Source organism: Procambarus clarkii, chromosome 93 (assembly GCF_040958095.1).
Source record: "Procambarus clarkii isolate CNS0578487 chromosome 93, FALCON_Pclarkii_2.0, whole genome shotgun sequence".
In the NCBI taxonomy this organism is placed as follows: Eukaryota; Metazoa; Arthropoda; class Malacostraca; order Decapoda; family Cambaridae; genus Procambarus; species Procambarus clarkii.
Genome location: NC_091242.1, coordinates 1,979,486 through 2,051,574, shown reverse-complemented (window position 1 = coordinate 2,051,574; position 72,089 = coordinate 1,979,486). Strand labels below are relative to the sequence as shown.

Genomic DNA, 72,089 nt, shown 5'->3' with positions numbered 1-72,089 from the left:
AAACACAAGTTTTCAGCTCTACGAAGGATGGAATTTGGCGCTTACTTTCCTGGGCGTGAATGAGGGTCTAGTCTTGAGGTTGGAGACAGTGGAGGTCCTGAGGGCGCCGGACACCTGCATAGCCTCGTTGTCCTCAAGTCGTTCTACTAACACTGCAGTTACCAGCAACTCTGGTTGGCTCAGCATGGCACACACTTCCTGCAAAGGTGTTTAGTTAGTTGGTTCCTTATGAACCTCGTACTTATCAAGCGAGGATAGGCTACCCAGGCACAATGTGCTCTGGAAGTGAATCCTCAATATTCGTTTTAGCTAATTATAGTTCGTTCAAATTACTACACTAATCTACTTACATAATTCAGGAACTGCACCCCAAATTTCTTTGAAGATTTCTTCTTCCTTCCATTTACATCCACATAAGTGGGATGCAGGCACTCGACGACCTTTGCTCGTTTAGTTAAATAAATTTGTAACGAAAATTATAGAAGTCTTCTTAGCGTACTCTGGTTAATGTTATCGTGATGAATTGAGCAAATATGATTTATTTATTTTTCAGCAGTGTGAGCTTACATACACTAGGCAACAGGCACTACTACAGTAGGCTGTGTGCACTACCTACAGTAGGCTATATGCATTACGTCCAATAGGCTACCTACAATAGGCTATATCATTACCTATATCTAGATAGATAAAGATTAAGCCACCCAAGAGGTGGCACGGGCATGAATAGCCCGTAAGTGGTACAATTTTTTTTTTCTCAGTATTCTGAGGTTGCATTTAACCATCAGGCTGTTATCGTGGGGGAGGATACCACCTATACCTGGGTTAACAAGGTATATATAGGTAATAGGTTCTTGTTTGAGGATAGGTCACTGACCCCGTCACCAAGATATTGGTCTTGGTGAGGGCATGTTATTTTTGTTTTAGATTTAGCTAGTCAGAACGAAATGTCCATGTAGCACGGGCTATGGTGAGTCCGTAATGGTGAGGGCAGACCATTGAGCCTGTTACCTGGGAGTTGCTTCTGGTGAGGGCGGGTCTAGCGAGGTCAGGAGAGGTGAAGCAGGTCAGGAGAGCGGGCGGGGAAGCATCCTCCAGACGTCCTTCGTGTTGGATGACCACAGAACACAGCGGTTCCTCGCTCCTCGCCCATTCTCTCAGGGTTATGAAGTCCTTACTTCCCATCACCTGCCGGACAACGCCAAACTCATCATTACTCGCTCGACGAGAGTTGTATGATGTGGGGAAAAGTTGCCACTACCACCATCACTCCTACCACAATCTCTTGTACACCATCACCCCAAATCCCACTACTATAACTACCACTCTATACCACTCCTGTCACCTCCTACCACCACCACTCCTAATACTACCACTAGCATTCTAATACTATCGCTACTACCATTCGAGTACTCCCACTAAGCGTATTAGCATAGGTGTAAGTGATTGATTGATTGATGAAGATTAAGCCATCCAAAAGGTGGCACGGGCATGAATAGCCCGTAAGTGGTGGCCCTTTTGAGCCTTTACCAGTATCGAGAGCTGATACTGGAGATCTGTGGAGGTGCGAATGCACCTTGCGTGACGAGAGATGTCTCCCGTGTGTAAGTGATGCAGCGAAGGAAATTTACCTTCCTGGAGAAGGTGAGGTGTCCAGGGTGTGCGTGCTGGCTGATCATCTTGAAGTAGTGAAACAGCGCCCGCACCTTCACCTGCTGACTCTCCCTGTGGTGGAGAATCAAATTTCAGACACCTCCGTGTGAAGCGAGGATAGGCTACCCATCATGCCCGTTCTCTTTCACATAGTCTAGGAAGCACATGATGTATTTATCGTAACAACAACACCCGCACATTTACACACTGCGAGATGAAGAAACAGGACATTGATTGGTCTAATAAATTAATTAACATTGCACTGTCGTATTAACAACATTCACCTAACATTTGATTTACTGACAGTAATCTTTGCCTAATCTCCCAGCATGGAAGTCAAATTGGTGGAGATTGAATCTTGTGTTCTAGCAGAACTATTGGATTCATCTTTGGGGCATATGTCCGGCCTATCCTTAGGTCAAAATGAAAAGTTCCGCTTGTTAATAAAAATGAATTTTTTAATATTATATTTAATTTTATATTAATTTTTGTAATTTTGAGTTTATTTTTTAATTTTTCAATTTTTTTATTAATATAATTTTTCCGATTTTATTAATTTAATTTTAAATGAAGGAAAAAATTCGGCTTATCACTTAGGTCAGAAAAGTGACTTTATAGGCTACACTCTGGTTGCTGAGACACACTTGGCTGCCCTTTGAGTCACTTTGGGACACATCATAATGGTTGTATTCCAAGAGGGAAGCAGTAAAAGTGTGTGTGGATAAAATACAGAATGCAGAACGGAGAAAAACCTCAATACCTAACTCCAGAAGGGCTTGAAATGACTACAATAAATTCAGAAAGTGGGACGCAAAACTACTGAAATTGTCATATCAGAAGACAACTGAATGATGAGGTACTCAGGTAACCTGTTACCTGAGTACCTCATCAGTATATCCTGTACTCAGGTAACCTGTTACCTGAGTACCTCATCAGTATATCCTGTACTCAGGTAACCTGTTACCTGAGTACAGGATATACCTAATACCTAAATTGGTATTAGGTAACCTGTGTAGGGGTTAGAGGATGTGTGGGAGGACGTACCTGTGCAGGGAGGAGAGGGTGGGAGCGAGGCAGGGGTCGGAGAGCGTGGGGTGGAAGATGGGGCTCCGGCGAGGTAGGGTGCAGAAGAATATGTGGGCCAGCAGGGACGAGGCCAACTCTCGCTCCAGCACCAGGTCCTCCCCTGGAACAATGGTGTCCAAATGTTGCCAGGATGCTCCTCACACCTTCCTTACATTTAAAGGGTTTTCAGGATTTTGCAAGGGAAGGGAAGTATTGGGAGAAAGCGCTAAGCCACCACGACTATATAGCACTTGGAAAGGGGGGGTCAGGATAAGGATTTGGTATGGGACGGGGGGAAGGAATGGTGCCCAACCACTTGGGCGGTCGGGGGATTGAACGTCGACCTGCATGAAGCGAGACCGTCGCTCTACCGTCCAGCCCAAGTGGTTGGGCCCAGGATTTTGCAAGATGATGCAGACGTCTTTTTTCACATTCTTATTACACAAAGTCCTCCCATTTAAAAAAAATAATTTCGTTTATAGGATAATAAAGTTTAGGAGGTTGGATTTTTCAGAACAGATGCTTCATTTTACCTCTGTATATCATAAGGTATAACTAATTGGGGAGCGAGGATGGTGCAAATGGGTATAAAATCTTCAGCTTGTTCCTAAATTATCCGCTATAGCATAAAGAAATAATCTAGATTTCCTTATCTTATAGATTACAAGTCTCCGAAAAGCCTCACTATTAAATATACTAACAAAAACTTTCTCAAAGATGATTTCTCTTACTCACGTCACAACCACACTTTCTCATTCATGTGCTGTGAATGCACACACACTAACAACCCCACACAACTCTTAAGCCCTCTCCAACTCACCTTGCTGCTGGAGGGAGTATGTGAGCCCCTGAGGGGGTTTGAGCTCCTTGAGGCTGAGCGCCGCGTCAAGCATGGTCGGGAGAGTGGTGGAGAAGAACCCAGGGTCAGCCTCCAGCCTAAGGAACTGCTCCACGCCCGCGAACATCTCCTCGGGCAGCGCTTCGCTCATGTCGGGGTCAATACTCACACTGAAAGATCATCCCGCCATGAAAGGCGTTCGGCAGCCAAAAGGATTAAATCCCGCGAGGAAGTGATTTAGAATTGTTATGAATTGGAATGGATATTTAGAAAACCCTGATTTGGGCATTTGATATCTTGCTATCTGTGGTCACTCATAGTTACTGGTCAAATTAGTTACAAATCAAATTAACTTGACTGGCCACTTTTAACCTTTTTTAGGTTTTGAATTTAATGGGTCGTAAATTTGGTATTTTATTTACTACGTGGACTGTTAATGAAGTTTATTAGTAACGTCTTTATTACAGTTTTACTTAATTTAATTCAGAAAGATCTTATTGCAGTGAGAATGTTGCGCATATTCACCTACACACAGTGAGGATACTGCTTATATTCACTGCTACACAGGGCAGAGAGGCTACTGTTCATATTCACCGCCAAACAGGATAATATCATCCATAAGACAATAGTTAATGAAGAAGGAGGAAGCCCTCCTCCCTCTGGGGTGGGGCGGAGTGCAAAACATACTTGCAGAGAGAGTGTAGAGTGTAGAGGACTTGCGAGAGATGCTCCGGGCTGGAGGTGCCTCGCAGAGAGTGGAGGTGACGCTGGATAGTGGGCCATGTTGGTAAGTCACACGGCAGCAATACGAACGCCATGGTTCCTTGCGATCACCTACGGATATTCCGGTATGAGTATAACAATGTAAACAGCAACACTAATGCCATTCCCCCCTAATAAAAACTATATTGTAAATATAATCAATAGAAAGTAATTAGCAAAAGAAGAAACCAAGCCGAGAAGACCGTAGCGCCGTCTGTAGCGGAATACAATAGTATTGGCGCTAAGAATCGTATCTAATCGCTAAGTATATGCCAATACAAAAGGACACAAGGCGAGCGATATCAAAGGTATCGGATTAGCCAAGAATTGTGTCGAGGGACAAGCGACCCAGAGGAATATTAGGAAAGCAAGATGTACTATGATCCTGAAAATCGGGATATTCTACAAAGATGAACACGACTTAACAGAAAACGCCCAGTGGAGAGTTGAACTATGACTATATGACAGCCGTAGCCACTAGCTCGTCAACTGAATTACATGCTATATTTGCTGGCGTAAAATCTATATTTTAAAATGATATTTTGTTAGAAAAAAAGCTTTAGTATGTTTCGTCAAGTGGTTTTGAAGGGAAAAACTGACTGTGCATGTAAATAAAATATATACTCTGTAGGTGGTGAACCAGAAATTTGTGCTATTCGCCGACAAATACGGCGTGTGTGTTTGCAGTTTACAGGGATTTAGTACATTCCAAAACCTTTAACATCTTGAGGGGCCTGTTTACTGCTGTTTACGTACTATTCTGTGGGACTGCGGGCTCACCATAGCCCGTGCTACTTGGAACTTTTGTTTCGAGTAGCTAAATCTTTAACAACAACAATGGGAGGTGGTGAGTGATTGGAAGAGGTGTTGTTCTGGGTCCAAACGATGGAAACGTTATTGTGATCCTTATCATTGATCTATTGTCGAGAAAAAAAACATATATTTCTGTGGCTATAACGTAGCCGGTCTCTGGAATAGACTTTGGTCTTCTCCTCCTGAGAATTACCTTATTTTATTATCACCATCGTCATATATCAGTCAATTGTTATATAGTTATTACCGGCTTAGCAGTTTCTCGTGGTGATTATCATGCCTTACCTGTCCTAGGGGTTGAGCGATTAGCTTCGTTCGCCATACTGGATTACAAACGTTTGTGACAGATTTACATCTAATTATGTCGTTCCTTTGAAAGCTAACAATATACTAAATCATAATATTGGTAGCACTGATACACTATACATAGCATCATTCCAAATGGACATCAGATTACGATATCGTCATTAAAGAAGACACCAGATGACGATAGCATCGTCCCAGAGCACGGTAGATGACGATTGTTATATTCAAGAACATACTGTACAGCAATATAGTTTGCTTTTTATAGATTGTATAGTTCTGATCCATATTTTCTGCTTTATATATGTATAACAAGCTTCCTAAACACATGTGCTGGGGAGCGAGCTTTCTTGAATCAATAGTACCACTTTTGTTGCACCTGAACTGAATAATAATAATAATAATAATGCACTAGAATAATAATAATAATTACGATCCATATTTCTAAATTTGAACAAACATATTTTTGTATTTGCTTATTAAATTTGGGTAACAGTTGACAATGTTCTGATTATTTTTTAACAGCTAATTAACCAAAAAAAAATGACTTCTGTCGGTGTTAGGCTTCAGATGTCTTCCATCTAGTGGACAATTTAAGAGATGTGTTGCTCGACAGGTCTTTTGAGAAGTCTAATGTATGAAAAACACGTGGGTAATCATATTTCAAAGTGGCGAAGAAAGGTAACCTCCATATACATGCTGAACTAGACAGTCGGGAATGTACATTCGTCAGAATGTATTTTTAAGCCAGAGCCCCTCTTAGTCCTCCACAGTACCATCCCCACCTGTGATACAAATCATCCCAGCTGGCTCGCTCGCTCGCTCATTCACTCACTCACTCACTCACTCATTCACTCACTCACTTCAGTGTCTGCGTAGTTAGTAAATGGAATGCACTAGGAAGTGATGTGGTGGAGGCTGACTCCATACACAGTTTCAAATATGATAGAGCTCGAGAAGCTAGGGAATCTGTACACAAGTAGATTGACGGTTGAGAGGCGGGACCAAAGAGCCGAAGCTCAACCCCCGCAAGCACAACTAGGTGAGTACACACACACACGTTCATAAACACATTCGTAAGATGTGTGTGATGATTTACAAGATATATTAGCAATACATTTGGCTCGAGCGACTCACCCTCTCGTGGTCCACAAGTGATTCAACCATCTTGTAGAATTAGTCACATTCTCGTAAAATATCCTACATTTAGAACACATTATGTTTACACTTGACAAACGAAGTGACATTGTATTAAAATGATTGTTATCGCGCATACATGAAATTAGGCTACTTTATAAAGCATTACAATATAAATTGTGTAGCCTATTGATGCTGCCATTTTCAGTGTCGTTATTTCCAGTAAATAACATTTATCAGGAAGGTGGTTTCATCTGTATCTTGTATTTAAACTAAATAATTCTTATTGTCTTTTTTGTAATATGTCAGAATATGAGACTATAGGTATTTTTACAGATCACTCTCATACGATTGAATCACATACAGCTGATACTGTATCAAGCTGTATGTGTATCAATTTATTCAGCAGTTACTTATTTTGTACCCAATTACTTTTGATATTTTTCTTCTGATTCATATGTGAACTGAAACTCACAAAATCCTGAATGTAAGTTTGAAATAGAAGAAGAATACAGACAATTTTACTCAAAAGCCGTGCATAATTATACAAAATTGGGCCCCCTAGGAGAGGCTATAAACATCAGTCATGATGGAAGTTGAAGAAGAGCAAATCGCAAAGATATCCAAGGCTCAGAAAAATTTGTAAGTTTGGTAACTTCTTCCCTCACAATTACCTCTTGCTTCCTTTAGTGGCTCATCACTGCCGAAACTTATCTATTAATATTTTTGTTTTGCTGAAACTTTTGTAACGTTAAACGACCAAGAAACAGAATGGTGCTGACACAGGGAGGCGCTTAACCTGTTCACGGTCACCAAGCGTCCCCACGCCCAACCGCCAGTCTATTTAAAGTAGTGTGTCAAGAAAAGATGTTTCTAAAAGAAAAATCAAACGAGGCTATTCGTGAACGTGCGTCATCATTGAAGGTGAGTTACGGACATGTCTCATGAATCCAGGAGGCAAAGTATTTACCATGCCATCGCAGGAGTTGTCATGCTTGCCGAAAATACGTTTTTATATGACGCATGTGTTGTCAGACGAAGTATTTTGTTGAAGCTTTGCAATCGTCATGTGATGTATCTTCAGTAAAACACAATCTTTACGTAATATTATAGTATACTATGGTTTTAAAAATTGTCTCGGGCATTGCGTCTCTTCCTGAAGTAGATGTCGAATGAATAGTGGGGGAACAACTTCAGCAGAAGATTACTTGGTTTCTGGCTACAGAATGAATTGTCAAGACATAAGGAACAATGTATCAGCCTATCCAGTAGCTGAAGTAAATAGCTATGCATTGTGATGCAAGTTTGAGAAGTGATTTCTGTGAGACATCAACATCGAATCCGGTTGGTGTCGAGGACAACAACTCTTGCTGTAATATACTTGAAGAAGGAGGACATGTAGAAACAAGGATACGAAACTCTGGAGAACATCTTCACACCAAGACGGGACAAGTGGAGCCCACAGCTCATTGAAGGCCGTAGAGTGATTACTACGTCATTCTGAAGCAATGTGTGGTATCCTTGGTCTGCTGCCTTAATAGTATTGCTGTAACCCTGTATTATGTACGTGTGAATATGCAAGTAGGTTGACCACACCACACACTAGAAGGTGAAGGGACGACGACGTTTCGGTCCGTCCTGGACCATTCTCAAGTCGATTGTCGATCTCACAATCGACTTGAGAATGGTCCAGGATGGACCGTAACGTCGTCGTCCCTTCACCTTCTAGTGTGTGGTCTGGTCAACATACTTCAGCCACGTTATTGTGACTCATCGCCTACTAGTAGGCATTTATCACTATACATGTATAGTGATAAATGAAGTCTGACTATTTTTATCTGGAAATTTCTCACAGTTCGACAATATCAGGATTTACTTTCTTGCGCTCAAAGTGTATCCGGGGAGCCAGATAAAGAATAAATGGATATTTAGCTATTTAAACTCCTCCTGGTAGTGCAGCGAGGTTCTGGCGTCAGGCTAATTTGGTTATGTTCTTTGTTGCTTCAGGACAAGCGATGCTCGTGTCACTGCAAATGATAATTTATTTGCTAACTCAGGAATTTAAGAGGTAGGTTACGTTCGGTTCTCTATGGACTGAGTCGCGGTAACTTCACTAAAGGGAGATCTGAAAGTTGTGTTTATATGGCTCAATTAAACCTACGATGTATTGTTTGATAACAAAAAGTAATTATATTTCAGTTAATAAATATTTAGATGTGAAAAATAAACTGGCTACTTCGTGATTAAACTTTAAAATTGGAGCTAGGTTCCTGCTGTCCTGTCCATTAAAGATCTGCTGATTGCAGAAAATAAATTCAGTTAAAGTACTCGAAATATTGTCCCAGTGTAGCACTCAAAACATTGTTCCAGTGTGGTATGGGAAATTGTCCCTTTGGTGGAAAACGTTCGAGATATGGGGCCAAATTCACGAAAGCACTTACGCAAGTACTTACGAACGTGTACATCTTTCCTTAATCTTTGACGGCTTTGGTTACATTTATTAAACAGTTTACAAGCATGAAAACTTCCCATTCAACTGTTGTTATTGTTATAAACAGCCTCCTGGTGTTTCGGAGCTCATTAACTGTTTAATAATTGGAAACAAAGCCGCCAAAGATTGAGAAAAGATGTACAGGTTCGTAAGTGTTTTCGTGAAACTGGCCCATGGCTGGTACTGTCTTTTTAGCATGTCAGATTAAAGACCGATGGCGATAGTTGTATCTATTGTAATATCTTCGTCGTGAGTTGTCGAATGTATTTATACTCTCAAAATCAGAGTAAGGAATTTTCCAGGCATTCGCAAAAGCTGAAAAAGTTAATTACGACAATTTTAAAATGTTCTATATATTTATTTAAACAGTGTGTGTTAAATATTCTGAAGTGCATGAACCGAAATAAGTCGACTCATGACTGCACTGAATAAAGTACCAGAAAAACTATTGACATTTTGGTATACTGCAGCGGACAGATTTCACAGTATCTTGCGCAGTTACTCGAGAGTAGAATAGGTTAAGTTTGGTTAGTAGTTTGACATACTATTTAAAGGGGGACACAGTCATATTTTTAATTAATATTTTTAAAACTCTTAGGTAAATACCAATCCCCACCTAAGAGCCTTTTTAGAGGGTTGTAATAGAATTAATAAATATCACACGAGAAACAAGTATACGGGCTGCTCTTCAATAGTGCGGTTCGGCCATAGCTTGTCATGCGAATATACTATATTATGGAATGGCTCCATTAATACATTAATTAAAATACTGTACTGCTTTTTAACCAATTTAGAAGAGAATGAAAGAGACACATACCTGATATTAAGTAGTTAAGGTAAATTACTTATCTACCCCTCCACAGAGCATAGTTCTTCCATAGGTTTTTTCAGTCTAAATATGCTAGTCATGTTTGCTCTTAAAATGAGTAGGATCTAAGACGAGCTAATTTCAGCCACCCTACGTCATCTCTAAGCTTTAGGTAAATCTAATCCAACACAACACAACCTAAATCAACCTAACCTAATTTACCCTATCCCAGCCTAATCAAAATAAGATATACAATATTATGTTTTACATATGTATATGGTCTGCACAAAGTGTGTGACATCACTATGAAGCATCAACAATTTATTACGGCTCAGGTGGTAGGTGCTTAAAATACTTTAAGTATACATTACTGTATCAATTCGCTCTTATTAAACCACTATTTATTACTAAAGCTATAATCAAAACAATGTACACTTTGTAGCATTATGAATTGCGAGTGGTATGTAGCCTTGTAAAAATGTTGGAATCCGAATTAAATGACGTATAAGACTGAATATATTTTGTTACAACTATTAACAACTATTATTATACAAATTGAAACTTACTTGAGTCGATATCCGGTAGTAGGCTTCACGGCAAATTCATTCACGTACGCATTCTGCAAAGCAAACCTTCTAAAAAAAAATCTGGGGCTGTCATATTGATACTGTTGATAACTGTGCTTCTTGGTTCACATAATGTCTACAGGCCTTCATTAATATTAATACCACCATCATGTTTGCTAAGTACAGAGCTTTTTCGATCGGCAAGCACCAATAGACATGCTGCAGTATGTGGCTTACACTGCATACACCCAATTGACAGGATGAATCTTATATACAGTATAATAACAAACGTTTGTTCTGAAATGTAAATTAACATTATTATATATTGTGGATTTATGCATAGTTAGGCGTTTTGGTTACATTGATTTAAGGAGTTGTTTACGCTACGGGCTGAAAGTGAACTAAGCACAATTCGAGTCATAGTTTCGAGCATTGCTCGGTGAACTGTTAGTCAAATATTCACTTACGTAGATTTGAGTACATCAGTATTTGACGTATACGTTGTAAACCTAACAAGTTTGTTTTGATGATGGACTGAATTGTTCAGAATTCTCCAATACGCTATTAATATTTTCTTGTAATGCTGAGAAAAGTGCTTCGTAATGCTACTAGATGTTTGAGAAATAGCTTGGCAGATGTTTGAGAAATAACTAGGCAGATGTTTGAGAAATAGCTTGGCAGATGTGTAAGAAATAGCTTGAAGCCTCCAGGCGTATGAGGTGACCGTGCGGGTCCCCCCCCCCCCTACCCCAGCTGAGAGAATGCTACACATGAGACCATCAGGTGTGCGAGAGGTGAGGGCCACCAGGTATGTGAGATGAGCATGAGGGCCACCAGGTGTGTGAGAGGTGAGCGTGAGAGCCACCAGGTATGTGAGGGCCACCAGGTATGTGTGAGGTGAGTGAGGGCCACCAGGTATGTGAGAGGTGAGCGTGAGGGCCATCAGGTGTGTGTGAGGGTCACCAGGTGTCACTGCGCCAGGTATATAACATGCACCTAATACTACAAAATATCATATGCTTGCTTCCAGCGACCCTACACATAGCAGGCACGACTCTCAGTCACAAAACCGTATGCTCTTTCACTGGCGACGATCGGGGTCTCCGGTGAGGACAGCTGTCGACCCTATACCTCACTGCACCAAGGAACAACACACACTGAGGCACATGGCATGCTCCTCCTGCTGACTGAAGTTGGCAGCTGGGCCACTGAAATGTTACCTTGTGCGAGCATTTCTCAGCACTCATTGTCGACCCTTCAAACTCTTCTTCATTGTGGACTCCCATTTGGGGGCTGTGAGGGACACGTTCTAATGCCGAATATTAACATGATCGTAAATACAATCCACCGAATTCTTTGCTCTTTGAAGAACGTTTTAGTGGAAATGTAGAGTTTTATCATAAATTAACGCAAGGCCAGGAGACGGGAGCTGTGTACTAAATATACATTGCCATCTTGGGGACGTGTGGAGAGAAAACGTGACACAGGTTTCAATATAGTTTTCTATGTGGGGATGAGTTACGGGAAACTATAACAAAGTACAACAACTTTTTGAAAACGTTTTCTTCTATTGCTTTTTGACAATGACAGTTGTTTACAAGAAAGTCTATATTGTTTTGTTTAACATTTTGTTAAGTATTTCTAGAATTTTTAACTTTTTAGAAGCAATCCGCATCAAAGAAAAAGGATCCAATATAAATATACTAAACAGCATTGTATCATTACCATTTTTTTCATTAACGATCTTGAAATTGAAATTGAAATAAGTTTATTTGAGGTAAAATACACACAAAGGGATGAGGTAGCTCAAGCTATTCTCACCCCGTTCAGTACATCGTGTTAATACATACATAGACACACATCACAAGCAATAAACGTATTACCAAACATTCTGAGAGATAAACATATACATTTCCTCCTTTACACAAGTAATTAACGATCTTAGGTATACACATTAGTAGTAGAAACAGTTGATTGACAGTTGAGAGGCGGGCCGAAAGAGCAGAGTTCAACCCCCGCAAGCACAACTAGGTGAATGCAGTGATGTGTTGCTACCCCATTCTATATTAAAGATTACACAGTGTAGATAAAAAACTAGCTATAAAATCATCTAATATCCCCATCTCACAGGATGGTTAGTCATAGATGGAATCCCCGTGCAGTCTCCGTGGCGCAGTGGTAAAACACTCTCCCGACACTTTGCCAGCGTTTTGGCCTGGGTAGACGAGGGTAGAAATAGCCTATCTTGAGTCAAGATAGAAAATCATCTCAAATCATCTTGAGACGATTTCGGGGCTTAGCGTCTCCGCGGCCCGGTCCTCGACCAGGCCTCCTTTTTGTTACCCCCCGGGAAGCAGCCCGTAGCAGCTCTCTGTCATTTTGAGATGTACTCCCTTTTCTCAATAAACTTTTTCAAAATTCAAATGTTTATTAAGGTAAAGTACATACATACAAGGTGTGATACAAACATTGATGCATTTATAGATAGAGCTAGTACATAAAATGCCTAAAGCCACTATGACGCAAAGCGTTTCGGGCAGGAAAAACACTAAAGACTAAAACTTAATACTTGGCTTCTACACCTCTAATACTTTACTTGGCCTGGGTTCGTATCGAGGCCGAGGAGGATTTAGTGGGCGCCAATCCTTAACTGTAGCCTCTGTTCACCCAGCAGTGAATGGATACCTGGTTGTAAAACGATTTGGCGGGTCAAATTCCAGGGAAAATTAGGATTAAAGATTTGCCCGAAACGCTATGCGCGCTAGAGGCTTAATTTTCACCAATCAGTCAACATGTATTCTTTCAAAACCAAAGATCACATTACCTCCAAAACTCTCTCATTCTCGATCATGACTGAGTGAACAGCGCTAGGGAATCGTTTTCATAAAGGCCCGGGTTCGATTCCCGGCCGTGGCAGAAACAAATAAGCAGTTTCTTTCACCTTGATGCGTCCTGTTCACCTAAGCAGTAAATAGGTACCTGGGAGTTAGACAGCTGCTACGGGCTGCTTCCTGGAGATGTGTGTGTGTGTTAGAAATATATGTATTAGACATAATAGAGGAAAAATAGATTGGTTAGAAAGGGGGGTCTAAATTCTGCAGGTACAAATAATAATACACATTAAATATATATATATATATATATATATATATATATATATATATATATATATATATATATATATATATATATATATATATAATATGTTTGCTACCTATCCACGACAAAATTAATGAAATTATAAATCAGAAGATTGTAGGCCTATTGTATAAATTAAATTCAAATTTGATTTTGGCGCCCTACAAGCTTCTTTGTCAAAGGTCCCCCTTATACCAAAATACCAGTAATATTTATTCTATATTTATATGACCCCTAGAGTTGAAAATAACCCAAATTAATATAGATTTAAAGTTAGAAAGAAATTAGACAGGGAGGTTGTTGAAGGCTGAAAAGAAGGTAGGTAGGTAGGCTGCAGGTTCAGTATAAACAACCCAGCCAGGCCTGCAGGGACACCCTTGTTGGTGTCAGTATTACAGCCTCCTACAAGCTCCTTATTTACTCTACAGTGTTCATTTATACTGTATATGTGTGTGTCAGTAGCGTGATGGTCTGTAGCTGACTTGTATTGTCATAGAGTATTGGTGTGTAGCGTGGGTTAGATAGAGTCTTGTGGGTGACCCAGGGTCGCTGCCGCCACTTGGGCCGACCCTTCTCATATGTTTGGTAATATAATGACTATAATGACTCCTATATAATGACTTTTATTAATTTGTACGAGGCTCTGTATTATAATTAGGCTAATTAAGCCTCCTAATAAATTTTATATATATAATAATTTTTTGTATTGTGAATATATTGTTTGTGACTTAATGGGCAAGAGTATATAGTATAATTAACAGTTTAGGGGAAATAATTATAGTAATTTGGTTTTCAAAATATTTCATGTGGTTAATTATAGCTAACAAATATAATTCTCGAGTGCTTCATCCACCTCTGTTACTTAGATTTACCTGATGGCCACTTTCTCTCCAGGAACCTCAATTAGGACAGGAAGCCAGTGGCTTTTCAAAGGTCCCCTTATTTGTCCTAAGGTTTTTACCGAAGTGGAATTTGAAATTCGGCAGTGTTTTGGCATGAATGGCTTTGGTGGGTAGGCAGTTCCATGGATTTACAACCTTATGGGTGAAAAAGCCTCTTTTGTTTTCTGGTCTATAATGTGGCTTGTTGAGCTTGAAGTTGGTGTCAACCATATGAGAGTTGACTTAGTTCTGGAATGATATTTGTCACCTTATGAACTTTCTGTAAGGCAAATGTCTTCTCGAATATGAAGTCTCCATGCTTGCTTTCAATAATCCAGGTGGGGATGCACCAGAGATTTATGCAGTTGAATACTGTATTATACAGATTTGTATACTGTACCCTCTTTTTCCTTGAAGTCTGGTTTTCTGTTGCAAGGTAGGGACAATGGCAGTGACAAATCATCAACTGCCTGTTCTCTGCCAAACCTTGCACACCTGTCTTATGTTACTATACTTTACCCTTACCCTAGAATTAGGGTAATTAGGTTTGGGTTAGGTTAAGGTTATGTTAGCATATTTCATATTGCCTTATTGTTTGTGTAATGACACAATATTGTATTTTTATCACGATACGTATAAATTTATTTTAGATTTTTTATTGGTGTTATTGATATTACACATCTTGTGTATTTATTTTGTAATTAAATTAATTTTACAACAGAATAAACTAGTGGAGACATGTCAGGAGGGAGAAGAAAATCTCGTAAACCCCAAAAATGGGAGGATTACGTTGCAGATGAAGAACAGCTGGCATCTATTGAGAAGGAACTTGTGAAGGAAGAAAAGGCTCGCATGAAAAGTGCAAGTAATGATGGGGATTCTTCCGAGAAATCACCTGACAATGATCAGAACGAGGATGAAATTGATATTGAAGGTAATGAAGATAACTCCACTGATGAAGAGGAGGATTTGGAAATTAGTATTTTTAAAGAGGAAGAAAAAGAATTGGAAGCTGATGAGTTAAATAAGAAAGAAATTTCAGAGGATGAAAAAGGTGAGTCTGGTGTTAAGTCTGTTAAACTAAGTCTTAGCATTTTTCATAGGCAGTTTCATAGTTCTTATATTCAAATGCTCCCTGAAGTAGACCAAGATTCCTCTGCGACCTTGGACATTAATATTGTAGGTAGTCTGGCCGAGAACATGTGGTGCATGGTGATTCACTGAGTTTTCAATCATCCATGCAAGGTCAAGTATGTGCTGAGGGAGTCGCAGGAGAAATGAATCAATCCTGTCACCCTACAGGTGGTGTGGCTGAGTGGCTATAGGTTTTGTGTTACACTTGAGTGATTCCTGGAATCGGTGCAGTATTCTAGGGGGTCTTGCACGAATATGGTGGTCTCATCATCTGAGAAAATGTCGGCCTCAGACAGCCATCTTTTTTCTCCACTGTGATCATATTCAGATGTTGGAAAAAGAGGTGGGCTGAGTGATGTGCGCTCTTCTATTGTAGTGCAGTCCTGACGCTTCAAGATAGTGAAAAATGGCTCCAGTAAGACGATGAGCATTTTTATCTTTTTTTTTCATGGGGATGGGAGGCAGATAATTTTTAGAAATGATTGGAAAAGGCAGTTTGTGTAAGTCAGAGTAGAAAAAACTGCAGTAGTGGCCAGTTACTATAGGTTTGTATATAGAATAATCACTAGTAGTGGTATAGAATGCAGAAATTCTGGAATTGGTGCTGCAGAAGCAGTTGTGGCTTTCTCCAGGTGGGTCAGTGCTGTGGGCTGGCCATTTCCCATTTTCCTTAAAAGTAATTCAGCCTTCTTCTCTTTAACATTTTATTTGCATTTTATATTGCTTTATCATTTTCTGGTGCCTTCAACCAGTACAGTTATTTAACTTTGGTATCGGATTCATTATGTTTGGTAAGGAAACCTCTTAAAGAAGTACTCGGTTACAACCCAGATGTCTATGTGAAAAATTTGACATTTTTTCAGAGGGCCTTTTGTTAGTATGGTTTGACTCTAACCAGAGGTGCATCACTCTTTGCCCGGCTGCTTTACCTCAGTGCTAACTGCTGGCCGTGGCATTTCATCGATCCTGAGGGTGATGCTGCTCTGTATCTAAGCTTGAGTCCATAAAACCACTAGTATCTGCCCGAAACGCTACGCGTACTAGTGGCTGTACAAGAATGTAACAACTCTTGTATATATCTCAAAAAAAAAAAAAGTATATCCTCATTCACATGATTTTTAAATTATGCTATCTTCTCTGCCAAGTTCTGTTTAAGATTAAAACTAGGGGTTTATGGCATATCATCTGCCTCTTCACTTAAAGGTATTATGCTACCTTCTCAAGCTTTGCCTTTTAGGCTGGCCATGTGTGGCCATTTGCAGACTGACTTCTTGCTGAGCTTTGGCAATGTTGGTGGCAGTACTAGGTCGTACTCATCATGGTGGCCTGCTTTGGGCACCAGTCGGTAGCAAAGGTGATTATTTCTGCCAATTTGTCTACTACTTTGAGTCCATTTATTCTTGCTACTTGAAAACATTTGACTGTAAGGAATGGAAACAGGGCTCTTAGTTAATTTTACAAGCTTTTTCTGAGCTATATCATTCAGCTACTCCCATACCTTAATTTTTGTTTCCCCATATCATGTGAACTGGGTCACTCACTTAGTGCCAGATAGTACATGGGGTGGCTCGAGTCATTTGATCCTGGGGTGGGTGTGGTGCTGTAACTTAGTGGTAATCAGTGGGTGTTGCCTAGGTTAACTTAGTGGTGATCAATGGGTGTTGTCTAGGTTGTCTAGTAAGTAATTTTGCCAGTGGCTACTTCCTCAGCATGTGCACTATTTGACCCTAGAGGTATACCTGGAATTTCTCACCAGTTCTTTGCTGTATGTCTCCATTAACCCATGCTTAGCACTAACCTGTAGTCATTATAATCCCTGAGCTCCTTGGAACCCCTTGTAAACAATGTGTATCTGATACTCGGTGCTGCACCCTGTTCTCATCTGGAGATAGATTTTTAGCATTGTCCTCATGTGGGTGATACATTGCTAGTTTTCATTAAGATTTTGTGTGTAAGCAGGACATGCTAGCATTGCTTTCTGGCAGCAAATTAAACTGACTACCTCTAATCATATTCTTGGGAATAAAGTTGAAGATGTTCGAGAAGAGAGACCACAGTCTACTACCAATGCAACTGGTGGACAGGTGATTGGAGACTGCACTGTGTGTGGGATTCAGTTACGTGATTGGACTTCGACCCACAGCCATCTTAGATTTCATCGTCTCTCTCACGTACCAGACTGTAATTATGGAAGGTATTGGTTATTTTTTATTATTCCTTGATACATAGAGAAATATATACTAACAATTAAGGTAACTTTATAAAACAACTTCTTGTTAATTCTTTTTCTAATCTATTTGGCTCAATCCTTTTTTTTCCCTATTGCTCATGCCTGTTAATTTCTTCATTGAAATTACATAGTTGAATTTTTAGGAATATTGTATTGTTTACAGAATATTCTAATTATTAAAATCATAATATTTAAATATTTGCATTTAAATATTTTTAAAATCAACATGGGTATAGCATATTTCCATACATGTAGTTGTTAAAAAATTTAGTGTTGAAAAGTTGTACTGTATGTTCTAATTTTAATATTATAAAAGTTTAGCAGGTTATCCTTTTGTTTGTACTAACCAAGACATATGTGCTCAAGACAGATTACTAGTACATCAGCATGTATAAAGAACAATAAAACAAAGACACACTTGAGATATGAGCAAATTACTGTAAAAGGAAATGGATATAAAATAAGTGAAATTGCTATCTTATGAGGATAGTGTAAGAAAAGTAGCAAACACCTGGATAGTGTAACATATCACCGATGAACATTTAAATACTGTACAATGTGCTTTCTTAGCTACTTGAATCGGCTGTGGAATACATGGATTTAACTAAAGAAGACTTCAGATATTTTTCTCTATTGTTCATTTCTGGTTTAGCCCTGTTGGTGGCTTCCTGAAGCTCATAAAGCTATATTTGCCAAGACAGCTTTCCATGCACAGTTGCATCAATCTTGGAAATTCTGTTGGCCTACTGGGGACCTAGAGCCAGAACCTGGCTACCCCCTCCCCCCCTTTCCCTACTTCACAGAAGTGCAGAGAGCAGGAGATACAGTAGTTACAATTACCTTCACATGGGAAAGCACCCAGAAAGGCAGACAAGATAATACAAAGAACTACATACATGGATCGTGAAAATAAAGTGCCAGAACAGCAAATGGAAACTGCCAAAAAATTGCTCACAGCGAAATGCTTCATTCGAACCTGGGGTACAAATCGCCCCCTATTGCGTGTGTGCAGAGCTGCCTGCCACTGGCATCTTAGCAGCCAGCTGATTTTGTTCTGTTGCAGTGGCCTTGGCCACTATTCTCTTTCTGGTTTTAGCATGTCCCTCTTCTTTTTTTAAGATAAGTAGATAAATCCATTGGGCTTTTTTCTTTTGGAGACCATTTGCTTGGCTATCGTTCCTAATTTTTCGTTTGTGCTCACAGGCATGTGTTTACTGGCCTGACTTGTTATGTGGACATATTATAATCTGGGCTTTCAGCTGTGTTTAGGGTATCTGTAAATGCTCACTTAGCATTGCCTCTGCAGTGATAGTTATTTCTCTGGTATGCTCACCACTGACCGTGAGAGGCCAGGCCACAGAGATGGAGAGCCTCGTCCTGGGTAATGTTCGAGTTGTAATTCCTTTACTAGACCATATGGTTGGGGCGTCCTATTTGTTTCCATATGAGATGTGATAGGGTATGCATGTTGTTTATACTGCACTGTGCTGTCACCCTTCTCAGCTTTGCTTTTTTTATAGGCTACTTTCAGTGTTGGTTCTTCCGGAGAACATCCCTAGTGCCGGAGTGTCCTGTTTAGTCGCCTTCAGGTTCTGACAATTCTCCTGCAGGTCTGCAATGTGACTTGGGATAGACCAACCCATCCTTCAGTTTGGTTGCAAGATGTTTGGTTGCCCCGAGGAGGGCCTCTTCACATTGTCATGGAACTAGCTCTGCCTCTTTCTGTAAATCAGCCTGGTGGCGTACTGTGGTGGTTCCTTTTTTTCTGGCTTTCTGTGTCTCATCCTGGCATGAATTGTCCAATATTTTTGTGGTGTGCTGGTGCTGTTTTGTTGTTGTCTCACCTGTGTCTTCATAGTGGCAGCAATATAAACTATCCTGCAATCCTTTCACCTTTCTTCTATCTGGTGTTCAGTGTTGATACTGTACTCTACTTCCTCGGTGCCGTTTCGTACTTTGCCTCGAGTCATCTTTTTCTTTTGGCCGCTTTCTGCTTGCCCTGAGCCATCTTACTCTCTCAATCAAGTGTGGGTGTTTTTTCCTTTGGTTTATGTGTTGTCCCGTCGATCAGGGATATTTTATTTTTTTAGGCATTGTTTTTGTTGACTTTGGCCTCCGGTTGTTAGATAAAGGACGTGTTTGTCCTCCATTCCACGACGTGTTTGTCCCGGGGGTCTTTCTGCAATGTCTTTAACACTAGCCAGCCCGTAGTCTTCCCTCAGGCTTTCATTGTTCGTCAGTTCATGGCTTTGGCCACCATCTTCGCCATGATGTTATTAAGGCTCGGGTTTTGAAAATCTAACTGGGTCGTGGGAATATTGTATCAAATGAATATTCTTGGTTCTAGTTAGGCTTGTGCTAAATGTTCCTGGCCTGGTGTTTCTTTTAAGCCTTTGTGGCTGCTGTCTCCTCCTCCTCCCTGGTAAGTCCCATATTTTCATTCTTCTCTGTAGTTAGCTTCAAGGAGCCACTAGGGGGCCTCCCCTCAGAAAACCAGTGTTGGATGTAATAAGATGCCCTTTTCTGGGTGATTCCGGGGGGGCTCCCTAACTCCATCAACCCCATCCCCCCACCCTACCAGGTATATTGCTTTGTGGTTCATCAGCCCCAGACTGTTCCGGTTGGTTGCTAGGATAACACTGGCTGGCAGCTCTGTGCATGTTCTTTATGGGCCGTTTCTATAATCTGGTTCATGTGAGCCATTTTGTTTTGAGAAGTTCTTGGACGGTATCTGTTGGCCGTTTCAGTGCTTCATTTTCGTGAACCATGCAGTTCTTTGTATTGTCTTGCCTGCCTCTAAAGGTGCTTTTCCCATGTGAGGGTGATCATAGCAATCCCCTGCCTTCTGCACCTCTCTTGGGATTGTGGAGGCTCTGGTTCTCTGAATGGTCAACAGAACTTCAAAGACTGATGTGACTGTGTATGAAAAGCTATCTCGGTAAATATTGCTATGTATGGAAAGCTATCTTGGTAAATATTACTTCAGGAAACCACTAGAATTCACCCAGAAAGCGGCATTTCATTACGTTCAATGTTGGATTTAGCATTTCGGACAATATTATTTAATTAGTTATTTCTCAGATGCCATTTTAGAATGAATTAATACTTACGCATGAAAATGCTGATTATGATTTCTCTTGTAGGAAAATTTGCCAAGTTTGCCACCGATGTTGTCAGAACAAAGAGGTGTTGGCATATCATGCTTACACTGAGCATTACGTAGACCTTGAAGAAGCTAAAACTTGCCCCTTTTGTACGTCGAAGTTCAAAGATATGGAAGAATTTCAAGAGCACCTTGACATGAATGTTATTAGCTTCAAGTGTCAGGTGAGTTTAAATTATTGTATTCATAATTTTTTTTTAATATATATTTGTATGCAATGTATATGCCTGTACTGAAAAATAGACATGTATGCTTCCAGAAAAAGCAGTGCAATACAAATAAAGTGTAAGAAAATTTAGTTGTAAAATCATGTTTATGAAGGGTAAACAATATTTAAATAATAATGGTGTTTATTATCTGAAATTTACTGTGCAACATCAACAGTGTCAATATTTCTGGCAAACCTCATCATATTAGGTATTCAAAAAGCACCTTGCCTAAATAATTGTGTATGTGTATGTGTGTGCATTTATGTATGTATGATGTATGTATATATGTGTGTGTGTGTGTATATACAGTATATATAAAATATTTTAGATTAAAGTCTACTGCCCTGCCTTTCCGAACTCACATCACTCTCAAAAAGGAAAACAAAGATTACTTTATAAAATAGATTTTACTGTATAGGCAAATAAAACTATCATAAATGGTTGGAAGAATGTGAACAGGAGAGTTCGAATAATAATGTATTTCAACCCAGCACTGAGTATAATTAATGCATATCATGATGATAAATCTATTTGTCTGAAAATTAAAGTAATGGCAGATGAGCTCACACATTTAACACCATTCTCCACAGCTTATCGAACAGCTCAGACCATGACTCCTGCTTATACACCTTGAAGTGGAACAGTCTTACAGTAGTTGTCTCGAATGACGGAGAAGTTCGTCTAATGCAGGAGCATGTTATAGATTGGGAGAAGAAGTATGTGGCTCTTGTATTGTAAGTATGGTGAAGCAGTGGTTCGCTTCAATAATTTTAGTTGGGATTTGCCAGAAATATTAATATTATTAATAGGGCAGTGAATTTCAGATATCAAATAAATGTACATTATAATTCGATTTTAAAATTGATTGGAACGAATCAGATGAGAAGCACTGTGCTAGATATTATTGCTTGTATTCAGTGAACTAACAGTGCACTGAAATGTGTCAATATTAAGTTTACTGTATTTATTTTAAGACGGTTTCGATATAAAATACCTTTCATGTTTCAATTTTGTTTTACTGTATTCAACAAGTTCCTTGCTTTTTTATGGTTCTGTTCTATCCAACAGTTGCTGGCAACCAGGCAGATATGGGCTGGTTGCCCTGCCCTACCCTATGTCCTACAGCATGTTTAGAATCTTCCAATATTTCTGGTATTAATAATTTTTTTTACATCATTTGCAAAGGGGATATTATTGATTCATTACCTTCAGGTTTGTCCTGCATTTGCAGTATATCAAGAACTGTGGGTCCAAATAGTGGCGTGTTAGGAAACGGCAAAGGTTACTTCTCTCTCCATCCCAGTTTCCCTCTCTCACTATGCCTCTGCCTCTCTTCCTTTAATACCAGAGAGTGAGTGAGCAACATGTTGGGTAGAATTAACTCTACTGGTAAGTGGTTTCGTTCCTCATCACCGTACTGTATTTCCATAGTGCAAGGTTTTGGTAATTTAAGATCCTTAGTCCAGTTTTACAGATGTTTGTAATCTACTCTTTACTTTTCAGATGTGTGGTGTGTCAGTGAATCAAGAGCATAAGTTTTATCAACACATTGTATATTGTGCAAAACGTCGTCAGCCGGGTATCACCTCTCTCGAGTGTTTTGTTAGTATACAAAATTTGTTCATTGTTATAAAGGTCTTGCATCTATAAATTTCAAGGGAGGAAAAATTGACTAGTACAGCTTTTCTGTGTCGAGCGCAGTTCCATTTGTATATATTCTTGGTATAATTTCTTTTATCTTGGATGAGTATATAACCTATTGAGGACAGGAGTTGCATGCATGTTCATTTGTTTCTTGATTTGTATGTGGGATGGTTACCTTGAGGTGTTTTCGGGGCTTAGCGTCCCTGCGGCCCGGTCCTCGACCAGGCCTCTGAACACTCTTGCTAATCCTTGTGGAGAAACATTAAACATTTTCCAGATGGTAAATTATTCAACAATTTTGATTGTTATATAATATAAAATACAACATGGCTAAAATAATACGAAATTGGGCATGTGTTTCAAGTGTTTGGATTATCATAAATACAATATATACTTTGTTATATTTTTGTCGCAAAATACCTCTAAAAAAAATTTGAGTTATTTGATATCTTATCACTTTTGTTAATAATTTGGAAAAAGATAATGTTTATATTTACCATTAATGATTGCTCTCATTCAATCAAACCATATTTATTTTGTATCTAATTTTTTTTATACATATAATGTAATAGTCACCATGTTTGTGTAACATATCACATTAGTTAACTCTAATGTGTCGGCTACTAATCACTAATGACACTTGCAATCATATTCAGTAACTATTAATGACCTGGAGTATATGTATAATGCTTAAATGGTCATTGGAGAGTTATTTTTATCTGTTGTAATGTTGCTTTTTTTTCAGGTTTGTGGAGTAACAACTTCCATTAATAAATTGCACATGCATCTGATGCAACACAGCACCCTGCTTAGTCTTCCGCTTCACCTCGCTCATAATAACAAAAGGTATGATCTATGTTTCTTGGCCTTTATTACAACTGTATGTAACATGCAATGCACTTTAGCTAGCTCGTCTGATGATGTGTTTGATGTTTTTTTCTGATGGCTTTGTCCGGGTAATTATAAAATACCCAGTAAACGTCTTCTCTCTCTCTGTCATAATGTGGGATTTTTAAGTGCTTCCTCATTTTATTTGCTGTTTACCACCACTTTATATGTTTTGCAAAGATTGCATCATGCTACTGCTATTATCGTAAACAATAAATCGTATAATTTTCTCGCTGCCCTCCTGGTGAGTCTGTAAATTCAGAATGCTGAATTTAAAGACGATCTAAGTGCTGCTTCATGTTGCTGTGCTTAGAATAAAAAATCAAGCTCTGTGCTCTGCAAAAAATCTAGTTTTTTCTTGTATGGTATTTGGTATTTTTCTTCATTGGTATTTGTGCCAATGTCAGCAAAACCTGTCCCTTAGTGCACTCTTTTTAACCCTGTGCCTACATTTGGTGTGGCTTTCATGGTGCTAGTGTTATTACCTGATTTTAGTTGCAGAAATAGAGCTGCTGTATGCTCTTGGTGCTGCTGCCTTTTTAGATATACAGTAGTTATTTCTTTTAACTATTAACAGGGTATATTTTTGACACAATGTACAGGAGACTGTTCCAGCCATCTGTCTTTCTGTAAGGAAATTTCCTAGTGGTTTTTTCTGCAGTTATATTTCTTGAGGATCGACATGACATTGAGAAATTGTGAATTGAGACTCGGAAGTATGTGGGTCTCGGGTGTTTCGTAAAGGTGACTATGAGGGATTAAGATAGGATTTGATGCATGTAGATTGGATAAATTAAATTAAACACAGTACTGTACTGTACAGTGGAATCCCCCATTACGTATCTGAATACCCAGTTTTCTCCGATTACCTGGACAGAAATTTCCAGTTCCTCGCCCTCATTTTAACCAGATTATGTTTGGTTAATGGGGATTAAATTTTCTGTTAATGGGGAGTAACCCCATTAACTGAAAATTTAGTGTGATTTGGCAGCAGGGGACACACATTTATATAAAATATAACTTAACAAATTTCATTAGTTTCCTACATAGAAATAAATAAATAAAATAATTATAAATTGGTACATTGCTCTGAAAATATTACCCTTCTTTGCTCAAAATAAAAAAAAATAAAAAACAAACAATTTCATTACATTTTGTGATCTTTTATTAAATTATCCAGAGTTTCCTCACAGAGATATCTGTTGTTTTGGGACCAATCCTGGCATTGTACCACCTGGCTGGAATCTCCACTTTTTGAAGCACAAACCCGAAATTGGAGAGATGCTGAGATTTACCACATTACTGTCAGAACTAGGAAAGTTAAGCGACAAGAATGGGTCAAATTTACTAAATCTCGCGCCCCTAGAGAAAAGGGGAACAGTAAATATTGACAATAAACAAGGTGGACATGAACAGCCTTTTTAAATTGAGACAAAGTAGAACAAAAGAGAAAAGCAGGAGAGTGCAAACAGAAACTACCAGATCTGTGTTAATTATAACAACTAATGTAAAATAAGACTTAAATAGTATGTGAAATAATCAATGGAGTGCCCAGATACTTACAGATTGAATATGTCGTGGCTAACAGCATCTCTGTGACAGTTCAGCTTATATGGGGGATTTAGATGACAAAGTGTATACAGTAGTGTGGGGACAAAGACAGGGACACGTACTACATCATTACATCTTACACTTTGTGAAAATTGAGCTATTGGGGACAAAATATATACTTGTATAAATTGTATAAATGATAAAGTATCTGCAAATCTTAGACTCTGGGCATATTTCACTTTCAAGTAGATAAAGGAAATATGTGATGAAAGTATAATCTGTGTAGACAGAAATTATAAACATCGGCCCTGTAATATAGTGTATTTAACATTATTTTTAGATACTAATATAGTGGCTTACCTCCACTGCATAATAATATATTGTAATTCATAAAAGTTGCAGTGCAATAAGTTGATTACTAGCCATCATTGCAATTAATTATGGATATGCAGATGGCTAATTTAAAATTTCCACGAGGTCTGATTAAGACCTATTTTCCTCTCTTTAATTTTCCTTTTTTTTTTTTTTTTTTTTAATAAGTATGGAGTATACAATAAACTAGTTGTCACTAGTGGCAACGATTAAGGTTGAAGCTGGAAATGCAAACAAGTCACGAATATAAGTACAGTACTGTAAATACTTGTACCTCGTATTAGTGGTCATTGAGTGGAATGCACTGAAGAAGTTTTGAAAGTCGCCTCCATGCATAACTTTAGACCTAGATTCGAAATCGTTTAAAATCAGGAAGGGAATTATCAGGAGAAAACACCAAGCCATTATGACTATAGTTTAATATCGGGCAAATGAAATTATTATGCAATAGATACAAGAAAGCTATTAGGCAGGGCACTAATAGTAGTAAGCTGGTAGCTAGACGAGCTAAATTTTGCTTCCTTTCTAGTCACTGTTAGGTAAACGCCATACCACCACGACAATACCCACACCTAACTAGCACCCAGGACCACACAACAATGCCCAAATCCCTCACCCTAGCCATACTAATCCAACCAACCATACACTAAACTCAGCCCCATCCCCCCCCCCCACACACACACACACACACACACAAACACACACAGACACATACGCATGCACATGCACACACACACACACACACGCGCGCACATACCCGCACCCACTCTGTAGCACCCTTCCATCCAATGCCACAACCATCTGTACTTATTCTCTTTCCTCCTATGTATGCCAGTTTTTTTGTTTAAATATATTGTACTGTGTATACAGAAGGGGAGGGGTGGAACTTTTGTTTCTTAAAAAATATTTATAATAATGTATAGTATTATTTATCTAGCAAGCAAATTTTGCCTGGCATATGAACTATGGATCCCCTGGAACAATGGTTGTAATTGAAACATGTCTTCTCTAGCTTAGTTTATTGTTTCTATACTCTATGTTTATTTTTGTAATTAAGATCTAATTGATGCTAGCTGTATTTATAGGAAAATTATAATGTTTAACCTTAATCTAAGAATTGCTCATTATTTTGTACAAATCTGTCTTATTATTTTAGTAGAATACTTTTAAACCTTACAGGCGTGCAGTATATGTTCCTAAACCTGACCCACCTCGGCCACAACAGTCCGGGTACCGTCCCTTCTTGTGTGAAATATGTGATCGGCGTTTCGTTGTATACAGTGAATTTAAACGTCACTTATATTCCCACTTTAAGTCTCGCTCATATATCTGCACTCACTGTGGTCGGAGTTACTGCCAGAAGAATACCCTCATTGTTCACCTATATTCTTATCACAACTCTTCACCCAATGCTGAGGAGATCACCCCAAGGGAGGACACAACTCAAAGGTAGTATTTGTAAATGATGAAGGGTGTATTGCATGATCAAGAACTCGCCAAGTTCTGTTCCTAGTGTTAAGCGTTCCTAAGCAACCACTACATTAGTATCATGATTTTCTGTTAAAAATAAAATGGGATCAATCCTCCCACTACTGAACTATATCATACTTTCAGTGATGAAGTCTTTGTTTATGAAACTGCATTGATGAGTTACAGATGTTTATCTTTGATATTTTGTTGTCTATAAATCAAATAAATAAAAATTTAGTATTTGGTTCGGGGGGGGGGGGGAAATGGGGGGGGCGTGTGTGTGTGTGTGTGTACGTACATACATACATACACACTGTACATACACACACACACAAACTGTACATACACACACACATACTGTACATAAACACGCGCATACTGTACATACACACACATACTGTACATACACACACACAATGTATGCACACACACACACACACACACACACACACACACATAGATTTAAACTATGTCTATAGTTTACTTTTACATAAACTATGGTCATAGATTTAAACTAGTTAAAGATGCCCAAGAAATATGAGAAAATTTACTTTCGCATACAGAGTGGTAGACAGTTGGAACAAGTTAAGTGAGAAGGTGGTGGAGGCCAAAACCGTCAGTAGTTTCAAAGCATTATATGACAAAGAGTGCTGGGAAGACGGGACTCCACGAGCGTAGCTTTCATCCTGTAACTACACTTAGGTAATTACCAGTTGATTGACAGTTCAGTGGCAGGACCAAAGAGCCAAAGCTCAACCCCTGCAAGCACAACCAAGTGAGTACTCGTACACATACATTCATCTACATTTACTGTACATAAATTTAGTACTAAAATCAACTTGTTAAATATTTTATAAATATTACTGGTATTGGTGATTATAGCAGTAACTATGGTTAGTGTAATTAGCTTCCCTCTTCCAGTTCTTCAGCAACCAAAATGCTCGCTGTTTTATATCTGTCTATAAGGCCAGAAAAGGTCTAGGGTTGACTACCCTTGTAATTCAGTTTCTGGTGCTTTACGTTAATTTATTTATTATTAAACATGCTAGAATTATTGCAAACCAAGTGGCCAGCCATGTTCCAGCAAAACACAAGTAGGGAAATGAGTTAGCATACCTTGAGGTTACCTTGAGATGGTTTCGGGGCTTAGCGTCCCCGTGGCCTTGTCCACGCCCAGGCTCCCTTGAGCTATGGGAAGGGAAAGCTGTCTGTTAACAGGAGTCAAAAGCTGTCTACTTCGGTACCCACGTGTGTAAAAACTGTGTAATAGATTGTGCCCATCCTGGGCATTCTACACTCACTACACCCAGCAGTGATTGGAAACCTTGATGTGAAGTGATTGATGTATAGTGTTGAGGGGAGACTACTATAAATAACCTAATTTCAGTACAGTACCTGGCAGAAGGCCTAAATCATGGCCAATGGTGAAGGCCATTATGAAAAAATAAAGCAGTTTGATACTTATTTGCACGAGAACAAATTTCTTTTCAGCCATATATATTTCCCTAATGATGTTTTTCATATGGTAGGTGTATGCCTCCTCCTCTTTCCTCTCCCACTGCCTCCTCCTCTTTCCTCTCCCACTGCCTCCTCTCCTTTTCTCTCCCACTGCCTCCTCTCCTTTTCTCTCCCACTGCCTCCTCTCCTTTTCTCTCCCACTGCCTCCTCTCCTTTTCTCTCCCACTGCCTCCTCTCCTTTTCTCTCCCACTGCCTCTTCTCCTTTTCTCTCCCACTGCCTCCTCTCCTTTTCTCTCCCACTGCCTCCTCTCCTTTTCTCTCCCACTGCCTCCTCTCCTTTTCTCTCCCACTGCCTCCTCTCCTTTTCTCTCCCACTGCCTCCTCTCCTTTCCTCTCCCACTGCCTCCTCTCCGTTTCTCTCCCACTGCCTCCTCTCCTTTTCTCTCCCACTGCCTCCTCTCCGTTTCTCTCCCATTGCCTCCTCTCCACTCCTCCCCATTGCTTGTTTACTAGGTTAAGGCATAATAAGATTCATAAATTTTGCTATAACAAGTTTAAGATGCTAAGCTAATATTGATACAAATTTAAAAACTTGCATCATCTTGTTTGTTCCCATAAATATTTAACTTCCAATTTCATACAAATACAGGGAAAAAAAAAACATCTGCATATTTAAAAAGGGCCACAAGTACCTCTTTTAAGGAATACTGATAATACTCGCATGGTTTTCGTAAATGTTAATGCATATATGTGCATACATGCATATGCATATCAAACATCATTTAAATATTCAGTGTATGAGGGGGGGGAGGAATACATAGATACCTTTTTTGTCATATTTTATGTTGAATGTAGAATGTGTTTTTTTTTTTTTTTTAATATAAAGAGTTGGCTGATGTAAGTATGTTAGTCTGTGTTGTAAAGTTTTTAAAGAGTAACAAAAGCTAAATCAAAAGGATGTAGGGCATTAAGTGCACCTAGTAGTGAGTCGCTGACAGTAAGTGATAAATAAACATTTCATCTTTTCTGCCTGTACCCACTTGTATATACACTTGTGATTCTATTATAAAATATTTTGTTTATTTCCTTTTGTGTGTAAATATCGGAAATGACTGTAATTTTGCAGATCGTGTGAACTTTGTGGTTTGTCTGGATTCCTGAATGATGAGCTGTTGATACGCCATTGTATCTTGCGCTGCTCTCAGAGGAATAATTTACAAACATCATTTGCTGCTGTTGTATGCAATTTGGCAAAGGTATGGCACTAAGTATCCTTCTACATCTTCTAATATTTTTAGATACTGTATTCCCAACAATATTAGTTCGAACACTAAATTGGTTAAAGACTATTGGTTGATAAATGTCCTGCTCGCTTTAGAACCGACTTTAATAGCAAACACACAACCAAAATAGGGAGTGGAAGGAGTCCGAGAGGAACTAGGTGAGGTTAAATAGCAAGTTGAAATTAGAGTAGAAGTTGGTGTTAAGGGAAGAAGTTGAGTCATATGGAGGGGAAGAGTAGGTGTAGGGATGGAGGATGTGATGTGGAGGATAGGTGATGAGTGAGACATTGAAATAATACAGCTGCTGGATGACTAAGTGGGATAACTCTGTAATGTAGTATTAAGTATTTTCTTTAACTACAGATACCTGTACTAATAATACATTAGTTGGTACCTACTGGATATTAAGCTTGTACACCTGCATTAGTAAGTCAGATGTGGTGGAGCAATGTGCCTGAGCACCTTTGTGTCCACAAGCAGGGGTTTCAGGTATTGTCCAAGACGTTTGATTGGTTTTAGTTGCTGTTGGTAGTTGCTTTAGTATGCTGTTTGGCACAATACATCCCTCTTCCATTCAGGCCAAAAGCATTATTAAAAATATATATTTTTAAATTGTCCTCTAAGTTGTGTACACAATTGCATTATGCAATTGTGCATAATCCAATTACAGTAGTTTAAATTATATTTTCTCTATTTTTATTTGCCTTATTAATTTTTTTTTTTTTTTTTCCAGAAACAAAACATGGGCTTCAGTGAAACTCTACGAAGTAATGCAATGCAAACATACCTCAAGTTGGGAGTTGAAGCATGGAAATGCCTTGTTTATGCAAGTATTTATAGTTTTGTTTTTCTTGTGTATCGCCATTGTTCATCATGCTCATATCATTACGTTTTCTACTTGTGCGGGTTGCAGGACATGTAGACTCGTTAAACATGTTAAACACTATTTATTGGATGTATTTTATTATCACACCAACCACACTGTCACAAACCACAACAGCTGCATCACACGGCACACATTACTCGATCACCCCCTACAACTACATTAACAGCAGCAATTACACCATCAACCACAACACCATTGCCTACCACACCATCTCTGCATCGTGTTTACTACAGTATGATATATATTTCACATCATATGTTTTGTCCCTCATGTTGAGACTATTTGAATAAATGTTAATTGTCTGTGTTGGAGATAAAGGCATTTTAGATTTACAAGCTTCTTTCTCCACAGGTTAAGCAGTACCTGGAGAGATTACAAGCCAGCAGCGACCCTTTAGTTCCGTCTTCAGGTAACCGTCGTGATTCAACTGAATTTACAGATGTGCAATTGTTGGCATATTTGAACCAGTTTGAGGCACTGAACCGTAACAAAGACAAGGAGTTGGAATTGTTATTAAATATTAGATCGAAGGTATGAGTCTTTGTTATTCTCAATCTCTCTTGAGTTTACTGCTTGTAAACACACTGGCCAACATATTACTCTATTTTAGGCCAAAATGTTAGACAGCTGCTTTGTAATCTTGATAAATACATGGATTTGAGGGATATTCACTGTTTATATAATCACCTTTTTTTTATACAATTGATGCCTTTCAGTTCAGTCTTCTTTTACCACCCTTAACATTACTCTATTTTTTTTGTATACCCTTCTTTAGGATAATGGTGGAAATGAGATGGAAATCCTAACTTTTGATGATCCACCATCATCAACCCGGGCAGATCTGGAGATGCAAATTAGTGAAAGAGAGGATCCAGGCACTGAAGATCCGCTCTCATTCTCCCCATGCATCAGCAGGAAACAATTGTCAAGAAATGTGACATCAAACAGTTCTCAAGTGGATTTAAGTTGCTTGATGCAACATTTGCGGAAGGGCAGTGACAAGAGGAGTGCAGATGAAGAGGTTGATATTTACACTTAAAAGTATTCCCATTATATTTGGCTATATTATGCCACAGCAATGATGCAAAAATGCTACTGTAGTTGTGAACGGTTTGTGGTAGCTGCACAGAAGTCAAATATAGTTTGATAATATATAACACTTTCGTTTGTTCTGTGTTGTTTATATTATAGGGTGATCAGATTGGCTGGTGATTTTACAGTTGAGAAGTATGTGACGTACTAAATCCGGCTGTTATGTTGCATTTAGACCACTAGATGCAAATCGATGTGCTGCTGAGAACGGCCATTATTATTTCAATAATGGCCTTTCTTTCTTTGCGTCTGGAGTTAGCTTGCAGCTGGTATTTTTATGGAATTTAGTATCTCGATGTACACTCTCCTCGACATATTCGTGGCTATTCAAGTTTCAGGATTAAAGATTGGGAAGAAACAACCAATTGTGTGATGTACAATTGACACAAGGGGATTGGTTTATATAGTGTACAAAGAGGCTACCCCTTGGGGGAGGCCTGGTCGGAGACTGGGCTGCAGGACCGTTGATCCCCGAAACCTCCACAAGGTAGATAGTACCCTGTGGCCTCCTGGTGGCAGTTAATGCAATGGCTAGTTACTGTTTAGTACAATACTGTAGTTAGCAGTGATAATTGGTTTTCCTCTTGATTCCAGTGATTGTAGGAGTGTTGTAGTAAAATGTTTGTCCTCATACTTTTAAACAAGGAGTCACCCAGTAATGGCTTAAGATACACTAACTACACTGACAAAATGACAAGATTTTTTGCAAAGTTACTTGCCACGATAGAGCCCAGTGTGGGACGTATTAAGTGGACCAAAGCTCTGGCTTGGAATTCAACCATGGGATCATCGCTGAGAACTCGGAAGCATTTCGTTTTACTGGTCAAACCCCTAAGGATTCAATTAATTTTTCAACTTTTGACAAAAAAAAATAGAAATAGGTAATTTTTTAATTTGTTCACCTTTATTTATAAATACATAAACAAAACATAAAGTAATAATATTTTTTTGTTCGAATGTTTCAAATAATTCTCCTTCAGCAGGGGGGTGAAGGTGGTCCAATAGATATTTGCCTGGTCACTTCTACAACCAATACTCAGGTTACAATCACTCCGGCTGGATGTCACCAGCATGATATTCGCCCTCCCAAGGTAAAATCAAATATCAGTATTTTTAATTTTAACAAATAATAGGTGTGGCAAACAAGATGGTGGCACCCACTAGTTGTTATTGTGATCTAGCAGAGTATTTGAAGAATTATGCACTGGTTTGGTTTGGTGTTGGGCCTAATGCATGTCAACTGCACAAAGGTTGTTAAGGTTATGACACTAGCTTGTTGCTCATCCGGCATATATACTCTTAGTCATGAACAGAGTTCATAACAAAGTTCAGTTCGGACTATAGTAAACTCCCATTGTATATACACCGAGAAACTAGGTATACCTCCTGTTGTATTTATGCATTGTTTTGGCTATAAAAACAACTGAATTCATTTAAATGCAATTAAAGCTGTGTTATATGAAAGAGGAGGATGTTATGTTCCTATTGGTAATTTTCCTTCCTGGAGATTGACTTGCAGAACATTCTCTTGTACGAGACTTTTATCAAATGCGTGTCTTTTTCTGCAAAGTTTCTATGCCCTTTAGTTTTATTTCATTTTTCTAGTAATTTGGTTACCACACTTTTCAATTTTAATTGGTCATTCAGTTCAAAAGCATTTGTTTATTGAGAGTATCTTATGCCATTTTCCATGTCTGTACAGGTTTCCTGATAGTAAAGATAGCTGTAAAATATTCTATAGTTGGTTGTTAAGCTCATCAATGCATTTAATCCTTTACTAATTGAAAATCTACATTTGACCCAGTTGCCTAGTTTTTGCCTAAATACATTTTTTGACTGCACTTAAAGAGGCATCTAGGTGCAGTGCTGTAAGCATTGATCCGAAGTTCAAAATATGCCTGATGCTGTGAAATCCTCAGCTTTGTATGAACATGCATTGAAACTTTTCACTTGGTTTTGTATACAGTATTTCCTTCTGTTTCCATTTATCTTTTTTTGCCCACCTTACTCTCTGGCTTTCATCTCGCTTAGTTTCCATTTGATGCTCTTATAGAATAGGTTTGGTTCCATTCTGCATTTATCTATCTCTTCCTCCAAGATTCTTTCTCTTGTTGCCATGCAGCTTGTTTTTATTTCTGATATATTTCTCTAAGATCTAAGATCTCTTAGATCTTAGAGAAGATCTCTTCCTAAGTTGGTTCCATTTCTTTCTCTATAGCCTTCTAATAGCCTCTATAGCGTAACATCTCACTTACCTCTTTACAATTAAATTTCCCAGTCAAGTTAGTTAAAAGGAAATAAAAGCCCTCTTTTTTTTTTTAAGTTTTAAGTGTCTCTGCTCTCTCCCTTTCTCTGATATCTTCTCTCATAATTGGTGTATTTAATTTCAAATGGGACATAACTGGTCTTATCTAATGGAAACAGGTATACTGTCAGTTTTTTCCTTTTTTGGTGAATGAGATCCTGGAATGATGACCTGCTTAACAAAACTCAATAAAACATCTAAATTACTGGGACTACTTAAAAATGTTATATTTTCTGCTAAATGAAACTATGTGGGAGAGAGGATCTTTAGTGACTCGCCACAAAAACAATGAACTGGGTCTTGGCTTGGTGGCACGACGATTGACCACTCGACAAGTTAGGTGCAAGACTTATCTTTGGAGTTGGACATGGGTTTAGGGGGTTGGTTTGGATGGAAATGAATATTGGTACCTTTTGCGTGATAAAAGTTTGGAAAGCAGGACAGCCTCTGTACATCACTTGACTCGAGTGGTTTTTAAACCTCCATTGATGATGTTATTCAGTACAAAGTTTTAATTAATGTTTCTTCCTATTTAGGCTCTGTTGATTTATTTTGATTAAGTAGATATTTATCTCAATCTAACTTTTGTTAAACTGTTTTGCTTGTTCCAGGTTCCATTTTAGCATTTAGATGTTTTTTTTTTGGGGGGGGGGTTTGTGTGTGTGTGTGTGTGTGTGGCCATTTATGTGTTTGTATTTTATATTTTGGAAGCATAATGATTCCATCTATATTAGTAATACTTGCACAAGATTTTGAGTTCCACTTCAAGTCATAATATAGGACTAATCTTTCACTTAAGGCTATTTCATGAGGGTTGCAAATGCCTCGAGTTAAGTATTGTACTGTGTATGACTAGCTTAAGAGGTGCAGAGATTATTTTCTTGGTCACACAAGAGCAATATACTTAACATTAAATGTTATAATTGTCCCCTTTCCCTCCCAGCTCTTTAGTAATCCCTGGCAACGAAAGAAGTGAATGGTATGTTCTCTGTGCCAAAAGTGATTGATGCTGTATGCTGGAGAGCTTATAAAAGCTTTGTTTGTTGTAGGTGGCGCGATCTGTGTCCCATAAACCCTCAGTAGCCAAGATACAGAGTATTTATCCAGGTATAACTGTACTTAGTGATGTGGATTTTTCACGAATACCTTCAATTGTTCTTGAAATGCAAGAAATAATGAGTTACAGGTAATATAAATGGTTTTTATATATATATTTGTATATTAGTGTACGTGTCTTGAGCATGTATATGAGTGTGCGCGTGTGTGAATGTTTACATTCACATACACCAATACATATATATACATGTGTGTGCATGTGCACATCCCTGCATGTGTGTACATTTCAGTAGAATATTGATTTCATCAGAACATTTTTGCTAATTTTTTCTATCACCATAATATTTCTCTCTTTTTATTAGTTATTCCTAAACAAAAGGATTTAGTTTAAAGAACATTAAGCTTATAAAAAAATATTTTAAACAACTAATTTAGCTAATCTTCCCAAGATTATTGAACAAGAAAATTGTAAATAAGAAAAAGCAAGCTTATTCTATAGAAAATGTATTGAATGGGTTTAAATTTTCTTTGAAAGTACAGGTAAGAAACCCATAGTACATATAATGGATTTAAGGTAATGTTGTAACTCTTTTTAGAATAATGGAATTATATTTAAGCTTGATCTTGAGGTTATCTTGAGATGATTTCAGGGCTTTAGTGTCCCCGTGGCCCGGTCCTCGACCAGGCCTCCACCCCCAGGAAGCAGCCCGTGACAGCTGACTAACACCCAGGTACCTATTTTACTGCTAGGTAACAGGGGCATAGGGTGAAAGAAACTTTTGCTCATTGTTTCTCGGCGGCGCCCGGGATCGAACCCGGGACCACAGGATCACAAGTCCAGCGTGCTGTCCGCTCGGCCGACCGGCTCCCTGGCTGGTTCCTGTTATGTTATCACTTGTTATTATACATAGTTTATTTTGACTAGTTAGTATGTCAATGTACCAAGCAGACAATATGAAAACCAATGATAAAACATGGAAAACAAATGTATATTAACAATTGCTAATAGCATAATCTGGCTCAAGAGTTTTCCTTGGCAGAGTTGAATATTATGTGGAATTAATGTAACTGAATAAAATGAACTGCATAACTTGAGATCATTTAGCTGTGAGAAAAGGTTAAGGGAACTAAATTTCTCTACGGAGACGTAATAATAAATCTCTCAACCTTGGAGGAGAGAAGGAACAGAGAGCATATGATCTCAACATTAAAGATATGGTACCAAGAGGAATATACCTGGTGGACATAGGCATAGACACATCCTTAAATTAAACGATAGACAAGAGGGGCAGGTGAAAGCTAGGAATGCAAATAATTCAGAAATGTAAGGAAATACTGTACTCTAATATGTATTGGTGGTAACAAGTGAAATTGCACTAAAATAAGTTGTGGACGTTAATACACTCACAGCATAAAGGTCATATACTACAAAGAATTTGAAGGCCAAGAAAGTTCAAATGTATCACAGCAGGTTGAGTAGGCTGGTCATAAAACTCTTGGCACTCATTTCCTCGTAGTCAGGGTTAGGCAAGTACCCCATTGCCACACTTAATCCATTCTTGAGGTTATCTTGAGATGATTTTGGGGCTTAATGTCCCAGCGGCCCGGTCGTCGACCAGGCCTCCATTCCCAGGAAGCAGCCCGTGACAGTTGACTAACTCCCAGGTACCTATTTACTGCTAGATAACAGGGGCATCAGGGTGAAAGAAACTCTGCCCATTGTTTCTCGCCGGCGCCCGGGATCGAACCCAAAACCACAGGATCGCGCATCCAGTGTTCTGTCCGCTCAGCCACCGGCTCCCAGCTCCATTACCACTATCACCACACTTTCCCTCTGTATGTCCCTATTTTAATATAGGCTTATAGTTTACGGAGCGGGGAGTCAGGTAGTTTTGTTTTTAAGAATTGTTTCAAGTGAAAGTTTGTTAAATTTCAGTTCTGATATTAAAGGCAAATTTTTCAAATGGATTCATTAAAAGTTAACATTCATAACATTCATTAGTTTTAATGAAATTATACAATTGAATAATTTTTTTATACCGTACATTAATTACTCAAATTAGTTGTTTCTCTTTTTGATAAATCCATTATTTATAGTAACTTGTTATATATTTAACTATAGGACAATATTTTAATGTAGAGCATTAAAATAATGGAATTACTGTATTTTAATTCCATTATTAAATTGGAATAATTCCAATTCCATTGGAATTATTATTCATTCTACAGTATTAATGCAGAATGAATTTTTAGAATTCTTGGATTCAGGTATATTAGGACGTGAGAATTACTAATTTATCGAATTGTGTGCTTTTTAATTTTTTCCAAGTTGTCCTATTCGAACTGATCGCTAAAGTAAGATCCTGTTGAGACCTGGTAAGGAATCTGGCGGCATTTAGGCATCTGTACAATCTGAAGCAATGAACTAAGGAACTTATCTAACACCGCCACATGGTCATACTGGTGCTAGAAACTGTGGAAAGAGACTCGATAATACTAAATTTGTTCCCTGAATATAGACAAAATGCATTTACATAAAATTTGGTACCTTTCCAGGTGGAATGGCACCAAAGAGATAATCAAGTAGTTCTCTAGCTAAATACTGAATGAACCACTAGATCACTACTCTGCTGCTAGCAGCACTAAAGCCAAAAAAAAAGGATCTACAGTCCAAACTCTTTAGAATCTGTCCTGATCTGCCTCGGCTGTTGGTTATACGGGCAAGCGGAGACAAAACTTGAGCAACATTTACTATTATTAGGGATGTTTTTGTTTGTTCATGGGGTTTATGCTCTATTAGTGAATGTTTCTCATGTGCATAGACAAGCCTTTTGTGTGTAGAGTATCCAGGATTTCGCCGATCTGTTACCAGAGTTATCGTCTGTGCAGTTGTCTATTTGCGCTTTTCAGCAGTGGTGATTTACCTCGCGAGTTTTCCCACTACATTTGGAATTCCTTGCTAAAGTACTTTGTTCCATTAGATCATGGCTGCCCATGCTTTTGTATAGTACAGTGGGTACATTATTGACTCACTAATTGGGATCCTGAGTTTGATCCCAGGGCAGAACAGAAATGGTTGGGCATGTTTACATTCATTTGATTCCTCTGTTCACTTAGTAGTAAGTAGGTACCTGGGAGTTATAGGGAACTGTTGTGGAGCTGCAGCCTGGGGAAGGTCAGTAGTTCGACATGTTGAATCTAGATACTGTACAAGCCTAAAGTATGTGCTGTATACACGTAGACATAACAATGTTTCACACAATTCCCAATTCTTCACACATTTGCCATGTCACATTTGCCCTATCTTCTTGGCCTACCTCTCGTCATCCTTCCGTGAAATTCACTTGAATAGAAACATCGGTCTACCCTCATCCGTTCATTTACACAATCTTGCTCTTTATTGACTCGTGCACTCTACATCTGACATTTTCATGCCTTACTCTGTCTTCTTTCCTGACCTCATATGCTCCTCAAGTTATCCATTTCTACTGTTGTAACATTTTTTGCATTCATATTACACCATTTTACAGCTACTGTATTCATAAGAGTTGGCACTACCACCCCTTCAGGCTGCCCAGTAGCGACATCTAATTTATTTTTTTTATTTACCAGGGCTTTAATTTTGCTGGCAGTTCCCTTTCTATAATGTGAAAATATTCTTACAGGGTACAAAAGGAAATGGCAGAAGCAGCAATTATTCCAGAAGATTTGCAGAGACTGGAAGTTGAAGCCCAGCTTCTCCGAGAAGCAGAGCCATTTTACCTGGAGGATGACGGTCAATGGCAGCTCCCTAAATGTAATGGAGTCTTGAACAGATCCATTAAGAGATGTAGCATTATACCTGAACCTTCAGTACTTTCTCGAATTATTGCAGAAGCAAGTGTTTTATATAATAGTAGTACAGAAGGGGAGAAACATGTGTTGGAATACCCAGAAATGGATGAAGACCAAAAATTAGTTCCTGGTAAAATTGACGTTGAAAAACTGCTCATGGAAGCACAAAATTTAATTGCCGTTTGAAAAATGAGGTCATTAAGTGTGCAAGAGATGCCGTTTGTGCTTGCCGTTGTCTAAAAGAAAATTAATGAGCTACCAGTGCTGATGATAATGTGAGTACCAACACTTTTTACAAAGGTGTAAAATTTTTACCGTATATACTGACATATAAGTCAACATTTGAAACCTAACCTAGGAAAAGTGCCTCCAAAACCAGGGATCGACTTGTCCGCCAAGTATAAAATGTGAACCTTTACCGCCGAGAGATAAAAAAGTGAGACGCCTGGTCTAACACGTTGTACACCTCTTGCCATGACTCGCAGCCCATCACACTTATTTCCTACTGGAACTCATGTTTGGTAAGTCTATTTAAAGTAGAGATTATAATACAGTAATATCAATGATTTGCTGTAATTCATAGGGTTGGTTGCCGTAAGTTCATTAATACTGTACTGTATTAGGTTAGGATCATTTACTCTGAGTTAGAGCTCATTTGCAACTAAAGTGTTTTAGAAGCGTCTTAGAATTTTCTAAACTATCGGAAAAACTAATTTCACCAAAAAATTCTATCTCAGTTAACACATACAGTACTACATTATAGTTACAGAAAACATAGCCGTGCAAATTTTCCGTTTACAGCAACTGATATACCAGTGGCGCCATCACCACCAAGTGACTAGTTGTTGAACTGTGTGTTCGTGGGAAAACTTTCGTATTTTTATTTCACAATAATTTTGTGTATATGTCAATGTTTTATTTGTGTAAATGAAGAGTGGCAAGTGCCTCTTTGTTTTTGTTTATACTACTGCATGGTACAATTTCCTGGTATATGTTTATGGAAGTTATTTCAGCAGTATTGGCATTTTATACTACCACTCTATATTACTGTATATCAGTAATAACTTTTTAATACCATTGTGTTTCTGCTACATAACTCATGTTTATTTGTGTTAGAAACAAACAAAACATGGGCAATAGTTTAGCAGATGCAAAAGGTTGACATGGCAGCTGAAAGAACTAATTTTAATACCTTAATCTTGTACAGTAAATATTCGTTAAGCTACTGTATATTTAAGAGATATCGTAGGTTTTTTTTCCAGACAGTAGGGCAGGACAAGTGGTGCTGCCTATTTTGGGTTGTCATGTCATCCAAAGTATATAGTCATAAACCTGAATTGCACCTAAAAATTTTAGGGGTCGCCCGTTGTGTGATCGACTTGTATGCTGGCATATACGGTATGTCCTAATGTTTATGGCTGTAGTAGCAGAGGTGTATTTTGCAATTAGAAATTATTACAAAAATAGTCATTATGATTATTCATAAAAGATTAATAATACTGTATTGTAGTAATTAACCAAGCCAGTTGTATGAAACCTGTTACACAATGCAAGCCTGTTATACAATGATGCGTTGTTTGGAGGTTATGCAATGTTATATGAGGTATGTTTATATATACAATGTGCCTATATCTGTATGTGCAGCAGTAAATATGCTGTGTGCACTAATGTGCTTGTACAATGAAAATACTCATTTTAATACACGTGTCCCATATTATCATGTGTATCTTTACACTAATTTGCTGCATATACTTATAGGCATTCATATAAACACCATATATGTATACATTCTGGTAAATACCTGTATACTTTTACAGTTTTGATACATTTGCTGCTTGAACACCTGACATTAAAACATACTGGGACATCTTTGGAACAAATTACCTCGATTAAGTCTCCCATGTCTAAGATTCAAATTTGTTCATGTACAGTATATGTATGTGTATGAGTGTATGTATAAATATAAAATGTGAACATATAATGTTAATATTTTATATTTATTAATCTCGATCCAATCACACACATTTTCAGTCGCTCTTTCTAGCCTTTACACCAAATGCTCCTACTAGCAACAGCATATGCAAAATTAGTAAAGTTAAAGGTAGCTTTCAAGAACTTGAGCAAGGAATAATGAACCTGAAGAGGATAAACTTCGTAATGTAGAGACAACAAGGATTTAGAATGGGAAAGTAATGCCTGACATGACTTACAAAATACAGTAGTTGCAAAAACTGTATCGGACATAAAGACGGGTGCATTGCATTTTCCTTGATTGTCAAAGAACATTTAATTTTGTTCTTTACAAAGTCTGATATGCTAGATGGAAAGACATGCCGAGATAACTGTGTAGGAATGGTAATGAAGGATCTTTATAAACTCTAGGAATGGGCATACAAGTGTAAAGTAACAAACATTCAAAAGGAAGATAAGTGACCAGGAGGAAGCAACTACAGGAATTATAGGGAGAAAGAACTTTGAAATATAGTACAGTACTTATATTCCATTCACCTGGATTGTATGGGTCTCAAACCCTTTTAAAAGTACTTATAATTACAAAATTAACACCGGAGAGGTGCACAAGCTATCTACAGTAATGTGACAATGCATAAGAAGCTCGGAAACATAGAAATGGCCTAAAAATTCAAACAAACCCATACCAGATTATGCATCACCAGCATAGAAATGCACCCTATGATACACAAACTTCAAGATATTGTAAAAGTTTAGAACACGATTCGTGTCCGATTTAAGAGAAAATATAACAGTTGTACGGTACAGTACATGCAAAATACTGAGTGGGAATAGACAGCAGCTAAGGATAGTCTTTTTAAATGTTGAGAAATAGGATGACAACATTGGCAGAAGTTGGAAATCCGTATTGAGTCAAGGAAATACTCATACACTGAACACGAGGGCAACAAGTGTAATTTTTTGAAATTCGAAGTTGAGGCAATGCCATAAACATTATTAAGAATAGATAAGACAAATTTACGAGAACCAATGGGGATGAGCTTGAAAATAAAGTAATACTTTTGCTAGAAACAAACTGAGCATTATACCTAACAATATATCAATCACCTCGGGTCTTGAGAGAATATGTAAGGACACTAAGATTTACTTTTGAAGAGGATGAGCTAACAACAACAAAAAGGAAGTGAACAACCATAATGCTTTTGTACAAAAAGGAAAAGTAAACAACAAATTGCTGCCAGTGTCACGAATGTGTTGTGGTAAAAATAGAAAGTGTTAAGATATATTGGTGCAACACCTGGAAAGTAATAATCTCATAAGTTGGAAACAATTTGCATTTACAGGTATATGAAAAAAAAAAGAATGTTCTCAGCAGGATAGCTGTGAAAGGTTTTTAGTTGTGTACCTAAATTGACAGGAGAGAAATGAATGAGTAGATTGTGTATACAAGAGTCCTGGCAGTTTAGTCGGGTTTCTTCTCGACTTTTAATTGAGAATCCCGGGCAGGATAGAAATGGTTGGGTGCGTTCCTTATCTAATGCACCTGTTTACCTAGCAGTAAATTAGTCAGCTTGTTGTAAGGGTTGCATCCTGGGTTGGGTCAGTAATTTGGCCTGGGAAGGGGAGGGCCGAGATATAAGCCTAACATGCGTATGTATGCACTGGCTGCTTGTACCCCAACATAATTTTTTTTTTTTTTTTTTTTTTTATTTTAATTTTGACAGTTCCTACCAAAAGGCTACAAGGAAATTAGGACAGAAGGTATAAAAGGAATAATGCCATAATTAAACTAACAATAGGTCTCTTGTCTGACAGCAAAATTGAGGGAAATTTTAAAATGAAAAATGTGCAATTGGTAGAACGCTACTGATGAGATTTTACAAGTAGCTTCATTTGTTACTATGTACAGTACTCTGCATAATGATTGTTTGCAGACAATGCAGAAATTCCTGATCAAAATAAAGATCAGAGTAATTGCAACAGCCTTGATGAAATAAACAAGGTGAGTAACAAATGGAAAGTGTAATATACATAATTTATAAAAATGCTGTATAGTTGAGTAAGTTAGAACAAGACTCATAAAAACTGTAGATTGTGTAGTGAGACACAGTACTAAGAAAATGTGTTAAAGAATAAGGCCTGGGATCAATTTCGGTTGCCTAAGAAGAATTTGAATTCCCTAGATATGAGTCATTCATTGCTGACAAATTTAAAAATTTCCTTCAAAATACTGAATATGAATGGAGAAAGTGTAAGGAAATAATTCAGTGTACAAGTGAGACCCAAAGTAGAACATAATACTGGTATGCAGCTGTGGTGTGGTGCCTGCACCTGTGAAATTCATACAAACCAATTACAGAAATGACAAAAAGCACCTGTGAAATTCATACAAACCAATTACAGAAATGACAAAAAGCACCTGTGAAATTCATACAAACCAATTACAGAAATGACAAAAAGACATTGAATTTCAGAACTCGGAGTTATAAGCTAATAAGTAAATACCCAAAATGTTCCTTGTGATTACCCAATATGCCCAATTTACAAATGGGACTACATAAAAATTTCCAAGATAGTGAAGCATCATGCAAAACTGACTTGAGCTTTTAGAAACTAATGTGAATAAGATGGTTACAAATTATAGGAAAGTTTTTAATCTTCGATAAAGAGATAACTGGAATAAACTACAGGAGAGAGTAGTGTGTGCCAAAGGTACTTGAAATTATAAAATTGTTAATGTCTAATTAATAAATAGATGGAGCAGGGTACTAGCACAGTGTACAGTTGCAAATTAATTTCAGTATCGTCTGCATGTCACTTTCTCTGGAAGTCCATTTGATTGTGATATTCCTGTCTCAGGGCCAAAGAAATTATCAAAACGATGTGAACAGCGTCGGGGATTTGCTTAGAATTTAAATTTTTTAGAAAAATGTCTTAGTTTTTTGTATTTCTCTCAGTTGTTATAATTTTATATCTTATTCAATAAGATTAAACAGATTTTGCATTTTTTTTATATCTTAATATGTGCAGAAATGAGCCTTTTTTAGACAATATTAATGTTAAGATATTTTCTTTTTCCTACTAATCATATCTAGAATTTTTGCCCATTCCATGCAATGATGAGAAATAAATATTATAATTAAAGCAGCATTTTTTGTTTAAATTAAATTTGACAAATTGGTAGGAATATTTTTAAAATGTATATTATGTACAGTGTTGATACCAAATATATAGATCACTGTGTTCATATTACAGCTGGGAAAGTTGCCTGGTGAGTTAAAGAGTACGTGACGACCAAACCACAACTCAGAAGATGCAGAAGCGACGATGTTTTGGTTCGTCCTGGACCATTATCAATTCGCGTGAAAGAAGAGAGGAAGGTACAGGCAAATATATAAGGTGAGAGAGTAAGATGAGAGATGAGAAGCAGGTAAGAGAGTGAGGTAAGGAGTTACCTACTCCTACATCACTCTTACCTGCTCCTCTCCTCTCATCTTATTGTCACCTTCTATATTTGCCTGTACTTTTCTCTCTTCTTAAACACGACTTGATAATGGTCTAGGGACAGACCGAAGTGTCATCGTTTTAGAGTACGTGCCCAGTGATGTGGTATCTAGTCTGAACAGTGTGGGGAAGCCCTTGCAATCCAATTACTGTACCAGCAAAACAAAATAAATAACAATTGGAGGTACAGAAAACTGTCAAGGCCTCATCACATAAATCAACCCAGCAACAACATGAAGATGATCAACAGTGTCATAAACCCCTTGGGGAAATTCTGGAGACTTGCAACATCTCGCGACCCTGAAATGTTTAATTTTACTGCTTTTGTGAACAATACTGTACATTGATAAGTAATGGATATTATTTTTTCTTTCACTTTGCATTAAAAAAATTATATTAGTTTTGAACACCTATTAAAAAGAACAAGTATTTGCTTATAAAGTACAGTAAGCCCTGAATATCAAGAGAGAGATATTTCAGAAAAGACTATTCAATATGTACAGAACATTTAAGGTACTGTATGCGAAGGGAAATGGCAAAATATCTGTTGATAATGCTTTCTAGGGAAGGAAAACCCTGACTTCAAACCTTTGCTGCCTCGCAGCCATACCCACTTTTGGGATGGGTTTCAAGAGTCAACCTTGAGAAAAAATCCGGAGTTGGAGCCCCTAAGGCAGTTCGTTGTTGACTTCAACCTCTTTCTGGCAGCTCCTGTGACTGTGCTAGAACCAAGCGTATTGGTGTTTGCCTTTCCATTGGAGAATTTTAGCATCATGGAGAGGGGGAACCTGCTGCATTGGTAACAGCTTGTCCTCCTTAATGACCTACCCTGGCTTTGCGCCCTGGAGAGGACACTTCGGCCTCAACAACCCGAGTACAACTCCATAGTCAACAGAGACTTCAAGATGCCTACTGTCTGATCCTGCCGCTGCAGAGGGCCAAAAAGTGAAGTTCAGAAGGAATGAGGAAATGTTTGTTGAAGCACTGAAACTACATGAACTTTCTAAGGGCAAGATTTGGCACAAAATTAATTTGTAAGGAAGGCGAGGACCTGTGTTAATGGCCAAGGAGTATGAACCAAGTTCATTCACAACTGGCACCAGCTCAGCAATAACTGAACCATGAAGATGGAAGACAGGCTATCAGGATTTAATTTTTCCATAATCTTGTAAATCATCATCTAGATATGGCAAAGAGGAGCGGTAACCAGGATTGGCATGGTAGCTACGCACTTACCCATCTGGGCTGGCTTTTTAGTTAACAAAATTTTGCTTTTAATATGGACCAACTCAGTTGCAGTATTTGTTTAAATTTAAACTTTGGATTTTTATCTATTGATTAATAATTAAGTAGATGAAAACCCAACCCACTTGAGATGGGTTTTTAGAACAAAAATCTGTGTTTTATCATCTCGGGACTATTAACATTGATAATGAAAACTTGGTCTTCACTTTTCTCGGTTGCACAGATGACCCTGTGAGCTTCTGCACTAGCTATATTAAACAAAATAAAAGATTTTGCTGTTTGTAACAGTCCTTCATCCAGGCTGTGTAAGCACTTGGAATTCCACCAAGGAAAACATTTGTTCATGCTTTGCTTAGGGGGCTGTACTTGTCGTTGGTATAACAATATACACTGCCTTTTGTAACTAGCTTATCAATAATGTAACTTGCTTAGCAAAATGAATTTTGGGGCTCATATGTGCCTCTGTACAGTAATCCTTTCCAGTACTGTCCACAGGATGGTTATAGGATGCATAATAAATGAATTGAACTCTTGCTGTATGAGACATAGTTTGGAATGAAGTGAAGGGCAGCATTAAGCTTTTAAACTACTGCTGTCATTTTCAAATGATAGACCCATGGTGCTCCTTTTTATTTGTGAAGGATTTAATGTGCCTCTTATTAATGTTCAAAATGCTTAAATATTTTGTGGGTTGTCATTCTACATTAGATACATCTGGAAATTGTTTGCCATCATAGGAAAAATTGTTGAAAGCCTTGGCTATCTTTTTGGGCATTATTAAAAAATTTGTACCATGTCAGGTGAATCGCCATCCATTTACCGACACCGGAAACATTCACAAAGTACACTAGTAAATGAACTTGTTAAATATAAGTAAAAGTGTAATGAACAATAACAAACCAAGAGTAAATGACATACTAAAGTAAAGTATACTAAAGTAAAGGACATTAATGAACTATGTAGTAAGCAGATTATAAAGTAAATGAATCCATAGTACTGTATGTACATCTGTATGCACAATGGGAGATGGGGGTTTGGTGTGGAATTTAGATAGATTGACACAGTAAACTAACAAAGGACCCCCAAAAGGAAAATAACTAAATGGGTTCAAATAAAGTATGAGACACGAAATTTGTATCAAACGGGAAGAAAGATGAGTAAAAGTGCCAAAGTGACAAGGGTTAGGGTTCCAAACCGGCCCCCATCAGCAAACTATAAATGCACGATAATCCAGCCACCAAACTCCTATTATGAGTGAATCCCTCTAATATAAATGCTTCATTCCATAATAATGAAGCATTCAATAAATGCTTCATAACATAATGAAGCATTCAATAAATGCTTCATCCCATAATGTTGCATTCAATAAATGCTTCATTCAAATAATAATTGCTAACAGAACCTGACCAAAGTTAGATTTAACTATTCAACACATTCTAGTGTGAAATAATATTACCTTATATTTGGGAGAATAACATTTGAAAAACACAGTACGTTAACATTGATAAATTCACCTGGGTGAGCCTAGCCTGAGGACAGGTAGCAGTTATATACATTTATCTTCGGTTTTACATTAGATATTTTCATGATATAGGTTACAAAATATAGCATATATTTCTACCTTTTTATGGTAGTATAAATTAGGGTACTTTTATTTGAGAATATAAATGTGCTCCCAAATGTTTACTGGGCGGCCTTATCGCTCCAAAGACCGTTGCACATTTTAAGAATACCTTACACGAGGTATATAAATAATTACGCTTTAGTTAATAATAAATAATAAATGTTTATTTAGGTAAAGTACATACAAGAGGTTATACAAAAATTGATAGACTTATAGATAAGAGCTAGTACATACAATACCTAAAGCCACTATTACGCAAAGCGTTTCGGGCAGTTGTAGATTATATTCAGGACATAAAGCATTTATGAAAAAAAAATTTAAGCTATTGAAGGGGGTTTTAACTACCCCTCGGAAGGTTAACAGGCTGTTTAAAACTCCAACAATTCTACGTTAACCCAAGTACGAGATGGGTCGGACTCCTAAGGCGGGTCAGGACCCACCATATCAACACAAACATCAGCTGTTGTGTCGTCTAGCGGCGTCGTCGCTACGTCGCTCGTTACGTCGTTCTCAAACTACTATAGTTACTGGTCGTGGGGGGGAAGGGGGGAGTGTGGTAATGGTCGTTTGTGTAGTGTGATGACTGTCTGCCTCTTGACGACTTCCGTTAACGACCGTTGACGACGACAACGACGACGAACAGGTAAGCATTGTTGAGGTGGTCGTTGGTCTGTTGACGGACGACAGTATGAGCCTCTTGTCCTTGAACTGTGGACAGGGATGTCCTTGAACTATGGACAAGGATGTCCTTGAATTATGGATGGAGATGTCCTTGAACTATATATAGGGATGTCCTTGAATTATGGACAAGGATGTACTTGAATTATGAACAGTTGTCCTTGAACTATGGACGGAGATGCCCTTGAACTATAGACGGATGTCCATGAATTATGAGCAGGGATGTCCTTGAACTATGAATGGATTTGTCCTTGAATGATGAATAAAGTTGTCCTTGGACTGTGAACAGAGTTATTGTTGAACTATGCACATAGGTTGTCCTTGAACTATGGACAAACATGTCCTTGAACTATGAACACGGTTGTGCTTGAACAATGAATAACTATGAATGGGGTTATCCTTGAACTTTGAATAGTCATCCTTAAACTATTAACAGAGTTGCCCTTGAGCTGTGAACAGAGTGGTCCTTGAACTATGAATGGAATCATTTGTCTTAAAATCTTTCACTGGGGGCACCTTAGGTTTTGAAGCAGGTCTCACCATAGGCTGCGCTACGAGGACTATTGGTTGGTTGGTTGGTTGGTTGTCGCTGTACAGACCAGTCCAAGTGGTTGGGTGAATGGTCTAAGTAGCTTAATATTAGGCCGTAGGTTAAGTGTCCAGGACAGCACCCATAACACAGATGTAGTCTTTCCTTCTTGGTGTATTCTTTTAATAATTACTTAGTTCACAAGACAATTTTGCACATCATAATTAAAGCAATTATCTTAATCAAAGGATTTTTTATACGGTACATATTGTTTGGAGGGGATGGTAAGGATGTTTTTTTTTTTTATTTTATAACATGTTTAATCAAAGGATGTATGCTATCCATATGTTTTATGAAAGATTATAGATGTTTGATATTAATTTTTATGGTTCAAGTACAGTACTGTAATTCAGTACCAATCCCTGGAATACTATAAATACAATCAATAAGCATACCATACTTGCAGAAAAATGTTAGATTTTGCATTTTAGTTAAAATTACAAATTAGAATATGTATTTTAGTCAAAATACAGTACTGTACAGTACTGCCAAAAGTTAAGGCTAGCTCATTTTTCCCCAGAGTATAGATGGCCAGTTATCAAAATCTTAGTTATTATATTATATATTATATAAATATTTATTTATTATATATTATACATTATTATGTTATATATTTATATACTGTATATACAAGAGTTTATACATTCTTGTACAGCCACTACCACGCATAGCATTTCGAGCAGGTCCTCAATCCTAATTTCCCCCCCAGAATATGTACCTGCCAAATTGTTTCACAATCGGGTACCTGTTCACTGCTGGGTGAGCAGAGGCTACAGTTAAGGATTGGCTGCCAGTATACAGACCCAGGCCAAAGTGCTTTACCACTGTGCCACTATTATTGACATAATAGTAGACTAAAAACTAGTTATATAGGTTTATTGCCAAACTTATGGTATAAATTGAAATGAGCATTATTCTATAAAATGATACTAGAATGGAAGCTGTAAATGCAATTCATGCATAAATATGAGCACGTAATTGTGTCATCTGGAGACACCCTAGACTCTTAGACCTTCTAGTGCTGCTCTATAAATGGCAAGATATATCAGAAGATAATTTTGCCAGTACAATACTGTATAACTTAGACTATATAACTTCTTTTGTTTTTATACTGTGTATTAGGCAATACTCTAAGAGTAACAGATCTGGTTTCCGGATGTTCTGCCCTGTAGATATCCGAAGACAAATACTCAGAGACAGGCACCAAGTTTTCCATTGTTTGGCAATTTGTTTGCCAGGAATCACAGTAAATTAGTATCTGCTATTACTGAATATGTTAACAAGGCATTTTCACACTGTTCAAGGTACCCCGTATTTTTTTCACTTCTTCCCATTCGTCCAGAGACCCACAAATCATATACAGTACCCATGTTCAAGGAGTAAAACCTCTAGAAGGGAAGAGAACTATCAGGAGACAGTGCCAACCCATTTCGACAACATAGCACGGGGAAAGGGTTAGGATAAGGATTTTGGGACGGGACGGAGGGAAGGAACGACCTTTCTCAGGAACAAACCTTCCTCGGGACAAACCTCAGGAACTACTGAACGTTAAAATCTGGTATTAATATGCAAGGTAGTATGGTGTTTTTGGCATGCATCAGTGGTATTTTTAGTTGATTTGGAGATATAGTAATGCACTTAGTTTTGGTGTACAGGGGATCGATTTTGGAACCTATTCCTAGACACCATTTATTACACTATATTGTCCCTTTCTAGGTCTGTAGCCCAGTGTCATCCTGCAGTTTAAGGACTGTACAGCTGCCTAAAACAGAAGGGAACAATTAAATCAAATATAAACTCCTAAATTGACACTAAAAAGTAAAAAAAAAAATTTGTTTTAATAAGAATACGTGTACAAAGAATGTACAATGAAGGAATAATTGTAGATCCATGGGGTTATACATTCAAATGAAGCCACAACTATGAAAATACATTCGGGACATTTGGAATAATTTTGGTAAAAAATTATTTATAGATACAGTACACTGTACTTATTTAGGTAAACAATACTAAAAGAGAAGTAAGCTAATATATATGAGCGTTCAAAAAATATAACAAATGATATACAATATACAAGTGATAATTAATGATGACAGGCATACACTATTATATTATGGAATGTGTAGTTCTAGTAACACTACAGAAGTACTGTAGTTTTTAACATTAATAACAGAAAGAAACTGCAAAGCTGTATCTCTGTAAAACTGCAGTTTTACAGAGATACAAACAATAATTAGATGACAATGAAGAAAGGCCAAATTGTTATTAAATAAAACTTAAGATAATGTAACACGCAAAAATACTTTATTACCAAGGGAAATGTGGCTGAAATTAGTTACGTTACATTGAGTAAATGTATGAGCTAGGGTATCCGAACCCTCTGAACCGAATATTTGGGTAACCGTCGCAGAACACACGACCTGTGAGGGATGACAATGGATGGACATCAGACCTCTATTCTGTTGACCTCTATTTATCATGTTTGCCCAAAATAATACTATAAAAGTCATATAAAACCTAATATCAATCTTATTACAAAAATTCTGACATTCTCACCTTAATCATATACAGTATTACCAAGCAGTCCCTCATGCTAGATTTGGGAAAGTATGACTAAACAAAAGCTAAGTAATGTTACAGTGGAAAACAGTATCATAGCAGGTTCAAATATGTAAAAACAATTTAATAGCCTGTGTGAGAGTTTAAATGAAGTAATCAATACATATATTTTACTGTTATTGACTTTCATGATTGTAAGTAGCCTAGGACAAAACAGTGGTACAGAATATGTTATATTTATGACTTTGTGTTCTTGAAAAAGTTAAAAGAAACTATGCAATACACAAGTTTGCTTGCCTCATGTTATGTGTGTATAAGCACCACACAAGAAATGGCAATGAACTGTTGTTCCCGTGGCGTAATGGTAAGATGCTCGCTTGGCGTTTCGCGAGCACTTGGTCCTGGGTTCGTATCCTGGCCGGGGAGGATTTACTGGGCGCCTATACTTAACAGTAGCCCCTGTTTACCCAACAGTAAAATGGGTACCTGGTTGTTAAACGATTTGTATTCTGGGGAATATTAACATTAAGGACCTGCCCGAAATGTCCTGAGTACCTACACAATCCTAGGTGTACAAAGGCATTAGGTGAAAGGAAATGTGCCCAACCATTTCTGTCCCGCCCGGGATTCGAACCAGGAATTCTTGATTGTGCGTCGAGAACGAACCCGAATGTATTCACCGGGACCTTCTTAGTACATTCAATGTGGTGTACTCATTGAACACCACAATTATACATATTTGTATTTTATATACGTATGTAACAGTCTGTTAACTATCCAGTCTCTTTCAAGTGGTGCTACAATTATTATAGATCTCCCTAACATTGTAAGCAAGATATCTTTGAGGCGGGACCAAAGAGCCAAAGCTCAACCCCCGCAAGCACAATTAGGTGAGTATCTCAGTGGAGTGACATTTATTATAGGTACCCCTAAAATTATTAAAGGTCTCTTCAAAGAAAACCAATGTGAAACGTGCGTATACTTGTATATTTTTGGCTAACCAACGGCAGCATCGTGTAGCAAGCTTTTGACACACTGTACTTCCCTTCATATAGCCTAGGGTAGCTGCACGAATGCAGATGTACCTAAATGTGTTAATACAAAAGAACGCTACCTGTGGCAAGTAGCTGTGAGTGATGAATCCCTCAATCCTGAGTTCCACTTGTGTAAACTCTATGGGACTGGAAGTAAAGCTATCCAACTTTATATTATTGAGTGATCAGAGATTATACTCTAACAAAGGTTCTTAACCTGGGGTCCATGGACGCGGACGGACTTTCACGGTAAAGTGTCAATACAATGAAGTTTATTCATTGCATGCAAAATTGTATTTGATTATGTGCATTGTTCTAGGCATTGTCCTTAGCTTTCACCAGATTTTCAAAGGAGTCAGTGACTCAAAAAAGGTTAAGCCCCACGCACTGTAGACCACGTGATATGGAGTACCTAAAGCTTTGTAATTTCTTTATTCATTCTCGTGTTGAAGATGATTACTCGTGTCAGGAGCCTGTGTGTGTATGTGTGTGTGTGTGTGTAATTACCTAAGTGTAATTGCCTAAGTGTAGTTGCAGGATGAGAGCTACGCTGGTAGTGTCCCGTCTTCCCAGCACTCTTTGTTGTATAACGCTTTGAAACTACTGACGGTTTTGGCCTCCACCACCTTCTCACCTTAACTTGTTCCAACTCTCTAACACTCTGCAAAAGAATACAGTACTTCTTAATATTTTCCGACACCTTTGCCACGCTTAAGGGTAATGATTTGAGGCACTCGTAATGATAAGTACAATGGCCTAGGCTAATAAAATATATTATTGGTGTTGAGTGCTTAGTAAGGTACTAAGGTAAGGTGTTGAGAGCTGAGAGAGCCTGTAGGAACTTGAAATTGAAATAAGTTTATTGAGGTAAAATACACACAAAGGGATGAGGTAGCTCAAGCTATTCTCACCCCGTTCAGTACATCGTGTTAATACATACATAGACACACATCACAAGCAATAAACATATTACCAAACATTCTGAGAGATAAACATTACATTTCCTCCTTTACACAAATAGTATGGTATCAGACGTACACACAAATACTTTTATGACATAGGTATACTGTATAGACAATTTGCATGAGACTTGCAGATAATTCAACAAAAGATTACAGTCTTGGTGCAAAATTCTTGTATCTCTCAAGAATATCATCAACCTTTCCGTGTAGGAACTTTGCCCTTTGGTCTCATGGCCCGCTGTGTGAGGGAGGTGATGGATGGTGTAGTGGTATTTGTTGTTTTAAATCCAGCTACTCGGAACAAGTTCCAAAGTAGCACGGGCTATGGTGAGCCCCTTGTGGACATACCTGGCGCAGGAGCGGGGCTGTAACTGTGGTGTAGTGGTGTTGAAGAAGGCACCAGGTTGACTCGGGGACCATGGGTGCTGTATTAAGTGGACAAATCCACAAGGGCCGTGACGAGGATTCGAACCTGCGTCCGGGAGCATCCCAGACACTTGATGCATTTGATGCATCACGTTATTGTGATCTCTGTGTGTGTGTTAAGTGGTGTTTTAGTGGGTTTTACGGGCTCGCCATAGCCCGTGCTACATGGACACTTCGTTCTGAGTAGCTAAATCTGAAACAACAACAACAACAACTTGAGTGAATTACGCTCTGTGATTTAACGACATCTCCCCCCCCCTTCCTCCCCGCCTTTCCTCCCCCCATTAATGTCTTACTTCCTGTTCCTCTTTTTAACTCCCTCCCCCTTCTCTCTGCTTTCTCCTTCACTTCCTTTACTACCGTTTTTCCTTATTTCTACCCTCCCTTACTCTTCCGTCGTCACTTCCTCTGCCCTCCTTACTCTCGCTTGTCGTTTCTTCTACGTCCCATTTCTTCTCTTTTTTTTCCTTCAGTCCTTGCTTTATTTCCAACTGCCCTCCCTCCCCTTCTCTCCTTATCTCTCTCTCTCTCTCTCTCTCTCTCTCTCTCTCTCTCTCTCTCTCTCTCTCTCTCTCTCTCTCTCTCTCTCTCTCTCTCTCTCTCTCTCTCTCTCTCTCTCTCCCCCCTACCCCTCTCCCCCCTCCATCCCTCCCTTCCCACTCTCCCTCCCTCCTTCTCCCTCCCTTCCCCTTCTCCTTCCCTTCCCCCTCTCCCTCATTTCCCCCCGTCCCTTGCTATCCCCCCCTCTCTCTTCCCCTCCCTCCCTTCTCGAGCACCAGTCTCGTCCACCTCGTATCCCGTCGATTTCTATTTCATTCCTGTCCTCGTCCCCCCCTCCCCCAACCTATCAGGTCTCTTCCTCTTAGAAATACACACGCACGCACACGAAGACTTACACTGTGTAGATACATACATGTGTGTGTGTGTGTGTGTGTGTAGGGAGGGTCGACATGCCTTTCAAGTTAATAATAGTAGCCCTCACCCTCACTAGGATGACTGTTTCTATTGTGTGGGAAGCTGGACGTCCAAACACACACACACACACACACACACTCACCTCTCTCATAATTGCTTATGGCTCACGGTGTCAGAGGCGGCAGGACGGCCTTGACCACTGTACGAGCGAAAGCCTCATGCGGAAACCCAGGCTAAAGTCGTCCTTGTATCCTGCTGGCATAAGTGTGTGTGTGTGAAGCTGAAGAGTTGAAACCCCAGCATCCGTCCTCATTCCGGAGATGTTGGTGGCCTACTTTTCCCTCCCCCGAGCAGCGGTATGATGCTTCAACTGGGAGATCGGGAGGAATGTCACCGTGAGATTTTCTCTTGTGGGAGGAGAGTGGGAGCTGGTGTCCCGGGCGGTGTGTGGGGGACTTGACTAGGGTTGTGTGGGTGTGGGGGACTTGGGTCTTGCTATGTGGGTGTGTGGGACTTGGCTCGAGCTGTGTGGGTGTGGGGGACCTCGCTCTAGCTATGTGGGTGTGTGGGACTTGGCTCGAGCTGTGTGGGTGTGGGGGACTTCGCTCTAGCTATGTGGGTGTGGTGTGGGTGTGAGGGACCTCGCTCTAGCTATGTGGGTGTTTGGTGGAGAATGTTTCGGATTATGCGAGTAGGAGCTTGTATATGCCGCCGACGTACCTTACGGTACGTTACTGACCGTACGCTCCCTACGGTACGATGTCAACGGTGTGCTGCCGACGGTACACGGTACACCGCTGGCGGGTACCACCCCTGATGAATAGACTCTTTTTATTAACCATGGCAGTTCACCTGAGAATGTTGTATGTGGTGAGAGTTGAGGTCTTCCCTAACTGTTTTGTCTTCCAAGTTCGTGAGGTTCAATTTACGAAGCCTCTCATCATACCTCGTAGTTTTGGGTCTAGTCTGGTGGCATACCTTTGAACCTTCTCCAACTGCGTCTTGTGTTTGACGATATGTAAACTCCACGCTGGGGCTGCATACTCCTGAATTGATCTGACGTAGGTGATGTACAAGGTTCTGAATGATTCCTTACACAAATTTCTAAAGGGAGATCTTAGGTTAGCCAACCTCGCATATACCACTGATGATCTCTTCTTGATGTGGGCTTCAAGAGGCAGGTTCTGTGTGATATCAATCCCAAGATCCTTCTCTCTCTCAGTTTCTTGAAGGATTTCATCTCCCAATTGGTACCTTGTGTCAGATCTGCTTCATACGCACAGTTTTATTACCTTACATTTACTTGGGTTAAACTCCAGTAGCCATTTGTTGAACCATTCTCTTAGTTTATCCAGGTCATAAGGTAGCCTCTTGCTATCTTCCTTTCTCATAATTTTTGCATTGTTAGCAAACTTTGAGAGGAATGAGTTTGTACAATGAACGATCGTTTACGTATATCAGAAACAGTTTGGTTCAAAGGACGTGGCCACACATTTACAATGCTAACCAGCATATATACATTGGTGAAAGATGGGATAGGGAGATGTCACCAGTTGAGACCCCAACCCGTTCTCGCAAATTTAATAAGTCAATATTGACTTATTAAATATGTGCATAGGTGACATACTAAACATAATAGTTTCCCTTGAAAAGCTTCATAGAAAACACCAACCTTACCTAACCTACTTAATATGTTAAGATAAGCATCTTATTGCTTCGTAATTACAATTATTACCTAACCTATACCTATAATAGGTTAAGTAACAATTGTAATTACGAAGCTATAAGATGCTTATTTTAACATACTAAGTAGGTTAGGTAAGGTCGGTGTTTTCTATGAAGCTTTTCAAGGGAAACTATTATGTTTAGTATGTCACCTATGCACGCAACTAATAAGTCAATATTGACTTATTAAATTTGCGAGAACGGGTTGGGGTCTCAACTGGTGACATCTCCCTATCCCATCTTTCACCAATGTATATATGCTGGTTAGCATTGTAAATGTGTGGCCACGTCTGTGGTAGAAAATAATACAAAAATAAACTCCTCACAGTAACTTGAAGTTTTATGTTGTGTAGGTGCTCCCGTATCTGCTGGAGCACCTGTTACCCCTGCCTGCTGCTCCTTATTATGCACCAGTCTGTAATGAAGTACTGTGTCAAAGACTCTCTGACAGTTCAAAAATGTGCAGTCTGCCCACTCTGCTCTTTTTTTGGTTTAACGTGTGTTAAACCTGTGAGGCAAAGTTTGGACATACACAAGGAAATCACAATTACATGATATATTCTAGGGTTACCCCGGACGCTGGTTCGATCCCCCTGGTTGATACCTGGTTGATGGGGTTCTGGGAGTTCTTCTACTCCCCAAGCCCGGCCCGAGGCCAGGCTCGACTTGTGAGAGTTTGGTCCACCAGGCTGTTGCTTGGAGCGGCCCGCAGGCCCACATACCCACCACAGCCCGGTTGGTCCGGCACTCCTTGGAGGAATAAATCTAGTTTCCTCTTGAAAATGTCCACGGTTGTTCCGGCAATATTTCTTATGCTTGCTGGGAGGACGTTGAACAACCGCGGACCTCTGATGTTTACCCCCCGTTCTCCTCCAATGATTTTCTCAAGATTTACCATCCCTGAACCCGTGTTGATGGTGTGACAAAGTGTATTCTCTCCAGATGTACTACTAGATGCTTCATGCAGGTCGGCGTTCAATCCCCGACCGTCCATAAGTGGTTGGGCACCATGCCTTTCCATCCCGTCCCATCCCAAATCCTTATCCTGATCACTTCCAAGTGCTATATAGTCCTAATGGCTTGACGCTTTCCCCCTAATAATTCCCTCCCCTCCATCACTGGAAGGAAATGTATATGTTTATCTCTCAGAATGTTTGGTAATATGTTTATTGTTTGTGATGTGTGTCTATGTATGTATTAACACGATGTACTGAACGGGGTGAGAATAGCTTGAGCTACCTCATCCCTTTGTGTGTATTTTACCTCAATAAACTTATTTCAATTTTAATTTCCATCACTGGACGATAGATCGACAGTTTCGCCTAACCTCATCTCTGGTTAATTTCACAATCTTCCAAAACTGTTGGGTTTACCGCCATCTCTCAGTTAAGGCACTTTTTGCTCTATTGTGAAGACCTCCTAGAATATCTTGTTGAGTTCTTCCCTCACCTGGTCAGTCGAGAGTGCCACCGACCCAGGTTGTACGTGTTCAACCTTTCCTGGGGACTGGCTTGTCTGTGAGTTTTTTATTATTATTATTATTATTATTATTATTATTATTATTATTATTATTATTTTCTACCACAGACGTGGCCACACATTTACAATGCTAACCAGCATATATACATTTTCTTCTGTCCTCCATGGACAGGGTTAGAGATGTGTTAAACACATAGTTCAAGGGTTCATTGAACAATCAACCACAGAAGGTGATTCGGTGCTTTTAAAATGCTAAGCTAACCTACATCGAGGTTGCTTATGACTCGGATCATAATTAACTTGGGAAGTTGGCCCGAATTACCCATTTTCCACAAATCCTCAGGGATCGATTAAAATGTCCTCAGAAATACTCAAAGTCCCTGAAAAGTTGCGTTTAGAAAAGATTGTTCGAATTTGCAATGAGGAAGATTGATGTGAATCATGCTGGTCAGTTTTGAGTATCGACAAGTTCCAAGTAGCACGGGCTATGGTGAGCCCGTAGCTTACCTGGCACAGGAGCGGGGCAAGTAGCACGGGCTATGGTGTGCCCGTAGTCGACTTATCTGGCACAGGAGCGGTGCTGTGTGTAATGTTGTGATTGATTGATTGATCAAGATTAAGCCACCCAAGAGGTGGCATGGGCATGAATAGCCCTATAATAGTGTTGTGGGGTTAATATATTTGGAATATATACAACAATTCTGGGATATGGTAGCCTGACAGCTAATCGGCTCTCGCTGCGATTTCAAAGCAAAATCGTTAGCGTTAGAATTTGGAGTTTGAACTGTTGAGAAAATAATGGGGATTTTTATTATGTGGGAACACGACTGAACATTTTTTTTTTCTTTTGAGAAATGAGGTCGCATTTAAGTGGTTTTGTCTAATGCTCACTTACCGTGGTAATGAGTGTTTGAGGTGCGTGGATATGGCGGTTTTTCCATTTCCATAATGGCACTTAAATGTTGACTTGTCAATAACATGGATACAATTGGGATGTATTAAGTGAGGATAAGTGGCGGCATATGAACTGTGTCATCTCATATTAATTAGAAAGGTTCACAGACCATAGCACAGAGGTCACGACCTCCGTAGGGTGCAGTCGCACCTCTACAGGTGTCCAGTATCAGCTATTGATACTGGTAATGGCTCAAAAGGGCCACCACTTACAGGCTATTCATGCCCGTGCCACCTTTTGGGTGGCTTAATCTTCATCAATCAATCAATCAGACCATAGAAGGCTGGCCACAAAGAAGGGTGGGACGTTGGTTCCCGTGGGAAAGCTGTGAGGAGACGCCTAATGTCAAGGTGGGAAGCTGAGCCATCTGTGAGCATCTTATTCTTATAGAGCGACGGCCTAACTTCATGCAGGTCGGCGTTCAATCCCCGACCGTCCAAGTGGTTGGGCACCATTCCATCCCCCCGTCCCATCCAAAAATCCTTATCCTGACCCCTTCCAAGTGCTATATAGTCATAATGACTTAGCGTTTCCCCCTCTGATAGTTCCCTTCCCGTACAGCGTAATTCTCCTGGTTGGGCAGGAGGCAGGACCAAAGAGCCGAGGCTCAACCCCTGGTCAGCACACTTAGGCGAGTACTCACGTACTCAAGTCCCATCTCCAAGGTCGCTTGGGTGGATAAGAGGAGGCAATCCGGACCTTGTGTCTCCACTGTCATACCGTAAGGCCGGATTGTCATACTAAAACCGGATCGTCGGATTTTAGCCGGATTGTCATACCAGAAGGGCGGATTACATACAATGACGTTTCCTATACATAATGCGCAGGGTCCCATGCTCAAACAGCTCCGCTCCTGTGCCAGGTAAGTCCACAACGGGCTCACCATAGTCCGTGCTACTTGGAACTTTAGTTCCGAGTAGCTAAATCTTAAAACAGCCATGCTCAGAGTGGCAGTGTGGTGTACAGTCTTCACTCACCGTGCTTATCACTCGTTCCGGTAGATTAGGTTGCCCAATCGCCAACCTTCACACCCCCTTACGAAGCAAGGTGACTTGTAAACATCAGACGTGACAAGTGCGGCTCACATCAGATTTTTTTTTTACCGTTGCCGTTGACAAGGTGTGTGCCACATCAGACTGAGTTAGTGCCGTGCTCAAGGACACTTCTGCCGTGTCACTTGCATCTATTTACAACCCGGGTTTATTTACAACACCCGTGACTCAACGACTGGCTCTCTGATTCCATACAGAGCCGTATATCAGCCGGGCTGTGGTGGGTATGTGGGCCTGCGGGCCGCTCCAAGCACCAGCCTAGTGGACCAAACTCTCACAAGTCGAGCCTGGCCTCGGGCCGGGCTTGGGGAGTAGAAGAACTCCCAGAACCCCATCAACCAGGTATATGTGGGCCTGCAGGCCGCTCCAAGCACCAGCCTAGTGGACCAAACTCTCACAAGTCGAGCCTGGCCTCGGGCCGGGCTTGGGGAGTAGAAGAACTCCCAGAACCCCATCAACCAGGTATATGTGGGCCTGCAGGCCGCTCCAAGCAACAGCCTAGTGGACCAAACTCTCACAAGTCGAGCCTGGCCTCGGGCCGGGCTTGGGGAGTAGAAGAACTCCCAGAACCCCATCAACCAGGTATATGTGGGCCTGCAGGCCGCTCCAAGCAACAGCCTAGTGGACCAAACTCTCACAAGTCGAGCCTGGCCTCGGGCCGGGCTTGGGGAGTAGAAGAACTCCCAGAACCCCATCAAGCAGGTATCAACCAACGTGCGGGTCACTAGAATTAAGGGGAATAATACCTGAACATAAAAGCATAATGTTGGAACTAAAAGGATGCATATCAGATTTTTTGTCGGAAAAAAGGCTATAATTTAAGTAAGACAGGAATTAGGCTGGAATTTAGACTTCTAAGGCTACATCCCATCTACAAGTGCAGGCGAGGAGTCACAATAACGTGGCTGAAGTATGTTGACCAAACCACACACTAGAATTTGAAGGGACGACGACGTATCGGTCCGTCCTGGACCATTCTCAAGTCGATTGTGAATCGACTCCCATCAACAACTTTGTTAACGATTATATGATAACGAAAGAGTTCGAATTCTGTGTTAGGATATAAATTGATTTATCAAGTTTGAGTGGGAGATGTCTTGATACGTTAATGGCTGGAGGAAGAGTTCTGATTAAAGCCCTCCCCTCCCCCCCACCCATCAAACAAGGCCAGCCTACGATAGACAGGACCAGGGGTGCGCAGAACGAGCCAGGCAAACAATCCACCGACCTCCAATTGTGTCCTTAGGGAGATACAAGTAAGAAATACAAAAATTTTGACATTCACTACTCTATTTACTTTGAAATTTTGCCAAAATTTTGACATCCATTACTTTATTTACTTTGAAATTTTGCCAAAATTTTGACATCCACTACTTTATTTACTTAGAAATTTTGACATCCACTACTTTATTTACTTAGAAATTTTGACATCCACTACTTTTAAGGCCAGATTCAACAAAGAATTCGAAATTTGAATTGAATATAAAGTTGAATTTAACATTTTTTTAAGTTGAAAAGCAACCGGAACAAGGCTGTAAGGCGAGTGGGAGGCAGATAGAGCTATACCCTCGTCGACACTGATAGGTATGCACTGTTAGTTATGTACACACATACAGGGGGCCTCGTGGCCGAGCAGGTAACGCTCAGGGGTCTTAAAGACCCGGGTTCGATTCCCGGCCGAGGCAGAAATAAGTGGGCAGAGTTTTTTTCCCCGCCCTGATGCACCTGTTCACCTAGCAGGAAATAGGTACCTGGGAGTTAGACAGTGGCTATGGGCTGCATCCTGGGGATGTGTGTGTGTGTGTCTGTGTTAGAGAAATATATATATATATATATATATGTCGTACCTAGTAGCCAGAACTCACTTCTCAGCCTACTATTCAAGGCCCGATTTGCCTAATAAGCCAAGTTTTCCTGAATTAATATATTTACTATAATTTTTTTCTTATGAAATGATAAAGCAACCCTTTTCTCTATGTATGAGGTCAATTTTTTTTTATTGGAGTTAAAATTAACGTAGATATATGACCGAACCTAACCAACCCTACCTAACCTAACCTAACCTATATTTATAGGTAAGGTTAGGTTAGGTAGCCAAAAAAAGCTAGGTTAGGTTAGGTTAGGTAGGTTAGGTAGACGAAAAAACATTAATTCATGAAAACTTGGCTTATTAGGCAAATCGGGCCTTGAATAGTAGGCTGAGAAGTGCGTTCTGGCTATTAGGTACGACATATATATATATATATATATATATATATATATATATATATATATATATATATATATATATATATAATAGAGGAAAAAAAGTTAGTATATTGTCCACCTGACAGAAATACGGGATCTGAGAGCTAACAACTCGATTCTGCAGGCACAAATAGTAAATACACACACACACACACACACACACACACACACACACACACACACACACACACACACACACACACACACACACACACACACACACGACACTGGAAGACAGAAGAGTAAGTGGGGACATGATCACAACCTACAAAATCCTCAGGGGAATCGACCGGGTAAACAAGGATGAACTATTCAACACTGGTGGGACGCGAACAAGGGAACACAGGTGGAAGCTGAGTACCCAAATGAGCCACAGAGACGTTAGAAAGAACCTTTTCAGTGTCAGAGTAGTTAGTAAATGGAATGCATTAGGCAGTGATGTGGTGGAGGCTGACTCCATACACAGTTTCAAATGTAGATATGATAGAGCCCAATAGGCTCAGGAATCTGTACACCAGTTGATTGACGGTTGAGAGGCGGGACCAAAGAGCCAGAGCTCAACCCCCGCAAGCACAATTAGGTGAGTACAATTAGGTGAGTACACACACACACACACACACACACACACACACACACACACACACACACACACACACACACACACACACACACACACACACACACAGATGAGAGGCAGGCCGAAAGAGCAGAGCTCAACTTCCCGCAAGAACAACTAGGTGAGTACACACACACTCACTCACACAGACACGCACGTACGTGTCCACACACACGCAAACACCATTGTGGTGTTGGCCAAGTTAATGTACCACAAAACCTGTTATAATCTACTTCAGTGAATATCAATTTTCCGTATCCTATTTCAAGGCTAAGCTTTGAACGTGTGTGTGTGTGTGTGTGTGTGTGTGTGTGTGTGTGTGTGTGTGTGTGTGTGTGTGTGTGTGTGTGTGTGTGTGTGTGTGTGTGTGTTTACTATTTGTGTCTGCAGAATGGAGCTATTAACTCTTGGACCCCGCCTTTCTAACCAGTCTATTTTTCCTCTATTATATTTACAACATATAATTCTCTCTAACACACACACACACACACACACACACACACACACACACACACACACACACGATCACCATGGGGGGGGGGATATGATCACCACATTCAAGATTCTGAAGGGGATTGATAGGGTAGATAAAGACAGTCTATTTAACACAAGGGGAACACGCACAAGGGGACACAGGTGGAAACTGAGTGCCCAAATGAGCCACAGAGATATTAGAAAGAACTTTTTTAGTGTCAGAGTGGTTGACAAATGGAATGCATTAGGGGGTGATGTGGTGGAGGCTGACTCCATACACAGTTTCAAGTGTAGATATGACAGAGCCCGATAGGCTCAGGAATCTGTACACCTGTTGATTGACGGTTGAGAGGCGGGACCAAAGAGCCAGAGCTCAACCCCCGCAAACACAACTAGGTGAGTACAACTAGGTGAGTACACACACACACACATATCCCTAGGAAGCAGCCCGTAGCAGCTGTTATCTCCCAGCTATTTACTGCTAGGTAACAGGAGCATCAGGGTGAAAGAAACTATGCCCATTTGTTTCTGCCATCGCCGGGGATCGATCCCCGGTCCCCTAGGACTACGAATCCCGAGCGCTGTCCACTCAGCCACCAGGTCCCCTCTGCTACGTGTGTATGAATTAATTGCCTCCTTGCTTAGCATTCATGCAATTCAAAACGTAAGATTTATATATATATATATATATATATATATATATATATATATATATATATATATATATATATATATATATATATAAATGTGTGTGAGAATATGACAGATGTTAGTGTCTGGGGTAACCAGGATATTGGGTCAATATCCGTCGCACTCTAATGATTAGTCTTGAGTGGCTAATCACCTCTACAAGCGCTTGGCTATACCAAAGGGGTTACCCCAAGTTGGCGAGACAGAGTGACGAGAGTACAAAGGGCTTGAAGGTGCAGTCTGGGGGTGTTACCTTCGAGAATAGACAGACAAGCCGGTGATTGAGAAAGATGTATAGACTCTCTTACCAGTTTCTTCAACAAAACAAGGAACGTCTGGAAAGGGGTTGTGTATACTAGGGGGGAATTTGTTTTATAAAGCATGGTTTTTTTTATCTATGGTTTAATAGATTTGTAGAGCATTTTTGGGTTTTTAAGAATATTTTTAATTAGTATAGTGCGTGTTATGCCTGACTTGGCTGAGGGCATAGTTCAGAATATTCTGACTTGGCTGAGGGCATAGTTCAGAATATTCTGACTTGGCTTTGTGGTTCTCTGAATGGGACCACTGTACCGAGGCTTCATTCTGAAGGATCTCTCTCTCTCTCTCTCTCTCTCTCTCTCTCTCTCTCTCTCTCTCTCTCTCTCTCTCTCTCTCTCTCTCTCTCTCTCTCTCTCTCTCTCTCTCTCTCTCTCTCTCCACTTGATAGGCCTCCGTTCCTAGACTCATGAAGCCTTTCCTGATGTTACCAGCTCGGTGTATAGCACTCCAGCTCAATCTCCTGTTTAGGTAGTATTTATAGTAACGTTGTGGACCATTGTGCGTGTGTGTGTGTGTGTGTGTGTGTGTGTGTGTGTGTGTGTGTGTGTGTGTGTGTGTGTGTGTGTGTGTGTGTGTGTGTGTGTGTGTGTGGATTGGCCACTCATGGTGTCCTGTTGCAAAGAGAAGGGTATGAGTCGACATGTTCACTACATATAAGATCCTTAGGAGATATTGGCAGTGTCGATGACAATTAAATGCTTATCATGAACAGGGGGCAGGGGGGGGGACAGGTGGAGAGGCAGTATGTGAGATAGCCGAGGCTAGCAGGGAACGTGTAGGCCGCACACATAGTTTCAAAAAGTAGATATAATAATAGCCAATATGCAACTGAAAATCGTGTCCCAGGAGCTGGAACTTACCCTACAAGCTCACATGAGAAGTTTAGCATTGAAGAGCGAGGCAAGAATGAAGCATAGTTACTAAGACACTAGGCACGTGAGGAGAGTGGAATGTGGTGTGAATGACTTGAGCCCCAACGGGTGAAAGTGACATGGAGAGAGAGAATATGAAAGTCCCGCAGGTAAACGCCCCCATACGGTGTTTGCCGGGTGTTTAGTGGGGCGGGGAGGGGAAAGGGAGTGTAGAAAGGGGGTCGAGAAAGAGTTGGTACTCTTCTTATACAACGTTCTCAAAGACTGTTAATTTGTTAAAAGTATATACTAATCCTTCTCCACCACCACCCTCCTAATCTCACAAAGAAAAACATGAAGCTGAAAGCACTTAGTGAAGATTTCCCCGAGAGACGTTTTCTCTTATTCTCCGCAAGGGGTCACTGACCTGCGTTTACGCCTACAGAAGCTCCATTGGTATGGATAGGTTACGCAGCTGTTTCTATTAAAGCATCCTTCCCTTGCTCACTTGGATAAAATATCTCAACTGCTCCAGCCTGCGTTCAGACATGCAAGAGAGATATATATTCACTATATAGCACAGTGGTCTACTTTCTCAACTCACAGTCGAGGATGTACACTTCCTGGCCAGACACGTTTCCCTTCACCTGACACCTCTGTTCACCTAACAGTAAAGTGATACCCGGGAGTTGGGCAGTTGTTATGGGGTGGCAACCTTGGGGTAGTGAGTAGATGGACCTAGAGAAGGGGTGGGGGGGACGTGATGCCCACGTAAGTGCAGGCTTCCTGTCCCTGACAACAACTTTATGCCCTAAGCATGTGCTTAGGGCATAAAGGGAAGGGGGGGGGGCAGAACAGAAAATTTCCACTACGGATTTACCATTGACCTTATGGCACAGCTCAACAGCCTTCCACGAAAAGTGGCTTCCATAATATATGAAAAAATGGAAGCCACTTTTGTTCACAAATATTGAACAAATCCACAAGGACCGTGATGAGGGTTCGAACCTACTTGGAACTTGAAACCGAGTATCACGCTATTGTGATTTGTATGCAAATACAAATACTCTATGTTGATTTTTTTTGTGTGTCTGCCCGAAATCTTGGGATGAGATTTTGCACCAATTGTATACAGATAACCAAGTTCTAGAGAATGAGGATGTAAACTTAAAAAAACAACAACATGTGCTGTATAGATCAATAGGTGACCAACTGTGCACTTGACGAGATGAATGTGAAAGATGTGTGTACCTTTGTAGCTTTGTGTCAGCTACAAAGGTAATGCTATCATATCTTGATTGCCAGGCAGCTCAAACTCACACATTTACCAGCAATATCTTGAGGTTATCTTGAGGTTATCTTGAGGTTATCTTGAGATGATTTCGGGGCTTTAGTGTCCCCGCGGTCCGGTCCTCGACCTGGCCTCCACCCCTAGGAAGCAGTCCGTGACAGCTGACTAACACCCAGGTACCTATTTTACTGCTAGGTAACAAGGGCATAGGGTGAAAGAAACTCTGCCCATTGTTTCTCGCCGGCGCCCGGGATCGAACCCGGGACCACAGGATCACAAGTCCAGCGTGCTGTCTGCTCGGCCGACCGGCTCCCCGACGACACCCTATGACAGAGAGCCGCCAGAAACAGATCTGAGTAAGAACTTAAGAATGAAGGTAACTGCTGAAGGCCGATTGGCCCATACTTAGCAGCAGCTATTTATATCCACCCAATTTCATTCATATATATGTCTAACCTACGCTTGAAACAACCAAGGGATCCCATTTCTATTATGTTACCCGGTAATTGGTTCCACAAATCGACAACCTTCTTTCCGAAATTTCGTATCGCCACTTTTTTTTAAACACTTGTAAAAAAAAGTGTTGTAAAAAACTTGTAAAACACACTATAAAAAAAAAGTGTTTTACACACTTGCAAAAAAAAAACTCGTCATAGTTGAAACTGTGACGAGAAGAAGAGCAGTGATATGCAAAGAAACAGCAGAGACTAACTTATCTAAATGTCACTTCACCATCTACTGAAACTGAAAGATCTACTACAACATCTACTCAATGTTGTCGAAAGCTGATGGATGCTTAAGTCCCAGAGGACTTAAACACAAATTTCTCAGCTGAGCTTCAGCAGTTTCACTCACATGCGTCATGAGTTCAGAGCAACAACAACAAAAAATGCACGAAAAAACCAGCATGACCCATGGTCAGAAAAAAAGAACAACGGGGGGGGGTGGGGGGTTTAGAGCTGAAGGCCGTGGGAAAATCGGGGGGCGGAAGCGGTTGGGAAAGAGGCGAATCGCCTGCCATACGGAACTAATTTCTCATAGAGGGAGGAGTATCAGCTTGGAAAAGGCAGTATTAAGGATGAAGGTTATTTGACGCGACGGGGTGACGGGTGTGTAGGAGGTGGAGGGGAAAGGGTAGTATTAAGTGGAAGGGTACAGCGTAGGTGGATTACGGGCTCACCATAGCCCGTGCTACATGGACTAGTGGCTTTACAAGAATGTAATTACTATGCTATGTATCCTCACAATCCCAATGTACCTTCATATATATATATATATATATATATATATATATATATATATATATATATATATATATATATATATATATATATATATATATATATATAAGTAACAGCAACAACCTGCAAGATCAGAGTGGAGATGGAAAAGAACTCATTTAAATTTCCAACAAAGAAGACACAAAATAGGAAGTGCTTTATATACTTGTCTACATACAAAGGAAAGAATGCATGTGGAGAAAGCCTTCAGCATAAATTAGACACACATGTGAACATGGATACTGAACATGCATACATGGATACATCTGAACATAGAGGAAGTGAAGACGTTTCGATCCGTCCGGGACCATTGTCAAGTGATAAAGAAAGAGTGATAAAGACATCATATAAGGTAAGGGGAGAAAGGCGAAAAGGTTGGAGTATGCATTAGGAGTTATTAGAAATAAAGAAAACTGCAAAAGTTCTAATGACGAAGAGAACGATATGAATCAGAGACAGCAACATACGAGAAAGTGGTGAATCAGAGACAGCAACATACGAGAAAGAGGTGAATCAGAGTCATAACAACATAAGAGAAAGAGGTGAAAGAGGTAATACTTGGCAGAGATACAAGGACATGGTGCTTGGATATGAGGGCAGGGGGTGAAGAAAGAGCCAACTCCTTAGACCATTGGGGGTATCGAACGCCGACCCTGCGAGGACCGTCGCTCTACCACCCGGTCAAAGTGGTTTTAGGACGCAACAGTAATATTGTGTACATTCCATCCTTCAGTTTAGGACGCTGCTGGTGTATCAGGCGATAGACCTAATTAAGGCGAATATAACAAGGAAGGTTGCTTAAAGTCACCCCCTAAAACAGAGGCGATACAGAGAACGAAGGTTGACCCCGAGAGTCTTGGGGTGACCATGTTATATTGGATTCACCCGTGGAACGCAGAGGTCATATACTCAAGAGACGCGATGAACCGGAGCAGGAGGATTGCTGGTAACATGGGACGGGCCACAAGTACTAAACCAGTGAAGGATTTTACCTCGGGGTAACCTTTGGTAGTCAGAACAGCCGTCACAGTTATATAATAAATAAAAATACAGATGAGCCCAGACTCGGTGGATATGTAGTATATGGCCAAATCGAACACAGGCATTTCGACAAAGCTCGTTTTCTGCCAAACCCATATATATGGCAAGGTTGTATTAGGCTCGGTTGGGTTGAGGTTTATGTCGGATTAGGTTTATGTTGGGTTAGATTAGGTTAGGTTAGGTTAATGTTGGGTTAGGTAGAAAAATCCGTTGGCGACCAGTCTCGTGTAGAATATCTTGTATCCGTGGAAGGGAAGCGCTTGGATAAGGCCCAAGCTTCCGGTGTCTGTCAAGGCCATTTGATACCGTGGCCGGCAGGTGCATCAGAGGCCAGGACTACCCTGGGAGGGGGGCGGGGCTGGGAGAGGCAGGCTCATAGGCTTAGATAAGGGGTAAGAGGAAACCACAGTTGCCTTTTTATAGTTCAATTAGATTATTAGTGATCCCAAACACCATCCTGTGGGCGGAGGCTACAGGCACATAATGGGTTTAGGAACTGGACTCCAGTGTTCCCTATGCTAAGCAATTTACGTTTGTGGGGTGAGTTGGTTACCTTAACTTGAGGGGCTTCCGGGGCTTAGCATCCCCGCGGCCCGGTCGTCGACCAGGCCTCCAACACGGTTAACTACACCTGCAATTTACCTGAAATACACACACCATATCCATCCAGTGGATGGCAGTGGAAGGGTTGCAATCACAAGCGAAGCAATATCTACAGTAGACATAGTTTTAGCTTGAGGTTGTTACGAGGTGCAATATCCCCGCGGCCCGGTCTCTGACCAAGCCTCTTGGTTGGTGATCTGGTCACGCAGGCTGTTAGACACCGCTGCTCGCAGTCTGACCCATGATTTACAACCCGGCTGACCAGGAATCCTTCTGTTAAAGGTTATCGCAAGCAATAGGGACCAAGCGGACACAAGTTCAAGTATGTTTATTATTGAGACAAGAAAGAAATACATCTCAAAGGGATAGAGTAGCTTAGGCTATTTCTTAACCCCCCCCGCCCTAAGCGGACACATAGTGATAATATATTGAACGACGTAGAGGTAACGAAATCAGGTTTCGTTAAAGGAACAAATCAGGTAACGACTTATACGTTACCTGATTTGTGTTGTAGGACAGCCCGTGCTCCAAGAATGGGGTGGTAAATGTAAGGAGACAAATAAATGCAATTATGTACTATTCATAGCAGTTAGGAATTGTACTTATTTTCACTTGGTATTAAATCGTACTGTCAAATATATTGTGAATATTTGAGTTTACCTGAAAAACTGAATAGAAAACCACGACCTCACCTAACCGTCTTAGTTTTTGAAGATAATAATTTTATTGCTTCTTAATTACAATTAGTACTTAACCTATAGCTATATTGATATTACAGTTTTATAAAACTAATAAAACAAAACTAAAATATATAAATAAATTGTAAAGTAACTCAGGATATTTTAAAATTTTGTATAAAATCTATATTGTTTAATAAACCTGAAAAAGAAATTCCTGATATTTAAAACTTGTGTATTACAAATTGAAATTGAAAACTTCATCCGAAAATTCTGAATGTCTTAACAGAAAACGAGGAGAATTAAATCGAGGGAGGGCGTTGGGTAAATGTAACAGCCCCATAAGTGCAATTATGCACTGTTTATGACAGTAAGAAAGTGTACTTATTACACTTAGTATTAAATCATACTGTTAATTCGGAGGATGGGTTGCGTAGGAATATAGAAAAGGGAAGGAGGACATGCATTGCTGGTGGAGGAGTTTGACGAGCGAGCATGGGAGGGGAGGAAGTGAGGGTGAGCAGCTATTGGGGTTGTCGAAGACCATGAGAAATGGTGGTCGGGGGATATGGAGGAAGGGAGGGGGAACTATCAGGAGAAAGCGCCAAGCCTTTATGCGAACAAGGCGGACCGTAATGATGAGAAAGCGCCAAGCCAGGGTGACTGTATAGCACTGAGGAATGAGCATGAGGACAGTGAGCTGGGATACGAGGACCATCGGGGATAGAACGCCGAGCCTGCAAGCTGTGAGGTCATCGCCTCGCCGCTTGCAGCAGGCTAGAGGGCGCTGTGATGGGGGGAGGCTAGAGGGCGCTGTGATATTATGGGTGGGGTGGGACGGGGCTAGAGGGCGCTGTGATAGTGGGTAGGGGGGAAGGGGGCGCCAAGATACTGCTATCACGGTGAAAGTAACGTTGGGAAGAAAGAGCAGACGCGACGGTAAGCTGTCTTCGGGGTGGTAGCAGGAGCAGGGTGCCTGAGATGGTGACCAGAGAAGTTTGAGATCAGAAATGGGGTGACGGTACAAATATTACTCTCAGTATATAATATGAAACATTTCTTGGGTTATATTAAGAATCCTGGTTTAATTCAAGGACAAGGAGAGTAGGAAATAATGAGAGAATTGATTTACCTAGAAAGGTCTAAGAGTGAAAGTTAAGGGAGGTAGTTTGACCAGACCACACACTAGAAGGTGAAGGGACGACGACGTTTCGGTCCGTCCACAATCGACTTGAGAATGGTCCAGGACGGACCGAAACGTCGTCGTCCCTTCACCTTCTAGTGTGGTCTGGTCAAACTACTTCAGCCACGTTATTGTGACTCATCGCCTGCTTAATGGAGGTATTTTGTTGCCCCAAACCGGAGGAGAGCTGCTTAGCTGAAGGTGGGAGAGGGGGAGAGGTAGTGCCAAGCTCAAGGTGGTTATCTTGGGAGGGTGCATGAGAAAACATAAGTAAACAGGTCAGGGTATAAGTTGTGCTAACGGAACAAAGGGAGTTGGAAGCTAAGATGAATGACCAAGAAGGGTGTTGTTTTACAAATGATTCGAAATGGAGGAAGCATATCTAGGTTATGGGGAGGGTGAGGTATGCTCTGTGGTGAAGATCAGGGGCTGGGGGCGTGTTGAGACACCCAGAGTCTCTCAGCACCTCCCCCAAGGTTGTCAGGGGGCAGGGGAAGAACAACTTACAGTATAGGGAAGTCGACTTGAGAATGGTCCAGGACGGACCGAGACGTCGTCGTCCCTTCACCTTCTAGTGTGTGGTCTGGTCAACTCACTTTAGCCACGTTATTGTGACTCATCGCCTGCATAGGGAAGTCTTCTAGGAAGGTAACTAGCAAGAGTCACAATAAAGGCTGCCAAAGTAAATATTACGAAACCAAATCGTATTGTGCACATCTTAAGATGTATTCAGGTTTGAAGACACACCTGTGTTCCGGAGCTAAAGGCGAGACAGTATGGAGTGAGAGATAATCCAACGCACCAGGGAAAGGGAGTTGGGAGTTCGTAGCTCAGTCGATTAAGGTAGCGTCTGGGATGCTCTCGGACGCAGGTTCGAATCCTCGTCACGGCCCTTGTGGATTTGTTCATTTAAAGGGAGTTGGGATTATATCAAAACGGAGTTATATCACACCGCAGGTGATAGCCAAAGTGCTGAGGAGGTGGATGTTGTTTTAGATTCAGCTACTTAGAACAAAAGTTCCAAAGTAGCACGGGCTATGGTGAGCCCGTAGTGGACTTACCTGGCACA

The 72,089-nt window shown here is 39.9% G+C and overlaps 2 protein-coding genes across 13 annotated transcripts in view; one reads left to right on the top strand and one right to left on the bottom strand.

The window, feature by feature from the left end:
• The window catches only part of LOC123746877 (uncharacterized), a 26,097-nt gene extending 14,195 nt beyond the window's left edge, over positions 1 to 11,902 (bottom strand). Inside the window, exons 1-8 of one of the 4 annotated variants that reach the window (XM_045728727.2) lie at positions 11,473 to 11,902; positions 10,434 to 10,486; positions 4,241 to 4,387; positions 3,536 to 3,723; positions 2,695 to 2,836; positions 1,629 to 1,722; positions 1,009 to 1,185; positions 46 to 198 (exon numbers count right to left, since the gene is read on the bottom strand). In XM_045728727.2, coding sequence (XP_045584683.1) covers positions 46 to 198; positions 1,009 to 1,185; positions 1,629 to 1,722; positions 2,695 to 2,836; positions 3,536 to 3,723; positions 4,241 to 4,371 — 885 coding nt within the window. In that variant the 5' untranslated portion in view covers positions 4,372 to 4,387; positions 10,434 to 10,486; positions 11,473 to 11,902. Of the gene's footprint in view, positions 1 to 45; positions 199 to 1,008; positions 1,186 to 1,628; positions 1,723 to 2,694; positions 2,837 to 3,535; positions 3,724 to 4,240; positions 4,388 to 10,433; positions 10,731 to 11,472 lie in introns of all 4 variants that reach the window. The other 3 variants (XM_045728725.2, XM_045728726.2, XM_045728728.2) reach the window with 3 other exon arrangements.
• Positions 11,903 to 13,908: 2,006 nt separating this feature from the next.
• Positions 13,909 to 46,758, top strand: LOC123746876 (zinc finger and BTB domain-containing protein 41). Of its 9 annotated transcripts, XR_006771575.2 has the most exons (15): positions 13,909 to 13,956; positions 15,174 to 15,506; positions 17,615 to 17,780; positions 20,960 to 21,143; positions 22,692 to 22,790; positions 23,578 to 23,678; positions 26,823 to 27,092; positions 29,699 to 29,828; positions 30,589 to 30,681; positions 31,093 to 31,272; positions 31,517 to 31,762; positions 32,814 to 32,924; positions 35,188 to 35,324; positions 38,860 to 39,549; positions 44,255 to 46,758. XR_006771575.2 is itself a non-coding variant. In XM_045728720.2 (14 exons), the coding sequence occupies exons 2-14, from the start codon at positions 15,191 to 15,193 to the stop codon at positions 39,212 to 39,214; spliced, it is 2,385 nt and encodes a 794-aa protein (XP_045584676.1). In that variant the 5' UTR covers positions 13,909 to 13,956; positions 15,174 to 15,190; the 3' UTR covers positions 39,215 to 44,149. The 9 variants fall into 9 exon arrangements, 8 of the variants coding, with proteins under 8 accessions (XP_045584676.1, XP_045584674.1, XP_045584677.1 ...); XM_045728720.2 differs by lacking the exon at positions 44,255 to 46,758 and having other exon boundaries at positions 32,817 to 32,924; positions 38,860 to 44,149; XM_045728718.2 differs by lacking the exon at positions 44,255 to 46,758 and having other exon boundaries at positions 38,860 to 44,149.
• The last annotated feature ends 25,331 nt before the right edge of the window (positions 46,759 to 72,089 follow it).

Excerpts from the sequence above, each read along its gene's own strand:
- LOC123746876 (XM_045728718.2), top strand. The coding sequence starts at position 15,191 with ATGTCAGGAGGGAGAAGAAAATCTCGTAAACCCCAAAAATGGGAGGAT. Across the intron at positions 23,679-26,822 it reads CTCGCTCATAATAACAAAAG|GCGTGCAGTATATGTTCCTA; the intron begins GTATGATCTATG and ends TAAACCTTACAG. Across the intron at positions 29,829-30,588 it reads TTGTATGCAATTTGGCAAAG|AAACAAAACATGGGCTTCAG; the intron begins GTATGGCACTAA and ends TTTTTTTTCCAG.